Genomic DNA, 72,089 nt, shown 5'->3' on the forward strand with positions numbered 1-72,089 from the left:
CGAACTATTAGAAGAGTTACTCCTCTTGTAAATAAGTAGACATTTTGCCTTTTGTATTCAATATCGATGCAATTTCTGTGTTTCATCGTTGATTTGAAGGTCCAAGGGATACAGTAAACCTGCAATGGTGCATCGGAATCTAATACTGCTGTCCCAGGAAAGGCTCAAAGCACGAACTATTAGAAGAGTTACTCCTCTTGTAAATAAGTCGAAATTATGCCATTTGTATTCAATATCGATGCAATTTCTTCGTTTCATCGTTGATTTGAAGGTCCAAGGGATACAGTAAACCTGTAATGGTGCATCGGAATCTAATACTGCTGTCCCAGGAAAGGCTCAAAACACGAACTATTAGAAGAGTTACTCCTCTTATAAATAAGTCGATATTTTGCATATGTATTCAATATCTATGCAATTTCTTTGTTTCATCGTTGATTTGAAGGTCCAAGGGATACAGTAAACTTGCAATGGTGCATCGCAATCTAATACTGCTGTCCCAGGAAAGGCTCAAATCACGAACAATTAGAAGGGTTACTCCTCTTGTAAATAAGTCGACATTCTGCCTTTTGTATTCAATACCGATGTAATTTCTGTGTTACATCGTTGATTTGAAGGTCCAAGGGATACAGTAAACCTGCAATGGTGCATCGGAATCTAATACTGCAGTCCCAGGAAAGACTCAAACTACGAACTATTAGAAGAGTTACTCCTCTTGTAAATAAGTCGACATTTTGCCTTTTGTATTCAATATCGATGCAATTTCTGTGTTTTATCGTTGATTTGAAGGTCCATGGGATACAGTAAACCTGCAATGGTGCATCGAAATCTAATACTGCAGTCCCAGGAAGGCTCAAAGCACGAACTATTAGAAGAGTTACTCCTCTTGTAAATAAGTGGACATTTTGCATTTTGTATTCAATATCGGTGCAATTTCTGTGTTTCATCGTTTATTTGAAGGTCCAAGGGATACAGTAAACGTGCAATGGTCAATCGGAATCTAATACTGCTGTCCCAGGAAGGGCTAAAAGCACGAACTATTAGAAGAGTTACTCCTCTTATAAATAAGTAGACATTTTGCCTTTTGTATTCAATATCGACGCAATTTCTGTGTTTCATCGTTGATTTGAAGGTCCAAGGGATACAGTAAACTTGCAATGGTGCATCGGAATCTAATACTGTTCTCCCAGGAAAGGCTCGAAGCACGAACCATTAGAAGAGTTACTCCTCTTGTAAATAAGTAGAAATTTTGCCTTTTGTATTCAATATCGATGCAATTTCTGTGTTTCATCGTTGATTTGAAGGTCCAAGGGATACAGTAAACCTGCAATGGTGCATCGGAATCTAATACTGCTGTCCCAGGAAAGGCTCAAAGCACGAATTATTAGAAGAGTTACTCCTCTTGTAAATAAGTCGAAATTATGCCATTTGTATTCAATATCGATGCAATTTCTTCGTTTCATGGTTGATTTGAAGGTCCAAGGGATACAGTAAACCTGCAATGGTGCATCGGAATCTAATACTGCTGTCCCAGGAATGGCTCAAAACACGAACTATTAGAAGAGTTACTCCTCTTATAAATAAGTCGATATTTTGCATTTGTATTCAATATCTATGCAATTTCTTTGTTTCATCGTTGATTTGAAGGTCCAAGGGATACAGTAAACTTGCAATGGTGCATCGCAATCTAATACTGCTGTCCCAGGAAAGGCTCAAAGCACGAACAATTAGAAGGGTTACTCCTCTTGTAAATAAGTTGACATTCTGCCTTTTGTATTCAATATCGATGCAATTTCTGTGTTTCATCGTTGATTTGAAGGTCCAAGGGATACAGTAAACCTGCAATTGTGCATCGGAATCTAATACTGCTGTCCCAGGAAAGGTTCAATACACGAACTATTAGAAGAGTTATTCCTCTTGAAATAACTCGGCATTTTTACTTTTGTATTCAATATCACTGCAATTTCTGTGTTTCATCGTTGATTAGAAGGTCCAAGGGATACAGTAAACCTGCAATGGTGCATCGGAATCTAATACTGCAGTCCCAGGAAAGGCTAAAAGCACGAACTATTAGAAGAGTTACTCCTCTTGTAAATAAGTCGACATTTTGCCTTTTGTATTCAATATCGATGCAATTTCTGTGTTTTATCGTTGATTTGAAGGACCAAGGGATACAGTAAACCTGCAATGGTGCATCGGAACCTAATACTGCTGTCCCAGGAAAGGCTCAAAGCACGAACTAGTAGAAGAGTTACTCCTCTTATAAATAAGTCGACATTTTGCTTTTTGTATTCAATATCGATGCAATTTCTGTGTTTCATCGTTGATTTGAAGGTCCAAGGGATACAGTAAACCTGCAATGGTGCATCGGAATCTAATACTGCTGTTCAAGGTAAGGCTCAAAAACACGAACTATTAGAGGAGTTACTCCTCTTGTAAATAAGTCGACATTTTGCCTTTTGTATACAATATCGATGCAATTTCTGTGTTTCATCGTTGATTTGAAGGTCCAAGGGATACAGTAAACATGCAATTGTGCATCGGAATCTAATACTGCTGTCCCAGGAAAGGTTCAATGCACGAACTATTAGAAGAGTTTTTCCTCTTGTAAATAAGTCGACATTTTTACTTTTGTATTCAATATCGATGCAATTTCTGTGTTTCATCGTTGAATTGAAGGTACAAGGGATACAGTAAACCTGCAATGGTGCATTGAAATCTAATACTGCTGTCCCAGGAAAGGCTCAAAGCACGAAATAATAGAAGAGTTACTCCTCTTGTAAATAAGTCGACATTTTGCCTATTGTATTCAATATCGATGCAATTTCGGTGTTTCATCGTTGATTTGAAGGTCCAAGGGATACAGTAAACCTGCAATGGTGCGTCGGAATCTAATACTGCTGCCCAGGAAAGGTTCAATGCACGAACTATTAGAAGAGTTATTCCTCTTGTAAATAAGTCGACATTTTACTTTTGTATTCAATATCGATGCAATTTCTGTGTTTCATCGTTGATTTGAAGGTCCAAGGGATACAGTAAAGCTGCAATGGTGCATCGAAATCTAATACTGCAGTCCCAGGAAGGCTCAAAGCACGAACTATTAGAAGAGTTACTCCTCTTGTCATTAAGTCGACATATTGCCTTTTGTATTCAATATCGACGCAATTTCTGTGTTTCATCGTTGATTTGAAGGTCAAGGGATACAGTAAACCTGCAATGGTGCATCGGAATTTAATACAGTTGTCCCAGGAAAGGCTCAATGCACGAACTATTAGAAGAGTTACTCCTCTTGTAAATAAGTAGACATTTTGCCTTTTGTATTCAATATCGATGCAATTTCTGTGTTTCATCGTTGATTTGAAGGTCCAAGGGATACAGTAAACCTGCAATGGTGCATCGAAATCTAATACTGCAGTCCCAGGAAGGCTCAAAGCACGAACTATTAGAAGAGTTACTCCTCTTGTAAATAAGTCGAAATTATGCCATTTGTATTCAATATCGATGCAATTTCTTCGTTTCATCGTTGATTTGAAGGTCCAAGGGATACAGTAAACCTGTAATGGTGCATCGGAATCTAATACTGCTGTCCCAGGAAAGGCTCAAAACACGAACTATTAGAAGAGTTACTCCTCTTATAAATAAGTCGATATTTTGCATTTGTATTCAATATCTATGCAATTTCTTTGTTTCATCGTTGATTTGAAGGTCCAAGGGATACAGTAAACTTGCAGTGGTGCATCGCAATCTAATACTGCTGTCCCAGGAAAGGCTCAAAGCACGAACAATTAGAAGGGTTACTCCTCTTGTAAATAAGTCGACATTCTGCCTTTTGTATTCAATACCGATGCAATTTCTGTGTTACATCGTTGATTTGAAGGTCCAAGGGATACAGTAAACCTGCAATGGTGCATCGGAATCTAATACTGCAGTCCCAGGAAAGGCTCAAACTACGAACTATTAGAAGAGTTACTCCTCTTGTAAATAAGTCGACATTTTGCCTTTTGTATTCAATATCGATGCAATTTCTGTGTTTCATCGTTGATTTTTAGGTCCATGGGATACAGTAAACCTGCAATGGTGCATCGAAATCTAATACTGCAGTCCCAGGAAGGCTCAAAGCACGAACTATTAGAAGAGTTACTCCTCTTGTAAATAAGTGGACATTTTACATTTTGTATTCAATATCGATGCAATTTCTGTGTTTCATCGTTTATTTGAAGGTCCAAGGGATACAGTAAACTTGCAATGGTGCATCGGAATCTAATACTGTTGTCCCAGGAAAGGCTCGAAGCACGAACTATTAGAAGAGTTACTCCTCTTGTAAATAAGTAGAAATTTTGCCTTTTGTATTCAATATCGATGCAATTTCTGTGTTTCATCGTTGATTTGAAGGTCCAAGGGATACAGTAAACCTGCAATGGTGCATCGGAATCTAATACTGCTGTCCCAGGAAAGGCTCAAAACACGAATTATTAGAAGAGTTATTCTTCTTGTAAATTAGTCGTCAATTTGCCTTTTGTAAGCAATATAGATGCAATTTCTGTGTTTCATCGTTGATTTGGAGGTGCAAGGGATTCAGTAAACCTGCAATGGTGCATCGGAATCTAATACTGCTGTCCCAGGAAAGGCTAAAAGCACGAACTATTAGAAGAGTTACTCCTCTTGTAAATAAGTCGACATTTTGCCTTTTGTATTCAATATCGATGCAATTTCAGTGTTTAATCGTTGATTTGACGGCCCAAGGGATACAGTAAACCTGCAATGGTGCATCGGAATCGAATACTGCTGTCCCAGAAAGCGTAAAACCACGAAATATTAGAAGAGTTACTCTTCTTATAAATAAGTCGACATTTTGTCTTTTGTATTCAATATCGATGCAATTTCTGTGTTTCATCGTTGATTTGAATGTCCAAGGGATACAGTAAACCTGCAATGGTGCATCGGAATATAATACTGCTGTCCCAGGAAAGGCTCAAAGCACGAACTATTAGAAGAGTCACTGCTCTTGTAAATAAGTCGACATTTTGCCTTTTGTATTCAATATCGATGCAATTTCTGTGTTTCATCGTTGATTTGAAGGTCCAAGGGATACAGTAAACCTGCAATGGTGCATCGGAATCTAATACTGCTGTCCCAGGAAAGGCTCAAAGCACGAACTATTAGAACAGTTACTCCTCTTGTAAATAAGTCGATAATTTGCCTTTTGTATTCAATATCGATGCAATTTCTGTGTTTCATCGTTGATTTGAAGGTCTAAGGGATACAGTAAACCTGCAATGGTGCATCGGAATCTAATACTGCTGTATCAGGAAGGGCTCAAAGCACGAACTATTAGTAGAGTTACTCCTCTTGTAAATAAGTCGACATTTTGAACTTTGTATTCAATATTGATGCAATTTCTGTGTTTCATCGTTGATTTGAAGGTCCAAGGGATACAGTAAACCTGCAATGGTGCATCGGAATATAATACTGCTGTCCCAGGAAAGGCTCAAAGCACGAATTATTAGAAGAGTTACTCCTCTTGTAAATAAGTCAACAATTTGCCTTTTGTATGCAATATCGATGCAATTTCTGTGATTCATCTTTCATTTGAAGGTCCAAGGCATACAGTAAACCTGCAATGGTGCATCGGAATCTAATACTGCTGTCCCAAGAATGGCTCAATGCACGATCTATTAGATGAGTTACTCCTCTTATAAATAAGACGACATTTTGCCTTTTGTATTCAATATCGATGCAATTTCTGTGTTTCATCGTTGATTTGAAGGTCCAAGGGAATCAGTAAACCTGCAATGGTGCATCGGAATCTAATACTGCTGTCCCAGGAAAGGCTAACAACACGAACTATTAGAAGAGTTACTCCTCTTGTAAAAAATTTGACAATTTGCCTTTTGTAAGCAAAATAGATGCAATTTCTGTGTTTCATCGTTGATTTGAAGGTCCAAGGGATACAGAAAACCTGCAATGGTGCATCGGAATTTAATACTGCTGTCCCAGGAAAGGCTCAAAGCACGAACAATTAGAAGAGTTACTCCTCTTGTAAATAAGTCGACATTTTGCCTTTTGTATTCAATATCGATGCAATTTCTGTGTTTTATCGTTGATTTGAAGGTCCAAGGTATACAGTAAACCTGCAATGGTGCATCGGAATCGAATACTGCTGTCCCAGGAAAGGCTCAAAGCACGAACTATTAGAAGAGTTACTCCTCTTGTAAATAAGTCGATATTTTGCCTATTGTATTCAGTATCGATGCAATTTCTGTGTTGCATTGTTGATTTGAAGGTCAAAGGGATACAGAAAACCTGATTTGGTGCTTCGGAATCTAATACTGCTGTCCCAGGAATGGCTCAAAGCACGAACAATTAGAAGAGTTACTCCTCTTGTAAATAAGTCGACATTTTGCATTTTGTATTCAATATCGATGCAATTTCTGTGTTTCATCGTTGATTTGAAGGTCCAAGGGATACAGTAAACCTGCAATGGTGCATCGGAATCTAATACTGCTGTCTCAGGAAAGGCTAAAACACGAACTATTAGAAGAGATACTCCTCTTACAAATAAGTTGACATTTTGCCTTTTGTATTCAATATCGATGCAATTTCTGTGTTTTATCGTTGATTTGAAGGTCCAAGGGATTCAGTAAACCTGCAATGGTGCATCGGAATCGAATACTGCTGTCCCAGGAAAGGCTCAAAGCACGAACTATTAGAAGAGTTACTCCTCTTGTAAATAAGCCGACATTTTGCCTTTTGTATTCAATATCGATGCAATTTCTGTGTTTCATCGTTGATTTAAAGGTCTAAGGGATACAGTAAACCTGCAGTGGTGCATCGTAATCTAATACTGCTGTCCCAGGAAAGGCTCAAAGCACGAACTATTAAAAGAGTTGCTCCTCTTGCAAATAAGTCGACATTTTGATCTTTGTATTCAATATTGACGCATTTTCTGTGTTTCATCGTTGTTTTGAAGGTCCAAGGGATACAGTAAACCTGGAATGGTGCATCGGAATCTAATACTGCTGTCCCAGGAAAGGCTAACAGCACGAACTATTAGAAGAGTTACTCCTCTTGTAAAAAATTTGACAATTAGCTTTTTGTAAGCAAAATAGATGCAATTTCTGTGTTTCATCGTTGATTTGAAGGTCCAAGGGATACAGAAAACCTGCAATGGTGCATCGGAATTTAATACTGCTGTCCCAGGAAAGGCTCAAAGCACGAACTATTAGAAGAGTTACTCCTCTTGTAAATAAGTCGACATTTTGCCTTTTGTATTCAATATCGATGCAATTTCTGTGTTTTATCGTTGATTTGAAGGTCCAAGGTATACAGTAAACCTGCAATGGTGCATCGGAATCGAATACTGCTGTCCCAGGAAAGGCTCAAAGCACGAACTATTAGAAGAGTTACTCCTCTTGTAAATAAGTCGATATTTTGCCTTTTGAATTCAGTATCGATGCAATTTCTGTGTTGCATTGTTGATTTGAAGGTCAAAGGGATACAGAAAACCTGATTTGGTGCTTCGGAATCTAATACTGCTGTCCCAGGAATGGCTCAAAGCACGAACAATTAGAAGAGTTACTCCTCTTGTAAATAAGTCGACATTTTGCATTTTGTATTCAATATCGATGCAATTTCTGTGTTTCATCGTTGATTTGAAGGTCCAAGGGATACAGTAAACCTGCAATGGTGCATCGGAATCTAATACTGCTGTCTCAGGAAAGGCTAAAACACGAACTATTAGAAGAGATACTCCTCTTACAAATAAGTCGACATTTTGCCGTTTGTATTCAATATCGATGCAATTTCTGTGTTTTATCGTTGATTTGAAGGTCCAAGGGATACAGTAAACCTGCAATGGTGCATCGGAATCGAATACTGCTGTCCCAGGAAAGGCTCAAAGCACGAACTATTAGAAGAGTTACTCCTCTTGTAAATAAGCCGACATTTTGCCTTTTGTATTCAATATCGATGCAATTTCTGTGTTTCATCGTTGATTTAAAGGTCTAAGGGATACAGTAAACCTGCAATGGTGCATCGTAATCTAATACTGCTGTCCCAGGAAAGGCTCAAAGCACGAACTATTAAAAGAGTTGCTCCTCTTGCAAATAAGTCGACATTTTGATCTTTGTATTCAATATTGACGCATTTTCTGTGTTTCATCGTTGTTTTTAAGGTCCAAGGGATACAGTAAACCTGGAATGGTGCATCGGAATCTAATACTGCTGTCCCAGGAAAGGCTAACAGCACGAACTATTAGAAGAGTTACTCCTCTTATAAATAAGTCGACATTTTCCCTTTTGTATTCAATATCGATGCAATGTCTGTGTTTCATCGTTGATTTGATGGTCCAATGGATACAGTAAACCTGCAATGGTGCATCGGAATCGAATACTGCTGTCCCAGGAAAGCCTAAAACCACGAACTATTAGAAGAGTTACTCTTCTTATAAATAAGTCGACATTTTGCCTTTTGTATTCAATATCGATGCAATGTCTGTGTTTTATCGTTGATTTGAAGGTCCTAGGGATACAGTAAACATGAAATGGTGCATCGGAATCGAATACTGCTGTCCCAGGAAAAACTCAAAGCACGAACTATTAGAAGAGTTACTCCTCTTGTAAATAAGTCGACATTTTGGACTTTGTATTCAATATTGATGCAATTTCTGTGTTTCATCGTTGATGTGAAGGTCCAAGGGATACAGTAAACCTGGAATGGTGCATCGGAATCTAATACTGCTGTCCCAGGAAAGGCTAACAGTACGAACTAATAGAAGAGTTACTCCTCTTGTAAAAAAGTTGACATTTTGCCTTTTGTATTCAATATCGATGCAATTTCTGTGTTTCATCGTTGATTTGAAGGTCCAAGGGATACATTAATCCTTCAATGGTGTATCGGAATGTAATACTCCTGTCCCAGGAAAGGCTCAAAACACGAATTATTAGAAGAGTTATTCTTCTTGTAAATTAGTCGTCAATTTGCCTTTTGTAAGCAATATAGATGCAATTTCTGTGTTTCATCGTTGATTTGGAGGTGCAAGGGATTCAGTAAACCTGCAATGGTGCATCGGAATCTAATACTGCCGTCCCAGGAAAGGCTAAAAGCACGAACTATTAGAAGAGTTACTCCTCTTGTAAATAAGTCGACATTTTGCCTTTTGTATTCAATATCGATGCAATTTCAGTGTTTAATCGTTGATTTGACGGCCCAAGGGATACAGTAAACCTGCAATGGTGCATCGGAATCGAATACTGCTGTCCCAGAAAGCCTAAAACCACGAAATATTAGAAGAGTTACTCTTCTTATAAATAAGTCGACATTTTGTCTTTTGTATTCAATATCGATGCAATTTCTGTGTTTCATCGTTGATTTGAATGTCCAAGGGATACAGTAAACCTGCAATGGTGCATCGGAATATAATACTGCTGTCCCAGGAAAGGCTCAAAGCACGAACTATTAGAAGAGTCACTGCTCTTGTAAATAAGTCGACATTTTGCCTTTTGTATTCAATATCGATGCAATTTCTGTGTTTCATCGTTGATTTGAAGGTCCAAGGGATACAGTAAACCTGCAATGGTGCATCGGAATCTAATACTGCTGTCCCAGGAAAGGCTCAAAGCACGAACTATTAGAACAGTTACTCCTCTTGTAAATAAGTCGATAATTTGCCTTTTGTATTCAATATCGATGCAATTTCTGTGTTTCATCGTTGATTTGAAGGTCTAAGGGATACAGTAAACCTGCAATGGTGCATCGGAATCTAATACTGCTGTATCAGGAAGGGCTCAAAGCACGAACTATTAGTAGAGTTACTCCTCTTGTAAATAAGTCGACATTTTGAACTTTGTATTCAATATTGATGCAATTTCTGTGTTTCATCGTTGATTTGAAGGTCCAAGGGATACAGTAAACCTGCAATGGTGCATCGGAATATAATACTGCTGTCCCAGGAAAGGCTCAAAGCACGAATTATTAGAAGAGTTACTCCTCTTGTAAATAAGTCGACAATTTGCCTTTTGTATGCAATATCGATGCAATTTCTGTGTTTCATCTTTCATTTGAAGGACCAAGGCATACAGTAAACCTGCAATGGTGCATCGGAATCTAATACTGCTGTCCCAAGAATGGCTCAATGCACGATCTATTAGATGAGTTACTCCTCTTATAAATAAGACGACATTTTGCCTTTTGTATTCAATATCGATGCAATTTCTGTGTTTCATCGTTGATTTGAAGGTCCAAGGGAATCAGTAAACCTGCAATGGTGCATCGGAATCTAATACTGCTGTCCCAGGAAAGGCTAACAGCACGAACTATTAGAAGAGTTACTCCTCTTGTAAAAAATTTGACAATTTGGTTTTTGTAAGCAAAATAGATGCAATTTCTGTGTTTCATCGTTGATTTGAAGGTCCAAGGGATACAGAAAACCTGCAATGGTGCATCGGAATTTAATACTGCTGTCCCAGGAAAGGATCAAAGCACGAACAATTAGAAGAGTTACTCCTCTTGTAAATAAGTCGACATTTTGCTTTTTGTATTCAATATCGATGCAATTTCTGTGTTTTATCGTTGATTTGACGGTCCAAGGTATACAGTAAACCTGCAATGGTGCATCGGAATCGAATACTGCTGTCCCAGGAAAGGCTCAAAGCACGAACTATTAGAAGAGTTACTCCTCTTGTAAATAAGTCGATATTTTGCCTTTTGTATTCAGTATCGATGCAATTTCTGTGTTGCATTGTTGATTTGAAGGTCAAAGGGATACAGAAAACCTGATTTGGTGCTTCGGAATCTAATACTGCTGTCCCAGGAATGGCTCAAAGCACGAACAATTAGAAGAGTTACTCCTCTTGTAAATAAGTCGACAATTTGCATTTTGTATTCAATATCGATGCAATTTCTGTGTTTCATCGTTGATTTGAAGGTCCAAGGGATACAGTAAACCTGCAATGGTGCATCGGAATCTAATACTGCTGTCTCAGGAAAGGCTAAAACACGAACTATTAGAAGAGATACTCCTCTTACAAATAAGTCGACATTTTGCCTTTTGTATTCAATATCGATGCAATTTCTGTGTTTTATCGTTGATTTGAAGGTCCAAGGGATACAGTAAACCTGCAATGGTGCATCGGAATCGAATACTGCTGTCCCAGGAAAGGCTCAAAGGACGAACTATTAGAAGAGTTACTCCTCTTGTAAATAAGCCGACATTTTGCCTTTTGTATTCAATATCGATGCAATTTCTGTGTTTCATCGTTGATTTAAAGGTCTAAGGGATACAGTAAACCTGCAATGGTGCATCGTAATCTAATACTGCTGTCCCAGGAAAGGCTCAAAGCACGAACTATTAAAAGAGTTGCTCCTCTTGCAAATAAGTCGACATTTTGATCTTTGTATTCAATATTGACGCATTTTCTGTGTTTCATCGTTGTTTTGAAGGTCCAAGGGATACAGTAAACCTGGAATGGTGCATCGGAATCTAATACTGCTGTCCCAGGAAAGGCTAACAGCACGAACTATTAGAAGAGTTACTCCTCTTGTAAAAAATTTGACAATTTGCCTTTTGTAAGCAAAATAGATGCAATTTCTGTGTTTCATCGTTGATTTGAAGGTCCAAGGGATACAGAAAACCTGCAATGGTGCATCGGAATTTAATACTGCTGTCCCAGGAAAGGCTCAAAGCACGAACAATTAGAAGAGTTACTCCTCTTGTAAATAAGTCGACATTTTGCCTTTTGTATTCAATATCGATGCAATTTCTGTGTTTTATCGTTGATTTGAAGGTCCAAGGGATACAGTAAACCTGCAATGGTGCATCGGAATCTAATACTGCTGTCTCAGGAAAGACTAAAACACGAACTATTAGAAGAGATACTCCTCTTGTAAGTAAGTCGACATTTTGCCTTTTGTATTCAATATCGATGCAATTTCTGTGTTTTATCGTTGATTTGAAGGTCCAAGGGATACAGTAAACCTGCAATGGTGCATCGGAATCGAATACTGCTGTCCCAGGAAAGGCTCAAAGCACGAACTATTAGAAGAGTTACTCCTCTTGTAAATAAGCCGACATTTTGCCTTTTGTATTCAATATCGATGCAATTTCTGTGTTTCATCGTTGATTTAAAGGTCTAAGGGATACAGTAAACCTGCAATGGTGCATCGTAATCTAATACTGCTGTCCCAGGAAAGGCTCAAAGCACGAACTATTAAAAGAGTTGCTCCTCTTGCAAATAAGTCGACATTTTGATCTTTGTATTCAATATTGACGCATTTTCTGTGTTTCATCGTTGTTTTGAAGGTCCAAGGGATACAGTAAACCTGGAATGGTGCATCGGAATCTAATACTGCTGTCCCAGGAAAGGCTAACAGCACGAACTATTAGAAGAGTTACTCCTCTTATAAATAAGTCGACATTTTCCCTTTTGTATTCAATATCGATGCAATGTCTGTGTTTCATCGTTGATTTGATGGTCCAATGGATACAGTAAACCTGCAATGGTGCATCGGAATCGAATACTGCTGTCCCAGGAAAGCCTAAAACCACGAACTATTACAAGAGTTACTCTTCTTATAAATAAGTCGACATTTTGCCTTTTGTCTTCAATATCGATGCAATTTCTGTGTTTCATCGTTGATTTGAAGGTCCAAGGGATACAGTAAACCTGCAATAGTGCATCGGAATCTAATACTGCTGTCCCAGGAAAGGCTCAAAGCATGAACTATTAGAAGAGATACTCCTCTTGTAAATAAGTCGACATTTTGCCTTTTGTATTCAATATCGATGCAATTTCTGTGTTTCATCGTTGATTAGAAGGTCCAAGGGATACAGTAAACCTGCAATGGTGCATAGGAATCCAATACTGCTGACCCAGGAAAGGCTCAAAGCACGAACATTTAGAAGAGTTACTCCTCTTGTAAATAAGTCGACATTTTGCCTTTTGTATTCAATATCGATGCAATTTCTGTGTTTCATCGTTGATTTGAAGGTCCAAGAGGTACAGTAAACCTGAAATGGTGCATCGGAAACTAATACTGCTGTCCCAGGAAAGGCTAAAACACGAACTATTAGAAGAGATACTCCTCTTATAAATAAGTCGACATTTTCCCTTTTGTATTCAATATCGATGCAATTTCTGTGTTTCATCGTTGATTTGATGATCCAATGGATACAGTAAACCTGCAATGCTGCATCGGAATCGAATAGTGCTGTCCAAGGAAAGCCTAAAACCACGAACTATTAGAAGAGTTACTCTTCTTATAAATAAGTCGACATTTTGCCTTTTGTATTCAATATCGATGCAATTTTTGTGTTTCATCGTTGATTTGAAGTTCCAAGGGATACAGTAAACCTGCAATGGTGCATCGGAATCTAATACTGCCGTCCCAGGAAAGGCTCAAAGCACGAACTATTAGAAGAGTTACTCCTCTTGTAAATAAGTCGACATTTTGAACTTTGTATTCAATATTGATGGAATTTCTGTGTTTCATCGTTGATTTGAATGTCCAAGGGATACAGTAAACCTGGAATGGTGCATCGGAATCTAATACTGCTGTCCCAGGAAAGGGTAACAGCACGAACTATTAGAAGAGTTACTCCTCTAGTAAAAAAGTTGACATTTTGCCTTTTGTATTCAATATCGATGCAATTTCTGTGTTTCATCGTTGATTTGAAGGTCCAAGGGATACATTAATCCTGCAATGGTGCATCGGAATGTAATACTGCTGTCCCAGGAAAGACTCAATGCACGAACATTTAGAAGAGTTACTCCTCTTATAAATAAGACGACATTTTGCCATTTGTATTCAATATCGATGCAATTTCTGTGTTTCATCGCTGATTTGAAGGTCCAAGGGAATCAGTAAACCTGCAATAGTGCATCGGAAACTAATACTGCTGTCCCAGGAAAGGCTCAAAGCACGCTCTATTAGAAGAGTTACTCCTCTTGTAAATAAGTCGACATTTTGCCTTTTGTATTCAATATCGATGCAATGTCTGTGTTTTATCGTTGATTTGAAGGTCCTAGGGATACAGTAAACATGAAATGGTGCATCGGACTCTAATACTGCTGTCCCAGGAAAGGCTAACAGCACGAACTATTAGAAGAGTTACTCCTCTTGTAAAAAATTTGACAATTTGCCTTTTGTATTCAATATCGATGGAATTTCTGTGTTTCATCGTTGATTTGAAGGTCCAAGGGATACATTAATCCTGCAATGGTGCATCGGAATGTAATACTGCTGTCCCAGGAAAGGCTCAAAGCACGAACATTTAGAACAGTTACTCCTCTTGTAAATATGTCCACATTTTGCCATTTGTATTCAATGTGGATGCAATTTCTGTGTTTCGTCGTTGATTTGAAGTTTCAAGGGATACAGTAAACTGCAATGGTGTATCGGAATCTAATATTGCTGTCCCAGGAAAGGATCATAGCACGAATTATTAGAAGAGTTATTCTTCGTGTAAATAAGTCATCAATTTGCCTTTTGTAAGCAAAATAGATGCAATTTCTGTGTTTCATCGTTGATTTGAAGGTCCAAGGGATACAGAAAACCTGCAATGGTGCATCGGAATTTAATACTGCTGTCCCAGGAAAGGCTCAAAGCACGAACAATTAGAAGAGTTACTCCTCTTGTAAATAAGTCGACATTTTGCCTTTTGTATTCAATATCGATGCAATTTCTGTGTTTTATCGTTGATTTGAAGGTCCAAGGTATACAGTAAACCTGCAGTGGTGCATCGGAATCGAATACTGCTGTCCCAGGAAAGGCTCAAAGCACGAACTATTAAAAGAGTTGCTCCTCTTGCAAATAAGTCGACATTTTGATCTTTGTATTCAATATTGACGCATTTTCTGTGTTTCATCGTTGTTTTGAAGGTCCAAGGGATACAGTAAACCTGGAATGGTGCATCGGAATCTAATACTGCTGTCCCAGGAAAGGCTAACAGCACGAACTATTAGAAGAGTTACTCCTCTTATAAATAAGTCGACATTTTCCCTTTTGTATTCAATATCGATGCAATGTCTGTGTTTCATCGTTGATTTGATGGTCCAATGGATACAGTAAACCTGCAATGGTGCATCGGAATCGAATACTGCTGTCCCAGGAAAGCCTAAAATCACGATCTATTAGAAGAGTTACTCTTCTTATAAATAAGTCGACATTTTGCCTTTTGTATTCAATATCGATGCAATTTCTGTGTTTCATCGTTGATTTGAAAGTTCAAGGGATACAGTAAACCTGCAATGGTGCATCGGAATCTAATACTGCTGTCCCAGGAAAGGCTCAAAGCATGAACTATTAGAAGAGATACTCCTCTTGTAAATAAGTCAACATTTTGCCTTTTGTATTCAATATCGATGCAATTTCTGTGTTTCATCGTTGATTAGAAGGTCCAAGGGATACAGTAAACCTGCAATGGTGCATCGGAATCCAATACTGCTGTCCCAGGAAAGGCTCAAAGCACGAACATTTAGAAGAGTTACTCCTCTTGTAAATAAGTCGACATTTTGCCTTTTGTATTCAATATCGATGCAATTTCTGTGTTTCATCGTTGATTTGAAGGTCCAAGGGGTACAGTAAACCTGCAATGGTGCATCGGTAACTAATACTGCTGTCCCAGGAAAGGCTAAAACACGAACTATTAGAAGAGATACTACTCTTATAAATAAGTCGACATTTTCCCTTTTGTATTCAATATCGATGCAATTTCTGTGTTTCATCGTTGATTTGATGATCCAATGGATACAGTAAACCTGCAATGGTGCATCGGAATCGAATAGTGCTGTCCAAGGAAAGCCTAAAACCACGAACTATTAGAAGAGTTACTCTTCTTATAAATAAGTCGACATTTTGCCTTTTGTATTCAATATCGATGCAATTTTTGTGTTTCATCGTTGATTTGAAGTTCCAAGGGATACAGTAAACCTGCAATGGTGCATCTGAATCTAATACTGCCGTCCCAGGAAAGGCTCAAAGCACGAACATTTAGAAGAGTTACTCCTCTTGTAAATAAGTCGACATTTTGCCTTTTGTATTCAATATCGATGCAATTTCTGTGTTTAATCGTTGATTTGAAGGTCCAAGGGATGCAGTAAACCTGCAATGGTGCATCGGAAACTAATACTGCTGTCCCAGGAAAGGGTCAAAGCACGAACTGTTAGAAGAGTTACTCCTCTTGTAAATAAGTCGACATTTTGCCTTTTGTATTCAATATCGATGCAATGTCTGTGTTTTATCGTTGATTTGAAGGTCCTAGGGATACAGTAAACATGAAATGGTGCATCGGAATCTAATACTGCTGTCCCCGGAAAGGCTCAAAGCACGAACTATTAGAAGAGTTTCTCCTCTTATAAATAAGTCGACATTTTACCTTTTGTATTCAATATCGATGCAATTTCTGTGTTTCATTGTTGATTTGAAGGTCCAAGGGATAGAGTAAACCTGCAATGGTGCATCGGAATCTAATACTGCTGTCCCAGGAAAGTCTCAAAGCACGAACTATTAGAAGAGTTACTCCTCTTATAAATAAGTCGATATTTTGTCTTTTGTATTCAATATCGATGCAATTTCTGTGTGTCATCGTTGTTCTGAAGGTCCAAGGGATACAGTACACCTGCAATGGCGCATCGGAATCTAATACTGCTGTCCCAGGAAAGGCTCAAAGCACGAACTATTAGAAGAGTTACTCCTCTTGTAAATAAGTCGATATTTTTCCTTTTGTATTCAGTATCGATGCAATTTCTGTGTTTCATTGTTGATTTGAAGGTCCAAGGGATACAGAAAACCTGATTTGGTGCATCGGAATCTAATACTGCTGTCCCAGGAAAGGCTCAAAGCACGAACAATTAGAATAGTTACTCCTCTTGTAAATAAGTCGACATTTTGCTTTTTGTATTCAATATCGATGCAATTTCTGTGTTTCATCGTTGATTTGAAGGTCCAAGGGATACAGTAAACCTGCAATGGTGCATCGGAATCTAATGCTGCTGTCTCAGGAAAGGCTAAAACACGAACTATTAGAAGAGATACTCCTCTTACAAATAAGCCGACATTTTGCCTTTTGTATTCAATATCGATGCAATTTCTGAGTTTTATCGTTGATTTGAAGGTACAAGGGATACAGTAAACCTGGAATGGTGCATCGGAATCGAATACTGCTGTCCCAGGAAAGGCTCAAAGCACGAACTATTAGAAGAGTTACTCCTCTTGTAAATAAGCCGACATTTTGCCTTTTGTATTCAATATCGATGCAATTTCTGTGTTTCATCGTTGATTTAAAGGTCCAAGGGATACAGTAAACCTGCAATGGTGCATCGTAATCTCTTACTGCTGTCCCAGGAAAGGCTCAAAGCACCAACTTTTAGAAGAGTTGCTCCTCTTGCAAATAAGTCGACATTTTGAACTTTGTATTCAATATTGACGCATTTTCTGTGTTTCATCGTTGTTTTGAAGGTCCAAGGGATACAGTAAACCTGGAATGGTGCATCGGAATCTAATACTGCTGTCCCAGGAAAGGCTAACAACACGAAGTATTAGAAGAGTTACTCCTCTTATAAATAAGTCGACATTTTCTCTTTTGTATTCAATATCGATGCAATGTCTGTGTTTCATCGTTGATTTGATGGTCCAATGGATACAGTAAACCTGCAATGGTGCATCGGAATCGAATACTGCTGTCCCAGGAAAGCCTAAAACCACGAATTAATAGAAGAGTTACTCTTCTTATAAATAAGTCGACATTTTGCCTTTTGTATTCAATATCTATGCAATTTCTGTGTTTCATCGTTGATTTGAAGGTCCAAGAGATACAGTAAACCTGCAATGGTGCATCGGAATCTAATACTGCTGTCCCAGGAAAGGCTCAAAGCACGAACTATTAGAAGAGTTACTCCTCTTGTAAATAAGTCGACATTTTGAACTTTGTATTCAATATTGATGCAATTTCTGTGTTTCGTCGTTGATTTGAAGGTCCAAGGGATACAGTAAACCTGGAATGGTGCATCGGAATCGAATACTGCTGTCCCAGGAAAGGCTAACAGCACGAACTATTAGAAGAGTTACCCCTCTTGTAAAAAAGTTGACATTTTGCATTTTGTATTCATTATCGATGCAATTTCTGTGTTTCATCGTTGAATTGAAGGGCCAAGGGATACATTAATCCTGCAATGGTGCATCGGAATGTAATACTGCTGTCCCAGGAAAGGCTCAAAGCACGAACATTTAGAAGAGTTACTCGTCTTGTAAATAAGTCGACATTTTGCCTTTTGTATTCAATATCGATTCAATTTTTGTGTTTAATCGTTGATTTGAAGGTCCAAGGGATACAGTAAACCTGCAATGGTGCATCGGAATCTAATACTGCTGTCCCAGGAAAGGCTCAAACACGAACTATTAGAAGAGTTATTCCTCTTGTAAGTCGACATTTTGCATTTGTACTCAATATCGATGCAATTTCTGTGTTTCATCGTTGTTTTGAAGGTCCAAGGGATATAGAATACGTGCAATGGTTCATCGGAATCTAATGCTGCTGTCCCAGGAAAGGCTCAAAGCACGAACTATTAGAAGGGATACTCCTCTTGTAAATAAGTCGACATTTTGCCTTTTGTATTCAATATCGATGCAAATTCTGTGTTTCATCGTTGATTTGAAGATCCAAGGGATACAGAAAACCTGCTATGGTGCATCGGAATCTAATACTGCTGTCCCAGGAAATGCTCAAAACACGAACTATTAGAAGAGTTACTCCTCTTATTTATAAGTCAACAATTTGCCGTTTGTATTCAATATCGATGCAATTTCTGTGCTTCATCGTCGATTTGAAGGTCCAAGGGATATAGTAAACCTGCAATGGTGCATCGGAATCTAATACTGCTGTCCCAGGAAAGGCTCAAAGCACTAACTATTAGAAGAGTTACTCCTCTTGTAAATAAGTCGACATTTTGCCTTTTGTATTCAATATCGATGCAATTTCTGTGTTTCATCGTCGATTTGAAGGTCCAAGGGATACAGTAAACCTGCAATGGTGCATCGGAATCTAATACTGCTGTCCCAGGGAAGGCTAAAAGCACGAAATTTTAGAAGTGTTACTGCTCTTGTAAATAAGTCGACGTTTTGCCTTTTGTATTCAATATCGATGCAATTTCTGTGATTCATCGTTGATTTGAAGGTCCAAGGGATGCAGTAAATCTGCAATGGTGCATCGGAATCTAATACTGCTGTCCCAGGAAAGGCTAAAAGCACGAACTATTAGAAGAGTTATCCTCTTGTAAATAAGTCGACATTTTGCCTTTTGTATTCAATATCGATGCAATTTCTGTGTTTCATCGTTGATTTGAAGGTCCAAGGGATACCGTAAACCTGCAATGGTGCATCGGAATCTAATACTGCTGTCCCAGGAAATGCTCAAAGCACGAACTATTAGAAGAGTTACTCCTCTTGTAAATAAGTCGACATTTTGCATTTTGTATTCAATATCGATGCAATTTCTGTGTTTCATCGTTGATTTGAAGGTCCAAGGGATGCATTAAACCTGCAATGGTGCATCGGAATCTAATACTGCGGTCAAAGGAAAGGCTCAAACTCGATCTACTAGAAGAGTTACTCCTGTTGGAAATAAGTCGATATTTTGCCTTTTTTATTTAATATCGATGCAATCTCTGTGTTTCATCGTTGATTTGAAGGTCCAAGGGATGCAGTAAATCTGCAATGGTGCATCGGAATCTAATACTGCTGTCCCAGGAAAGGCTAAAAGCACGAACTACTAGAAGAGTTACTCCTCTTGTAAATAAGTCGACATTTTGCCTTTGTATTCAATATCGATTCAATTTCTGTGTTTCATCGTTGATTTTAAGATCCAAAGGATACAGTAAACCTGGAATGGTGCATCGCAATCTAATACTGCAGTCCCAGGAAAGGCTCAAAACACGAACTGTTAGAAGAGTTACTCCTCTTGTAAATAAATCGAAATTTAGCCTTTTGTATTCAATATAGATGCAATTTCTGTGTTTCATCGTTGATTTGAAGGTCCAAGGGATACAGTAAACCTGCAATGGTGCATCGGAATCTAATACTGCTGTCCCAGGAAAGGCTCAAAGCACGAACTATTAGAAGAGTTACTCCTCTTGTAAATAAGTCGACATTTTGCATTTTGTATTCAATATCAATGCAATTTCTGTGTTTCATCGTTGATTTGAAGGTCCAAGGGATACAGAAAACGTGCAATGGTGCATCGGAATCTAATACTGCTGTCCCAGGAAAGGCTAAAACCACGAACTATTAGAAGAGTTACAATTCTTATAAATAAGTAGACATTTTGCCTTTTGTATTCAATATCGATGCACTTTCTGTGTTTCATCGTTGATTTGAAGGTCCAAGGGATACAGTAAACCTGGAATGGTGCATCGGAATCTAATACTGCTGTCCCAGGAAAGGCTAAAAGCACGCACTATTAGAAGAGTTACTCCTCTTGTAAAAATGTTGAAATTTTGCCTTTTGTATTCAATATCGATGCAATTTCTGTGTTTCATCGTTGATTAGAAAGTCCAAGGGATACATTAATCCTGCAATGGTGCATCGGAATGTAATACTGCTGTCCCAGGAAAGGCTCAAAGCACGAACATTTAGAAGAGCTACTCCTCTTGTAAATTAGTCGAATACAAAAGGCAAAATGTCTATATCGATGCAATTTCTGTGTTTCATCGTTGATTTGAAGGTCCAAGGGATACAGTAAACTTGCAATGGTGCATCGGAATCTAATAATGCTGTCCGAGGAAAGGCTAAAGGCACGAATTATTAGAAGAGTTACTCCTCTAATAAATAAGTCGAAATTTTGCCTTTTGCAGTCAATATTGATGCAATATCTGTGTTTCATCGTTGATTTGAAGGTCCAAGGGATACAGTAAATCTGCAATGGTGCATCGGAATCTGATACTGATGTCCCAGGAAAGGCTCAATGCACGAACTATTAGAAGAGTTACTCCTCTTGTAAATAAGTCGACATTTTGCATTTTGTATTCAATATCGATGCAATTTCTGTGTTTAATCGTTGATTTGAAGGTCCAAGGGATACAGTAAACCTGCAATGGTGCATCGGAATCTAATACTGCTGTCCCAGGAAAGGCTCAAAACTCGAACTATTAGAAGAGTTACTCCTCTTGTAAATAAGTCGACATTTTACCTTTTGTATTCAATATCGATGCAATTTCTGTGTTTCGGCGTTGATTTGTAGGTCCAAGGGATACAGAAAACCTGCTATGGTGCATCGGAATCTAATACTGCTGTCCCAGTAAAGACTCAAAGCACGAACCATTAGAAGAGTTGCTCCTCTTGCAAATAAGTCGACATTTTGAACTTTGTATTCAATATTGACGCATTTTCTGTGTTTCATCGTTGTTTTGAAGGTCCAAGGGATACAGTAAACCTGGAATGGTGCATCGGAATCTAATACTGCTGTCCCAGGAAAGGCTAACAGCACGAAATATTAGAAGAGTTACTCCTCATATAAATAAGTCGACATTTTCCCTTTTGCATTCAATATCGATGCAATGTCTGTGTTTCATCGTTGATTTGATGGTCCAATGGATACAGTAAACCTGCAATGGTGCATCGGAATCGAATACTGCTGTCCCAGGAAAGCCTAAAACCACGAACAATTAGAAGAGTTACTCTTCTTATAAATAAGTCGACATTTTGCCTTTTGTATTCAATATCGATGCAATTTCTGTGTTTCATCGTTGATTTGAAGGTCCAAGGGATACAGTAAACCTCCAATGGTGCATCGGAATCTAATACTGCTGCCCCAGGAAAGGCTCAAAGCACGAACTATTAGAAGAGATACTCCTCTTGTAAATAAGTCGACATTTTGCCTTTTGTATTCAATATCGATGCAATTTCTGTGTTTCATCGTTGATTTGAAGGTCCAAGGGATACAGTAGACCTGCAATGGTGCATCTGAATCTAATACTGCTGTCCCAGGAAAGGCTCAAAGCACGAACTATTAGAAGAGTTACTCCTCTTGTAAATAAGTCGACATTTTGAACTTTGTATTCAATATTGATGCAATTTCTGTGTTTCATCGTTGATTTGAAGGTCCTAGGGATACAGTAAACCTGGAATGGTGCATCGGAATCAAATACTGCTGTCCCAGGAAAGGCTAACAGCACGAACTATTAGAAGAGTTACTCCTCTTGTAAAAAAGTTGACATTTTGCATTTTGTATTCAATATCGATGCAATTTCTGTGTTTCATCGTTGAATTGAAGGGCCAAGGGATACATTAATCCTGCAATGGTGCATTGGAATGTAATACTGCTGTCCCAGGAAAGGCTCAAAGCACGAACATATAGAAGACTTACTCCTCTTGTAAATAAGTCGACATTTTGCCTTTTGTATTCAATATCGATGCAATTTCTGTGTTTCATCGTTGTTTTGAAGGTCCAAGGGATACAGTAAACCTGCAATGGTGCATCGGAATCTAATACTGCTGTCCCAGGAAAGGCTAAAACACGAACTATTAGAAGAGATACTCCTCTCATAAATAAGTCGACATTTTCCCTTTTGTATTCATTATCGATGCAATTTCTGTGTTTCATCGTTGATTTGATGGTCCAATGGATACAGTAAACCTGCAATTATGCATCGGAATCGAATACTGCTGTCCCAGGAAAGCCTAAAACCACGAACTATTAGAAGAGTTACTCTTCTTATAAATAAGTCGACATATTGCCTTTTGTATTCAATATCGACGCAATTTTTGTGTTTCATCGTTGATTTGAAGGTCCAAGGGATACAGTAAACCTGCAATGGTGCATCGGAATCTAATAATGCTGTCCCAGGAAAGGCTCAAAGCACGAACTATTATAAGAGTTACTCCTCTTGTAAATAAGTCGACGTTTTGCCTTTTGTATTCAATATCGATGCAATTTCTGTGTTTCATCGTTGATTTGAAGGTCCAAGGGATACAGTAAACATGCAATAGTGCATCGGAATCTAATACTGCCGTCCCAGGAAAGGCTCAAAGCACGAACTATTAGAAGAGTTACTCCTCTTGTAAATAAGTCGACATTTTGAACTTTGTATTCAATATTGATGCAATTTCTGTGTTTCATCGTTGATTTGAAGGTCCAAGGGATACATTAATCCTGCAATGGTGCATCGGAATGTAATACTGCTGTCCCAGGAAAGGCTCAATGCACGAACATTTAGAAGAGTTACTCCTCTTAAAAATAAGACGACATTTTGCCATTTGTATTCAATATAGATGCAATTTCTGTGTTTCATCGTTGATTTGAAGGTCCAAGGGAATCAGTAAACCTGCAATGGTGCATCGGAATCTTATACTGCTGTTCCAGGAAAGGCTCAAACACGAACTATTAGAAGAGTTACTCCTCTTGTAAGTAAGTCGACATTTTGCATTTTGTATTCAATATCGATGCAATTTCTGTGTTTCATCGTTGATTTGAAGGTCCAAGGGATACAGTAAACCTGCAATGGTGCATCGGAATCTAATACTGCTGTCCCAGGAAAGGCTCAAAGCACGAACAATTAGAAGAGATACTCCTCTTATAAATAAGTCGACATTTTCCCTTTTGCATTCATTATCGATGCAATTTCTGTGTTTCATCGTTGATTTGATGGTCCAATGGATACAGTAAACCTGCAATTATGCATCGGATTCGAATACTGCTGTCCCAGGAAAGCCTAAAACCACGAACTATTAGAAGAGTTACTCTTCTTATAAATAAGTCGACATATTGCCTTTTGTATTCAATATCGACGCAATTTTTGTGTTTCATCGTTGATTTGAAGGTCCAAGGGATACAGTAAACCTGCAATGGTGCATCGGAATCTAATAATGCTGTCCCAGGAAAGGCTCAAAGCACGAACTATTATAAGAGTTACTGCTCTTGTAAATAAGTCGACGTTTTGCCTTTTGTATTCAATATCGATGCAATTTCTGTGTTTCATCGTTGATTTGAAGGTCCAAGGGATACAGTAAACATGCAATAGTGCATCGGAATCTAATACTGCCGTCCCAGGAAAGGCTCAAAGCACGAACTATTAGAAGAGTTACTCCTCTTGTAAATAAGTCGACATTTTGAACTTTGTATTCAATATTGATGCAATTTCTGTGTTTCATCGTTGATTTGAAGGTCCAAGGGATACAGTAAACCTGGAATGGTGCATCGGAATCTAATACTGCTGTCCCACGAAAAGGTAACAGCACGAACTATTAGAAGAGTTACTCCTCTTGTAAAAAAGTTGACATTTTGCCTTTTGTATTCAATTTCGATGCAATTTCTGTGTTTCATCGTTGATTTGAAGGTCCAAGGGATACATTAATCCTGCAATGGTGCATCGGAATGTAATACTGCTGTCCCAGGAAAGGCTCAATGCACGAACATTTAGAAGAGTTACTCCTCTTAAAAATAAGACGACATTTTGCCATTTGTATTCAATATCCATGCAATTTCTGTGTTTCATCGTTGATTTGAAGGTCCAAGGGAATCAGTAAACCTGCAATGGTGCATCGGAATCTAATACTGCTGTTCCAGGAAAGGCTCAAACACGACTATTAGAAGAGTTACTCCTCTTGTAAGTAAGTCGACATTTTGCGTTTTGTATTCAATATCGATGCAATTTCTGTGTTTCATCGTTGATTTGAAGGTCCAAGGGATGCAGCAAACCTGCAATGGCGCATCGGACTCTAATACTGCTGTCCCAGGAAAGGCTCAAAGCACGAACTATTAGAAGAGTTACTCCTCTTGTAAATAAGTCGACATTTTGAACTTTGTGTTCAATATTGACGCAATTTCTGAGTTTCATCGTTGTTTTGAAGATCCAAGGGATACAGTAAACCTGCAATGGTGCATCGGAATCTAATACTGCTGTCCCAGGGAAGGCTAAAAGCACGAAATTTTAGAAGAGTTATTGCTCTTGTAAATAAGTCGACGTTTTGCCTTCTGTATTCAATATTAATGCAATTTCTGTGAATCATCGTTGATTTGAACGTCCGAGGGATGCAGTAAACCTGCAATGGTGCATCGCAATCTAATACTGCTGTCCCAGAAAAGGCTAAAAGCACGAACTATTAGAAGAGTTACTCCTCTTGTAAATAAGTCGACATTTTGCCTTTTGTATTCAATATCGATGCAATTTCTGTGTTTCATCGTTGATTCGAAGGTCCAAGGGATACAGTAAACCTGCAATGGTGCATCGGAATCTAATACTGCTGTCAAAGGAAAGGCTCAAACTCGATCTAGTAGAAGAGTTACTCCTCTTGTAAATAAGTCGATATTTAAACTTTTGTATTCAATATCGATGCAATCTCTGTGTTTCATCGTTGATTTGAAGGTCCATGGGATACAGTAAACCTGCAATGGTGCATCGGAAATTAATACTGCTGTCCCAGGAAAGGCTCAAAGCACGAACTATTAGAAGAGTTACTCCTCTTGTAAATAAGTCGACATTTTGCCTTTGTATTCAATATCGATTCAATTTCTGTATTTCATCGTAGATTTGAAGGTCCAAAAGATACAGTAAACCTGGAATGGTGCATCGGATTCTAATGCTGCTGTCCCAGGAAAGGCTCAAATCAAGAACTATTAGAAGACTTACTCCTCTTGTAAATAAGTCGACATTTTGCGTTTTGTATTCAATATCGATGCAATTTCTGTGTTTCATCGTTGATTTGAAGGTCCAAGGGATGCAGCAAACCTGCAATGGTGCATCGGAATCTAATACTGCTGTCAAAGGAAAGGCTCAAACTCGATCTACTAGAAGAGTTACTCCTCTTGTAAATAAGTCGATATTTTGCTTTTTGTATTCAATATCGATGCAATCTCTGTGTTTCAGCGTTGATTTGAAGGTCCAAGGGATACAGTAAACCTGCAATGGTGCATCGGAAATTAATACTGCTGTCCCAGGAAAGGCTCAAAGCACGAACTATTAGAAGAGTTACTCCTCTTGTAAATAAGTCGACATTTTGCCTTTGTATTCAATATCGATTCAATTTCTGTGTTTCATCGTTGATTTGAAGGTCCAAAGGATACAGTAAACCTGGAATGGTGCATCGGAATCTAATACTGCAGTCCCAGGAAAGGCTCAAACACGAACTATTAGAAGAGTTACTCCCCTTGTAAATAAGTCGACATTTTGCCTTTTGCATTCAATATCGATGCAATTTCTGTGTTTCATCGTTGATTTGAAGGTCCAAGGGATACAGTAAACATGCAATGGTGCATCGGAATCTAATACTGCTGTCCCAGGAAAGGCTCAAAGCACGAACCATTAGAAGAGTTACTCGTCTTGTAAATAAGTCGACATTTTGCATTTTGTGTTCAATATCAATGCAATTTCTGTGTTTCATCGTTGATTTGAAGGTGCAAGGGATACAGAAAACCTGCAATGGTGCATCGGAATGTAATACTGCTGTCCCAGGAAAGGCTAAAACCACGAAGTATTAGAAGAGTAACTCTTCTTATAAATAAGTAGACATTTTGCCTTTAGTATTCAATATCGATTCACTTTCTGTGTTTCATCGTTGATTTGAAGGTCCAAGGGATACAGTAAACCTGCAATGGTGCATCCAAATCTAATACTGCTGTCCCAGGAAAGGCTAACAGCACGAACTATTAGAAGAGTTACTCCTCTTGTAAAAATGTTGATATTTTGCCTTTTGTATTCAATATCGATGCAATGTCTGTGTTTCATCGTTGATTAGAAAGTCCAAGGGATACATTAATCCTGCAATGGTGCATCGGAATGTAATACTGCTGTCCCAGGAAAGGCTCAAAGCACGAACATTTAGAAGAGTTACTCCTCTTGTAAATTAGTCGAATACAAAGGGCAAAATGTCAATATCGATGCAATTTCTGTGTTTCATCGTTGATTTGAAGGTCCAAGGGATACAGAAAACCTGCTATGGTGCATCGGAATCTAATACTGCTGTCCCAGGAAAGGCTCAAACACGAACAATTAAAAGAGTTACTCCTCTTGTAAATAAGCCGACATTTTGCTTTTGTATTCAATATCGATGCAATTTCTGTGTTTCATCGTTGATTTGAAGGTCTAAGGGATACAGTAAACCTGCAATGGTGCATCGGAATCCAATACTGCTGTCCCAGGAAAGGCTCAAAGCACGAACTATTAGAAGAGTTACTCCTCTTGTAAATAAGTCGACATTTTGAAGTTTGTATTCAATATTGACGCAATTTCTGTGTTTCATCGTTGTTTTGAAGGTCCAAGGGATACAGTAAACATGAAATGGTGCATCGGAATCTAATACTGCTGTCGCAGGAAAGTCTCAAAGCACGAACTAATAGAAGAGTTTCTCCTCTTATAAATAAGTCGTTATTTTGCCTTTTGTATTCAATATCGATGCACATTCTGTGTTTCATCGTTGATTTGAAGGTCCAAGGGATGCAGTAAACCTGCAATGGTGCATCGGAATCTAATACTGCTGTCCCAGGAAAGTCTCAAAGCACGAACTATTAGAAGAGTTACTCCTCTTATAAATAAGTCGACAATTTGCCTTTAGTATTCAATATCGATGCAATTTCTGTGTTTCATCGTTGATTTGAAGGTCTAGGGGATACAGTAAACCTGCAATGGTGCATCGGAATCTAATACTGCTGTCCCAGGAAATGCTAAAATCACGAACTATTAGAAGGATTACTCCTCTTGTCAATTAGTCAACATTTTAGTTTTGTATTAAATATCGATGCAATTTCTGTGATTCATCGTTGATTGGAAGGTCCAAGGGATACAGTAAACCTGCAATGGTGCATCGGAATCTAATACTGCTGTCCCAGGAAATGCTAAAATCACGAACTATTAGAAGAGTTACTCCTGTGGTAAATTAGTCGACATTTTGCCTTTTGTATTTAATATCGATGCAATTTCTGTGTTTCATCGTTGATTTGAAGGTCCAAGGGATACAGTAAACCTGCAATGGTCCATCGCAATCAAATACTGCTGTCCCAGGAAAGGCTAAAAGCACGAACTATTAGAAGAGTTACTCCTCTTGTAAATAAGTCGACATTTTGCCTTTTGTATTCAATATCGATGCAATTTCTGTTTTTCATCGTTGATTTGAAGGTCCAAGGATACAGTAAACCTGCAATGGTGCCTCGGAATCTAGTACTGCTGTCCCAGGAAAGGCTAAAAGCACGAACTATTATAAGAGTTACTCCTCTTATAAATAAGTCGACATTTTGCCTTTTGTATTCAATATCTATGCAATTTCTGTGTTTCATCGTTGATTTGAAGGTCAAAGGGATACAGTAAACCTACATTGGTGGATCGGAATCAAATACTGCTGTCCCAGGAAAGGCTCAAAGCACGAACTATTAGAAGAGTTACTCCTCTTATAAATAAGTCAACGTTTTGCCTTTTGTATTCAATATCGATGCAATATCTGTGTTTCATCGTTGATTTGAAGGTCCAAGGGATACAGTTAACCTGCAATGGTGCATCCAAATCTAATACTGCTGTCCCAGGAAAGGCTCAAACACGAACAATTAGAAGAGTTATTCCTCTTATAAATAAGTCGACATTTTGCCTTTTGTATTTAATATCGATGCAATTTCTGTGTTTCATCGATGATTTGAAGGTCCAAAGGATACAGTAAACCTGCAAGGGTGCATCGGAATCTAATACTGCTGTCCCAGGAAAGGCTTGAAGCACGATTTATTAGAAGAGTTACTCCTCTTGTAAATAAGTTGACATTTTGCCATTTGTATTCAATATCGATGCAATTTCTGTGTTTCATAGTTGATTTGAAGGTCCAAGGGATACAGTAAACCTGCAATGGTGCATCGGAATCTAATACTGCTGTCCCAGGAAAGGCTAAAAGCACGAACTATTAGAAGAGTTACTCCTCTTATAAATAAGTCGACATTTTGCCTTTTGTATTCAATATCGATCAATTTCTGTGTTTCATCGTTGATTTGAAGGTCCAAGGGATACAGTAAACCTGCAATGGTGCATCGGAATCTGATACTGCTGTCCCAGGAAAGGCTAAAAACACGAACTATTAGAAGAGTTACTCATCTTAAAAATTAGTCAATATTTTGACTTTTTTATTCAATATCGATGCAATTTCTGTGTTTCATCGTTGATTGGACGGTCCAAGGGATACAGTAAACCTGCATTGGTGGATCGGAATGTAATACTGCTGTCCCAGGAAAGGTTAAAAGCACAAGCTATTAGAAGAGTTACTCCTCTTATAAATAAGTGGACATTTTGCCTTTTGTATTCAATATCGATGCAATTTCTGTGTTTCATCGTTGATTTGAAGGTCCAAGGGATGCAGCAAACCTGCAATGGTGCATCGGAATCTAATACTGCTGTCAAAGGAAAGGCTCAAACTCGATCTACTAGAAGAGTTACTCCTCTTGTAAATAAGTCGATATTTTGCTTTTTGTATTCAATATCGATGCAATCTCTGTGTTTCAGCGTTGATTTGAAGGTCCAAGGGATACAGTAAACCTCCAATGGTGCATCGGAAATTAATACTGCTGTCCCAGGAAAGGCTCAAAGCACGAACTATTAGAAGAGTTACTCCTCTTGTAAATAAGTCGACATTTTGCCTTTGTATTCAATATCGATTCAATTTCTGTGTTTCATCGTTGATTTGAAGGTCCAAAGGATACAGTAAACCTGGAATGGTGCATCGGAATCTAATACTGCAGTCCCAGGAAAGGCTCAAACACGAACTATTAGAAGAGTTACTCCCCTTGTAAATAAGTCGACATTTTGCCTTTTGCATTCAATATCGATGCAATTTCTGTGTTTCATCGTTGATTTGAAGGTCCAAGGGATACAGTAAACATGCAATGGTGCATCGGAATCTAATACTGCTGTCCCAGGAAAGGCTCAAAACACGAACTGTTAGAAGAGTTACTCCTCTTGTAAATAAATCGACATTTAGCCTTTTGTATTCAATATAGATGCAATTTCTATGTTTCATCGTTGATTTGAAGGTCCAAGGGATACAGTAAACCTGCAATGGTGCATCGGAATCTAATACTGCTGTCCCAGGAAAGGCTCAAATCACGAACCATTAGAAGAGTTACTCGTCTTGTAAATAAGTCGACATTTTGCATTTTGTGTTCAATATCAATGCAATTTCTGTGTTTCATCGTTGATTTGAAGGTGCAAGGGATACAGAAAACCTGCAATGGTGCATCGGAATGTAATACTGCTGTCCCAGGAAAGGCTAAAACCACGAACTATTAGAAGAGTAACTCTTCTTATAAATAAGTAGACATTTTGCCTTTAGTATTCAATATCGATTCACTTTCTGTGTTTCATCGTTGATTTGAAGGTCCAAGGGATACAGTAAACCTGCAATGGTGCATCCAAATCTAATACTGCTGTCCCAGGAAAGGCTAACAGCACGAACTATTAGAAGAGTTACTCCTCTTGTAAAAATGTTGATATTTTGCCTTTTGTATTCAATATCGATGCAATGTCTGTGTTTCATCGTTGATTAGAAAGTCCAAGGGATACATTAATCCTGCAATGGTGCATCGGAATGTAATACTGCTGTCCCAGGAAAGGCTCAAAGCACGAACATTTAGAAGAGTTACTCCTCTTGTAAATTAGTCGAATACAAAAGGCAAAATGTCAATATCGATGCAATTTCTGTGTTTCATCGTTGATTTGAAGGTCCAAGGGATACAGAAAACCTGCTATGGTGCATCGGAATCTAATACTGCTGTCCCAGGAAAGGCTCAAACACGAACAATTAAAAGAGTTACTCCTCTTGTAAATAAGCCGACATTTTGCTTTTGTATTCAATATTGACGCAATTTCTGTGTTTCATCGTTGTTTTGAAGGTCCAAGGGATACAGTAAACATGAAATGGTGCATCGGAATCTAATACTGCTGTCGTAGGAAAGTCTCAAAGCACGAACTAATAGAAGAGTTTCTCCTCTTATAAATAAGTCGTTATTTTGCCTTTTGTATTCAATATCGATGCACATTCTGTGTTTCATCGTTGATTTGAAGGTCCAAGGGATGCAGTAAACCTGCAATGGTGCATCGGAATCTAATACTGCTGTCCCAGGAAAGTCTCAAAGCACGAACTATTAGAAGAGTTACTCCTCTTATAAATAAGTCGACAATTTGCCTTTAGTATTCAATATCGATGCAATTTCTGTGTTTCATCGTTGATTTGAAGGTCTAGGGGATACAGTAAACCTGCAATGGTGCATCGGATTCTAATACTGCTGTCCCAGGAAATGCTAAAATCACGAACTATTAGAAGGGTTACTCCTCTTGTCAATTAGTCAACATTTTAGTTTTGTATTAAATATCGATGCAATTTCTGTGTTTCATCGTTGATTGGAAGGTCCAAGGGATACAGTAAACCTGCAATGGTGCATCGGAATCTAATACTGCTGTCCCAGGAAATGCTAAAATCACGAACTATTAGAAGAGTTACTCCTGTGGTAAATTAGTCGACATTTTGCCTTTTGTGTTTAATATCGATGCAATTTCTGTGTTTCATCGTTGATTTGAAGGTCCAAGGGATACAGTAAACCTGCAATGGTCCATCGCAATCAAATACTGCTGTCCCAGGAAAGGCTAAAAGCACGAACTATTAGAAGAGTTACTCCTCTTGTAAATAAGTCGACAATTTTCCTTTTGTATTGAATATCGATGCAATTTCTGTGTTTCATCGTTGATTTGAAGGTCCAAGGATACAGTAAACCTGCAATGGTGCCTCGGAATCTAGTACTGCTGTCCCAGGAAAGGCTAAAAGCACGAACTATTATAAGATTTACTCCTCTTATAAATAAGTCGACATTTTGCCTTTTGTATTCAATATCTATGCAATTTCTGTGTTTCATCGTTGATTTGAAGGTCAAAGGGATACAGTAAACCTACATTGGTGGATCGGAATCAAATACTGCTGTCCCAGGAAAGGCTCAAAGCACGAACTATTAGAAGAGTTACTCCTCTTATAAATAAGTCAACGTTTTGCCTTTTGTATTCAATATCGATTCAATTTCTGTGTTTCATCGTTGATTTGAATATCCAAGGGATACAGTAAACCTGCAATGGTGCATCCAAATCTAATACTGCTGTCCCAGGAAAGGCTCAAACACGAACAATTAGAAGAGTTATTCCTCTTGTAAATAAGTCGACATTTTGCCTTTTGTATTTAATATCGATGCAATTTCTGTGTTTCATCGATGATTTGAAGGTCCAAAGGATACAGTAAACCTGCAAGGGTGCATCGGAATCTAATACTGCTGTCCCAGGAAAGGCTTAAAGCACGAACTATTAGAAGAGTTACTCCTCTTGTAAATAAGTTGACATTTTGCCATTTGTATTCAATATCGTTGCAATTTCTGTGTTTCATCGTTGATTTGAAGGTCCAAGGGATACAGTAAACCTGCAATGGTGCATCGGAATCTAATACTGCTGTCCCAGGAAAGGCTAAAAGCACGAACTATTAGAAGAGTTACTCCTCTTATAAATAAGTCGACATTTTGCCTTTTGTATTCAATATCGATCAATTTCTGTGTTTCATCGTTGATTTGAAGGTCCAAGGGATACAGTAAACCTGCAATGGTGCATCGGAATCTGATACTGCTGTCCCAGGAAAGGCTAAAAGCACGAACTATTAGAAGAGTTACTCATCTTAATAATTAGTCAATATTTTGACTTTTTTATTCAATATCGATGCAATTTCTGTGTTTCATCGTTGATTGGACGGTCCAAGGGATACAGTAAACCTGCATTGGTGGATCGGAATGTAATACTGCTGTCCCAGGAAAGGTTAAAAGCACGAGCTATTAGAAGAGTTACTCCTCTTATAAATAAGTCGACATTTTGCCTTTTGTATTCAATATCGATGCAATTTCTCTGTTTCATCGTTGATTTGAAGGTCCAAGGGATGCAGCAAACCTGCAATGGTGCATCGGAATCTAATACTGCTGTCAAAGGAAAGGCTCAAACTCGATCTACTAGAAGAGTTACTCCTCTTGTAAATAAGTCGATATTTTGCTTTTTGTATTCAATATCGATGCAATCTCTGTGTTTCAGCGTTGATTTGAAGGTCCAAGGGATACAGTAAACCTGCAATGGTGCATCGGAAATTAATACTGCTGTCCCAGGAAAGGCTCAAAGCACGAACTATTAGAAGAGTTACTCCTCTTGTAAATAAGTCGACATTTTGCCTTTGTATTCAATATCGATTCAATTTCTGTGTTTCATCGTTGATTTGAAGGTCCAAAGGATACAGTAAACCTGGAATGGTGCATCGGAATCTAATACTGCAGTCCCAGGAAAGGCTCAAACACGAACTATTAGAAGAGTTACTCCCCTTGTAAATAAGTCCACATTTTGCCTTTTGCATTCAATATCGATGCAATTTCTGTGTTTCATCGTTGATTTGAAGGTCCAAGGGATACAGTAAACATGCAATGGTGCATCGGAATCTAATACTGCTGTCCCAGGAAAGGCTCAAAACACGAACTGTTAGAAGAGTTACTCCTCTTGTAAATAAATCGACATTTAGCCTTTTGAATTCAATATAGATGCAATTTCTATGTTTCATCGTTGATTTGAAGGTCCAAGGGATACAGTAAACCTGCAATGGTGCATCGGAATCTAATACTGCTGTCCCAGGAAAGGCTCAAAGCACGAACCATTAGAAGAGTTACTCGTCTTGTAAATAAGTCGACATTTTGCATTTTGTGTTCAATATCAATGCAATTTCTGTGTTTCATCGTTGATTTGAAGGTGCAAGGGATACAGAAAACCTGCAATGGTGCATCGGAATGTAATACTGCTGTCCCAGGAAAGGCTAAAACCACGAACTATTAGAAGAGTAACTCTTCTTATAAATAAGTAGACATTTTGCCTTTAGTATTCAATATCGATTCACTTTCTGTGTTTCATCGTTGATTTGAAGGTCCAAGGGATACAGTAAACCTGCAATGGTGCATCCAAATCTAATACTGCTGTCCCAGGAAAGGCTAACAGCACGAACTATTAGAAGAGTTACTCCTCTTGTAAAAATGTTGATATTTTGCCTTTTGTATTCAATATCGATGCAATGTCTGTGTTTCATCGTTGATTAGAAAGTCCAAGGGATACATTAATCCTGCAATGGTGCATCGGAATGTAATACTGCTGTCCCAGGAAAGGCTCAAAGCACGAACATTTAGAAGAGTTACTCCTCTTGTAAATTAGTCGAATACAAAAGGCAAAATGTCAATATCGATGCAATTTCTGTGTTTCATCGTTGATTTGAAGGTCCAAGGGATACAGAAAACCTGCTATGGTGCATCGGAATCTGATACTGCTGTCCCAGGAAAGGCTCAAACACGAACAATTAAAAGAGTTACTCCTCTTGTAAATAAGCCGACATTTTGCTTTTGTATTCAATATCAATGCAATTTCTGTGTTTCATCGTTGATTTGAAGGTCTAAGGGATACAGTAAACCTGCAATGGTGCATCGGAATCCAATACTGCTGTCCCAGGAAAGGCTCAAAGCACGAACTATTAGAAGAGTTACTCCTCTTGTAAATAAGTCGACATTTTGAAGTTTGTATTCAATATTGACGCAATTTCTGTGTTTCATCGTTGATTTGAAGGTCCAAAGGATACAGTAAACCTGGAATGGTGCATCGTAATCTCTTACTGCTGTCCCAGGAAAGGCTCAAAGCACCAACTTTTAGAAGAGTTGCTCCTCTTGCAAATAAGTCGACATTTTGAACTTTGTATTCAATATTGACGCATTTTCTGTGTTTCATCGTTGTTTTGAAGGTCCAAGGGATACAGTAAACCTGGAATGGTGCATCGGAATCTAATACTGCTGTCCCAGGAAAGGCTAACAACACGAAGTATTAGAAGAGTTACTCCTCTTATAAATAAGTCGACATTTTCTCTTTTGTATTCAATATCGATGCAATGTCTGTGTTTCATCGTTGATTTGATGGTCCAATGGATACAGTAAACCTGCAATGGTGCATCGGAATCGAATACTGCTGTCCCAGGAAAGCCTAAAACCACGAATTAATAGAAGAGTTACTCTTCTTATAAATAAGTCGACATTTTGCCTTTTGTATTCAATATCTATGCAATTTCTGTGTTTCATCGTTGATTTGAAGGTCCAAGAGATACAGTAAACCTGCAATGGTGCATCGGAATCTAATACTGCTGTCCCAGGAAAGGCTCAAAGCACGAACTATTAGAAGAGTTACTCCTCTTGTAAATATGTCGACATTTTGAACTTTGTATTCAATATTGATGCAATTTCTGTGTTTCGTCGTTGATTTGAAGGTCCAAGGGATACAGTAAACCTGGAATGGTGCATCGGAATCGAATACTGCTGTCCCAGGAAAGGCTAACAGCACGAACTATTAGAAGAGTTACCCCTCTTGTAAAAAAGTTGACATTTTGCATTTTGTATTCATTATCGATGCAATTTCTGTGTTTCATCGTTGAATTGAAGGGCCAAGGGATACATTAATCCTGCAATGGTGCATCGGAATGTAATACTGCTGTCCCAGGAAAGGCTCAAAGCACGAACATTTAGAAGAGTTACTCGTCTTGTAAATAAGTCGACATTTTGCCTTTTGTATTCAATATCGATTCAATTTTTGTGTTTAATCGTTGATTTGAAGGTCCAAGGGATACAGTAAACCTGCAATGGTGCATCGGAAACTAATACTGCTGTCCCAGGAAAGGCTATAACACGAACTATTGGAAGAGATACTCCTCTTATAAATAAGTCGACATTTTGCCTTTTGTATTCAATATCGATGCAATTTCTGTGTTTCATCGTTGATTTGAAGGTCCAAGGGATACAGTAAACCTGCAATGGTGCATCGGAATCTAATACTGCTGTCCCAGGAAAGGCTCAAACACGAACTATTAGAAGAGTTATTCCTCTTGTAAGTCGACATTTTGCATTTGTACTCAATATCGATGCAATTTCTGTGTTTCATCGTTGTTTTGAAGGTCCAAGGGATATAGAATACGTGCAATGGTTCATCGGAATCTAATGCTGCTGTCCCAGGAAGGGCTCAAAGCACGAACTATTAGAAGGGATACTCCTCTTGTAAATAAGTCGACATTTTGCCTTTTGTATTCAATATCGATGCAATTTCTGTGTTTCATCGTTGATTTGAAGATCCAAGGGATACAGAAAACCTGCTATGGTGCATCGGAATCTAATACTGCTGTCCCAGGAAATGCTCAAAACACGAACTATTAGAAGAGTTACTCCTCTTATTTATAAGTCAACAATTTGCCGTTTGTATTCAATATCGATGCAATTTCTGTGCTTCATCGTCGATTTGAAGGTCCAAGGGATATAGTAAACCTGCAATGGTGCATCGGAATCTAATACTGCTGTCCCAGGAAAGGCTCAAAGCACTAACTATTAGAAGAGTTACTCCTCTTGTAAATAAGTCGACATTTTGCCTTTTGTATTCAATATCGATGCAATTTCTGTGTTTCATCGTCGATTTGAAGGTCCAAGGGATACAGTAAACCTGCAATGGTGCATCGGAATCTAATACTGCTGTCCCAGGGAAGGCTAAAAGCACGAAATTTTAGAAGTGTTACTGCTCTTGTAAATAAGTCGACGTTTTGCTTTTTGTATTCAATATCGATGCAATTTCTGTGATTCATCGTTGATTTGAAGGTCCAAGGGATGCAGTAAATCTGCAATGGTGCATCGGAATCTAATACTGCTGTCCCAGGAAAGGCTAAAAGCACGAACTATTAGAAGAGTTATCCTCTTGTAAATAAGTCGACATTTTGCCTTTTGTATTCAATATCGATGCAATTTCTGTGTTTCATCGTTGATTTGAAGGTCCAAGGGATACCGTAAACCTGCAATGGTGCATCGGAATCTAATACTGCTGTCCCAGGAAATGCTCAAAGCACGAACTATTAGAAGAGTTACTCCTCTTGTAAATAAGTCGACATTTTGCATTTTGTATTCAATATCGATGCAATTTCTGTGTTTCATCGTTGATTTGAAGGTCCAAGGGATGCATTAAACCTGCAATGGTGCATCGGAATCTAATACTGCGGTCAAAGGAAAGGCTCAAACTCGATCTACTAGAAGAGTTACTCCTGTTGGAAATAAGTCGATATTTTGCCTTTTTTATTTAATATCGATGCAATCTCTGTGTTTCATCGTTGATTTGAAGGTCCAAGGGATGCAGTAAATCTGCAATGGTGCATCGGAATCTAATACTGCTGTCCCAGGAAAGGCTAAAAGCACGAACTACTAGAAGAGTTACTCCTCTTGTAAATAAGTCGACATTTTGCCTTTGTATTCAATATCGATTCAATTTCTGTGTTTCATCGTTGATTTTAAGATCCAAAGGATACAGTAAACCTGGAATGGTGCATCGCAATCTAATACTGCAGTCCCAGGAAAGGCTCAAAACACGAACTGTTAGAAGAGTTACTCCTCTTGTAAATAAATCGAAATTTAGCCTTTTGTATTCAATATAGATGCAATTTCTGTGTTTCATCGTTGATTTGAAGGTCCAAGGGATACAGTAAACCTGCAATGGTGCATCGGAATCTAATACTGCTGTCCCAGGAAAGGCTCAAAGCACGAACTATTAGAAGAGTTACTCCTCTTGTAAATAAGTCGACATTTTGCATTTTGTATTCAATATCAATGCAATTTCTGTGTTTCATCGTTGATTTGAAGGTCCAAGGGATACAGAAAACGTGCAATGGTGCATCGGAATCTAATACTGCTGTCCCAGGAAAGGCTAAAACCACGAACTATTAGAAGAGTTACAATTCTTATAAATAAGTAGACATTTTGCCTTTTGTATTCAATATCGATGCACTTTCTGTGTTTCATCGTTGATTTGAAGGTCCAAGGGATACAGTAAACCTGGAATGGTGCATCGGAATCTAATACTGCTGTCCCAGGAAAGGCTAAAAGCACGCACTATTAGAAGAGTTACTCCTCTTGTAAAAATGTTGAAATTTTGCCTTTTGTATTCAATATCGATGCAATTTCTGTGTTTCATCGTTGATTAGAAAGTCCAAGGGATACATTAATCCTGCAATGGTGCATCGGAATGTAATACTGCTGTCCCAGGAAAGGCTCAAAGCACGAACATTTAGAAGAGCTACTCCTCTTGTAAATTAGTCGAATACAAAAGGCAAAATGTCTATATCGATGCAATTTCTGTGTTTCATCGTTGATTTGAAGGTCCAAGGGATACAGTAAACTTGCAATGGTGCATCGGAATCTAATAATGCTGTCCGAGGAAAGGCTAAAGGCACGAATTATTAGAAGAGTTACTCCTCTAATAAATAAGTCGAAATTTTGCCTTTTGCAGTCAATATTGATGCAATATCTGTGTTTCATCGTTGATTTGAAGGTCCAAGGGATACAGTAAATCTGCAATGGTGCATCGGAATCTGATACTGATGTCCCAGGAAAGGCTCAATGCACGAACTATTAGAAGAGTTACTCCTCTTGTAAATAAGTCGACATTTTGCATTTTGTATTCAATATCGATGCAATTTCTGTGTTTAATCGTTGATTTGAAGGTCCAAGGGATACAGTAAACCTGCAATGGTGCATCGGAATCTAATACTGCTGTCCCAGGAAAGGCACAAATCACGAACTATTAGAAGAGTTACTCCTCTTGTAAATAAGTCGACATTTTGCTTTTTGTATTCAGTATCGATGCAATTTCTGTGTTTTATCGTTGATTTGAAGTTCCAAGTGATACAGTAAACATGAAATGGTGCATCGGAATCTAATACTGCTGTCCCAGGAAAGGCTCAAAACTCGAACTATTAGAAGAGTTACTCCTCTTGTAAATAAGTCGACATTTTACCTTTTGTATTCAATATCGATGCAATTTCTGTGTTTCGGCGTTGATTTGTAGGTCCAAGGGATACAGAAAACCTGCTATGGTGCATCGGAATCTAATACTGCTGTCCCAGTAAAGACTCAAAGCACGAACCATTAGAAGAGTTGCTCCTCTTGCAAATAAGTCGACATTTTGAACTTTGTATTCAATATTGACGCATTTTCTGTGTTTCATCGTTGTTTTGAAGGTCCAAGGGATACAGTAAACCTGGAATGGTGCATCGGAATCTAATACTGCTGTCCCAGGAAAGGCTAACAGCACGAAATATTAGAAGAGTTACTCCTCATATAAATAAGTCGACATTTTCCCTTTTGCATTCAATATCGATGCAATGTCTGTGTTTCATCGTTGATTTGATGGTCCAATGGATACAGTAAACCTGCAATGGTGCATCGGAATCGAATACTGCTGTCCCAGGAAAGCCTAAAACCACGAACAATTAGAAGAGTTACTCTTCTTATAAATAAGTCGACATTTTGCCTTTTGTATTCAATATCGATGCAATTTCTGTGTTTCATCGTTGATTTGAAGGTCCAAGGGATACAGTAAACCTCCAATGGTGCATCGGAATCTAATACTGCTGCCCCAGGAAAGGCTCAAAGCACGAACTATTAGAAGAGATACTCCTCTTGTAAATAAGTCGACATTTTGCCTTTTGTATTCAATATCGATGCAATTTCTGTGTTTCATCGTTGATTTGAAGGTCCAAGGGATACAGTAGACCTGCAATGGTGCATCTGAATCTAATACTGCTGTCCCAGGAAAGGCTCAAAGCACGAACTATTAGAAGAGTTACTCCTCTTGTAAATAAGTCGACATTTTGAACTTTGTATTCAATATTGATGCAATTTCTGTGTTTCATCGTTGATTTGAAGGTCCTAGGGATACAGTAAACCTGGAATGGTGCATCGGAATCAAATACTGCTGTCCCAGGAAAGGCTAACAGCACGAACTATTAGAAGAGTTACTCCTCTTGTAAAAAAGTTGACATTTTGCATTTTGTATTCAATATCGATGCAATTTCTGTGTTTCATCGTTGAATTGAAGGGCCAAGGGATACATTAATCCTGCAATGGTGCATCGGAATGTAATACTGCTGTCCCAGGAAAGGCTCAATGCACGAACATTTAGAAGAGTTACTCCTCTTAAAAATAAGACGACATTTTGCCATTTGTATTCAATATAGATGCAATTTCTGTGTTTCATCGTTGATTTGAAGGTCCAAGGGAATCAGTAAACCTGCAATGGTGCATCGGAATCTTATACTGCTGTTCCAGGAAAGGCTCAAACACGAACTATTAGAAGAGTTACTCCTCTTGTAAGTAAGTCGACATTTTGCATTTTGTATTCAATATCGATGCAATTTCTGTGTTTCATCGTTGATTTGAAGGTCCAAGGGATACAGTAAACCTGCAATGGTGCATCGGAATCTAATACTGCTGTCCCAGGAAGGGCTAAAAGCACGAACAATTAGAAGAGATACTCCTCTTATAAATAAGTCGACATTTTCCCTTTTGCATTCATTATCGATGCAATTTCTGTGTTTCATCGTTGATTTGATGGTCCAATGGATACAGTAAACCTGCAATTATGCATCGGATTCGAATACTGCTGTCCCAGGAAAGCCTAAAACCACGAACTATTAGAAGAGTTACTCTTCTTATAAATAAGTCGACATATTGCCTTTTGTATTCAATATCGACGCAATTTTTGTGTTTCATCGTTGATTTGAAGGTCCAAGGGATACAGTAAACCTGCAATGGTGCATCGGAATCTAATAATGCTGTCCCAGGAAAGGCTCAAAGCACGAACTATTATAAGAGTTACTGCTCTTGTAAATAAGTCGACGTTTTGCCTTTTGTATTCAATATCGATGCAATTTCTGTGTTTCATCGTTGATTTGAAGGTCCAAGGGATACAGTAAACATGCAATAGTGCATCGGAATCTAATACTGCCGTCCCAGGAAAGGCTCAAAGCACGAACTATTAGAAGAGTTACTCCTCTTGTAAATAAGTCGACATTTTGAACTTTGTATTCAATATTGATGCAATTTCTGTGTTTCATCGTTGATTTGAAGGTCCAAGGGATACAGTAAACCTGGAATGGTGCATCGGAATCTAATACTGCTGTCCCACGAAAAGGTAACAGAACGAACTATTAGAAGAGTTACTCCTCTTGTAAAAAAGTTGACATTTTGCCTTTTGTATTCAATTTCGATGCAATTTCTGTGTTTCATCGTTGATTTGAAGGTCCAAGCGATACATTAATCCTGCAATGGTGCATCGGAATGTAGTACTGCTGTCCCAGGAAAGGCTCAATGCACGAACATTTAGAAGAGTTACTCCTCTTAAAAATAAGACGACATTTTGCCATTTGTATTCAATATCGATGCAATTTCTGTGTTTCATCGTTGATTTGAAGGTCCAAGGGAATCAGTAAACCTGCAATGGTGCATCGGAATCTAATACTGCTGTTCCAGGAAAGGCTCAAACACGACTATTAGAAGAGTTACTCCTCTTGTAAGTAAGTCGACATTTTGCGTTTTGTATTCAATATCGATGCAATTTCTGTGTTTCATCGTTGATTTGAAGGTCCAAGGGATGCAGCAAACCTGCAATGGCGCATCGGACTCTAATACTGCTGTCCCAGGAAAGGCTCAAAGCACGAACTATTAGAAGAGTTACTCCTCTTGTAAATAAGTCGACATTTTGAACTTTGTGTTCAATATTGACGCAATTTCTGAGTTTCATCGTTGTTTTGAAGATCCAAGGGATACAGTAAACCTGCAATGGTGCATCGGAATCTAATACTGCTGTCCCAGGGAAGGCTAAAAGCACGAAATTTTAGAAGAGTTATTGCTCTTGTAAATAAGTCGACGTTTTGCCTTCTGTATTCAATATTAATGCAATTTCTGTGAATCATCGTTGATTTGAACGTCCGAGGGATGCAGTAAACCTGCAATGGTGCATCGCAATCTAATACTGCTGTCCCAGAAAAGGCTAAAAGCACGAACTATTAGAAGAGTTACTCCTCTTGTAAATAAGTCGACATTTTGCCTTTTGTATTCAATATCGATGCAATTTCTGTGTTTCATCGTTGATTTGAAGGTCCAAGGGATACAGTAAACCTGCAATGGTGCATCGGAATCTAATACTGCTGTCAAAGGAAAGGCTCAAACTCGATCTAGTAGAAGAGTTACTCCTCTTGTAAATAAGTCGATATTTTAACTTTTGTATTCAATATCGATGCAATCTCTGTGTTTCATCGTTGATTTGAAGGTCCATGGGATACAGTAAACCTGCAATGGTGCATCGGAAATTAATACTGCTGTCCCAGGAAAGGCTCAAAGCACGAACTATTAGAAGAGTTACTCCTCTTGTAAATAAGTCGACATTTTGCCTTTGTATTCAATATCGATTCAATTTCTGTATTTCATCGTAGATTTGAAGGTCCAAAAGATACAGTAAACCTGGAATGGTGCATCGGATTCTAATGCTGCTGTCCCAGGAAAGGCTCAAATCACGAACTATTAGAAGAGTTACTCCTCTTGTAAATAAGTCGACATTTTGCGTTTTGTATTCAATATCGATGCAATTTCTGTGTTTCATCGTTGATTTGAAGGTCCAAGGGATGCAGCAAACCTGCAATGGTGCATCGGAATCTAATACTGCTGTCAAAGGAAAGGCTCAAACTCGATCTACTAGAAGAGTTACTCCTCTTGTAAATAAGTCGATATTTTGCTTTTTGTATTCAATATCGATGCAATCTCTGTGTTTCAGCGTTGATTTGAAGGTCCAAGGGATACAGTAAACCTGCAATGGTGCATCGGAAATTAATACTGCTGTCCCAGGAAAGGCTCAAAGCACGAACTATTAGAAGAGTTACTCCTCTTGTAAATAAGTCGACATTTTGCCTTTGTATTCAATATCGATTCAATTTCTGTGTTTCATCGTTGATTTGAAGGTCCAAAGGATACAGTAAACCTGGAATGGTGCATCGGAATCTAATACTGCAGTCCCAGGAAAGGCTCAAACACGAACTATTAGAAGAGTTACTCCCCTTGTAAATAAGTCGACATTTTGCCTTTTGCATTCAATATCGATGCAATTTCTGTGTTTCATCGTTGATTTGAAGGTCCAAGGGATACAGTAAACATGCAATGGTGCATCGGAATCTAATACTGCTGTCCCAGGAAAGGCTCAAAGCACGAACCATTAGAAGAGTTACTCGTCTTGTAAATAAGTCGACATTTTGCATTTTGTGTTCAATATCAATGCAATTTCTGTGTTTCATCGTTGATTTGAAGGTGCAAGGGATACAGAAAACCTGCAATGGTGCATCGGAATGTAATACTGCTGTCCCAGGAAAGGCTAAAACCACGAAGTATTAGAAGAGTAACTCTTCTTATAAATAAGTAGACATTTTGCCTTTAGTATTCAATATCGATTCACTTTCTGTGTTTCATCGTTGATTTGAAGGTCCAAGGGATACAGTAAACCTGCAATGGTGCATCCAAATCTAATACTGCTGTCCCAGGAAAGGCTAACAGCACGAACTATTAGAAGAGTTACTCCTCTTGTAAAAATGTTGATATTTTGCCTTTTGTATTCAATATCGATGCAATGTCTGTGTTTCATCGTTGATTAGAAAGTCCAAGGGATACATTAATCCTGCAATGGTGCATCGGAATGTAATACTGCTGTCCCAGGAAAGGCTCAAAGCACGAACATTTAGAAGAGTTACTCCTCTTGTAAATTAGTCGAATACAAAGGGCAAAATGTCAATATCGATGCAATTTCTGTGTTTCATCGTTGATTTGAAGGTCCAAGGGATACAGAAAACCTGCTATGGTGCATCGGAATCTAATACTGCTGTCCCAGGAAAGGCTCAAACACGAACAATTAAAAGAGTTACTCCTCTTGTAAATAAGCCGACATTTTGCTTTTGTATTCAATATCGATGCAATTTCTGTGTTTCATCGTTGATTTGAAGGTCTAAGGGATACAGTAAACCTGCAATGGTGCATCGGAATCCAATACTGCTGTCCCAGGAAAGGCTCAAAGCACGAACTATTAGAAGAGTTACTCCTCTTGTAAATAAGTCGACATTTTGAAGTTTGTATTCAATATTGACGCAATTTCTGTGTTTCATCGTTGTTTTGAAGGTCCAAGGGATACAGTAAACATGAAATGGTGCATCGGAATCTAATACTGCTGTCGCAGGAAAGTCTCAAAGCACGAACTAATAGAAGAGTTTCTCCTCTTATAAATAAGTCGTTATTTTGCCTTTTGTATTCAATATCGATGCACATTCTGTGTTTCATCGTTGATTTGAAGGTCCAAGGGATGCAGTAAACCTGCAATGGTGCATCGGAATCTAATACTGCTGTCCCAGGAAAGTCTCAAAGCACGAACTATTAGAAGAGTTACTCCTCTTATAAATAAGTCGACAATTTGCCTTTAGTATTCAATATCGATGCAATTTCTGTGTTTCATCGTTGATTTGAAGGTCTAGGGGATACAGTAAACCTGCAATGGTGCATCGGAATCTAATACTGCTGTCCCAGGAAATGCTAAAATCACGAACTATTAGAAGGGTTACTCCTCTTGTCAATTAGTCAACATTTTAGTTTTGTATTAAATATCGATGCAATTTCTGTGATTCATCGTTGATTGGAAGGTCCAAGGGATACAGTAAACCTGCAATGGTGCATCGGAATCTAATACTGCTGTCCCAGGAAATGCTAAAATCACGAACTATTAGAAGAGTTACTCCTGTGGTAAATTAGTCGACATTTTGCCTTTTGTATTTAATATCGATGCAATTTCTGTGTTTCATCGTTGATTTGAAGGTCCAAGGGATACAGTAAACCTGCAATGGTCCATCGCAATCAAATACTGCTGTCCCAGGAAAGGCTAAAAGCACGAACTATTAGAAGAGTTACTCCTCTTGTAAATAAGTCGACATTTTGCCTTTTGTATTCAATATCGATGCAATTTCTGTTTTTCATCGTTGATTTGAAGGTCCAAGGATACAGTAAACCTGCAATGGTGCCTCGGAATCTAGTACTGCTGTCCCAGGAAAGGCTAAAAGCACGAACTATTATAAGAGTTACTCCTCTTATAAATAAGTCGACATTTTGCCTTTTGTATTCAATATCTATGCAATTTCTGTGTTTCATCGTTGATTTGAAGGTCAAAGGGATACAGTAAACCTACATTGGTGGATCGGAATCAAATACTGCTGTCCCAGGAAAGGCTCAAAGCACGAACTATTAGAAGAGTTACTCCTCTTATAAATAAGTCAACGTTTTGCCTTTTGTATTCAATATCGATGCAATTTCTGTGTTTCATCGTTGATTTGAAGGTCCAAGGGATACAGTTAACCTGCAATGGTGCATCCAAATCTAATACTGCTGTCCCAGGAAAGGCTCTAACACGAACAATTAGAAGAGTTATTCCTCTTATAAATAAGTCGACATTTTGCCTTTTGTATTTAATATCGATGCAATTTCTGTGTTTCATCGATGATTTGAAGGTCCAAAGGATACAGTAAACCTGCAAGGGTGCATCGGAATCTAATACTGCTGTCCCAGGAAAGGCTTGAAGCACGAACTATTAGAAGAGTTACTCCTCTTGTAAATAAGTTGACATTTTGCCATTTGTATTCAATATCGATGCAATTTCTGTGTTTCATCGTTGATTTGAAGGTCCAAGGGATACAGTAAACCTGCAATGGTGCATCGGAATCTAATACTGCTGTCCCAGGAAAGGCTAAAAGCACGAACTATTAGAAGAGTTACTCCTCTTATAAATAAGTCGACATTTTGCCTTTTGTATTCAATATCGATCAATTTCTGTGTTTCATCGTTGATTTGAAGGTCCAAGGGATACAGTAAACCTGCAATGGTGCATCGGAATCTGATACTGCTGTCCCAGGAAAGGCTAAAAACACGAACTATTAGAAGAGTTACTCATCTTAAAAATTAGTCAATATTTTGACTTTTTTATTCAATATCGATGCAATTTCTGTGTTTCATCGTTGATTGGACGGTCCAAGGGATACAGTAAACCTGCATTGGTGGATCGGAATGTAATACTGCTGTCCCAGGAAAGGTTAAAAGCACGAGCTATTAGAAGAGTTACTCCTCTTATAAATAAGTCGACATTTTGCCTTTTGTATTCAATATCGATGCAATTTCTGTGTTTCATCGTTGATTTGAAGGTCCAAGGGATGCAGCAAACCTGCAATGGTGCATCGGAATCTAATACTGCTGTCAAAGGAAAGGCTCAAACTCGATCTACTAGAAGAGTTACTCCTCTTGTAAATAAGTCGATATTTTGCTTTTTGTATTCAATATCGATGCAATCTCTGTGTTTCAGCGTTGATTTGAAGGTCCAAGGGATACAGTAAACCTGCAATGGTGCATCGGAAATTAATACTGCTGTCCCAGGAAAGGCTCAAAGCACGAACTATTAGAAGAGTTACTCCTCTTGTAAATAAGTCGACATTTTGCCTTTGTATTCAATATCGATTCAATTTCTGTGTTTCATCGTTGATTTGAAGGTCCAAAGGATACAGTAAACCTGGAATGGTGCATCGGAATCTAATACTGCAGTCCCAGGAAAGGCTCAAACACGAACTATTAGAAGAGTTACTCCCCTTGTAAATAAGTCGACATTTTGCCTTTTGCATTCAATATCGATGCAATTTCTGTGTTTCATCGTTGATTTGAAGGTCCAAGGGATACAGTAAACATGCAATGGTGCATCGGAATCTAATACTGCTGTCCCAGGAAAGGCTCAAAACACGAACTGTTAGAAGAGTTACTCCTCTTGTAAATAAATCGACATTTAGCCTTTTGTATTCAATATAGATGCAATTTCTATGTTTCATCGTTGATTTGAAGGTCCAAGGGATACAGTAAACCTGCAATGGTGCATCGGAATCTAATACTGCTGTCCCAGGAAAGGCTCAAATCACGAACCATTAGAAGAGTTACTCGTCTTGTAAATAAGTCGACATTTTGCATTTTGTGTTCAATATCAATGCAATTTCTGTGTTTCATCGTTGATTTGAAGGTGCAAGGGATACAGAAAACCTGCAATGGTGCATCGGAATGTAATACTGCTGTCCCAGGAAAGGCTAAAACCACGAACTATTAGAAGAGTAACTCTTCTTATAAATAAGTAGACATTTTGCCTTTAGTATTCAATATCGATTCACTTTCTGTGTTTCATCGTTGATTTGAAGGTCCAAGGGATACAGTAAACCTGCAATGGTGCATCCAAATCTAATACTGCTGTCCCAGGAAAGGCTAACAGCACGAACTATTAGAAGAGTTACTCCTCTTGTAAAAATGTTGATATTTTGCCTTTTGTATTCAATATCGATGCAATGTCTGTGTTTCATCGTTGATTAGAAAGTCCAAGGGATACATTAATCCTGCAATGGTGCATCGGAATGTAATACTGCTGTCCCAGGAAAGGCTCAAAGCACGAACATTTAGAAGAGTTACTCCTCTTGTAAATTAGTCGAATACAAAAGGCAAAATGTCAATATCGATGCAATTTCTGTGTTTCATCGTTGATTTGAAGGTCCAAGGGATACAGAAAACCTGCTATGGTGCATCGGAATCTAATACTGCTGTCCCAGGAAAGGCTCAAACACGAACAATTAAAAGAGTTACTCCTCTTGTAAATAAGCCGACATTTTGCTTTTGTATTCAATATTGACGCAATTTCTGTGTTTCATCGTTGTTTTGAAGGTCCAAGGGATACAGTAAACATGAAATGGTGCATCGGAATCTAATACTGCTGTCCCAGGAAAGTCTCAAAGCACGAACTATTAGAAGAGTTACTCCTCTTATAAATAAGTCGACAATTTGCCTTTAGTATTCAATATCGATGCAATTTCTGTGTTTCATCGATGATTTGAAGGTCGAGGGGATACAGTAAACCTGCAATGGTGCATCGGATTCTAATACTGCTGTCCCAGGAAATGCTAAAATCACGAACTATTAGAAGGGTTACTCCTCTTGTCAATTAGTCAACATTTTAGTTTTGTATTAAATATCGATGCAATTTCTGTGTTTCATCGTTGATTGGAAGGTCCAAGGGATACAGTAAACCTGCAATGGTGCATCGGAATCTAATACTGCTGTCCCAGGAAATGCTAAAATCACGAACTATTAGAAGAGTTACTCCTGTGGTAAATTAGTCGACATTTTGCCTTTTGTGTTTAATATCGATGCAATTTCTGTGTTTCATCGTTGATTTGAAGGTCCAAGGGATACAGTAAACCTGCAATGGTCCATCGCAATCAAATACTGCTGTCCCAGGAAAGGCTAAAAGCACGAACTATTAGAAGAGTTACTCCTCTTGTAAATAAGTCGACAATTTTCCTTTTGTATTGAATATCGATGCAATTTCTGTGTTTCATCGTTGATTTGAAGGTCCAAGGATACAGTAAACCTGCAATGGTGCCTCGGAATCTAGTACTGCTGTCCCAGGAAAGGCTAAAAGCACGAACTATTATAAGATTTACTCCTCTTATAAATAAGTCGACATTTTGCCTTTTGTATTCAATATCTATGCAATTTCTGTGTTTCATCGTTGATTTGAAGGTCAAAGGGATACAGTAAACCTACATTGGTGGATCGGAATCAAATACTGCTGTCCCAGGAAAGGCTCAAAGCACGAACTATTAGAAGAGTTACTCCTCTTATAAATAAGTCAACGTTTTGCCTTTTGTATTCAATATCGATGCAATTTCTGTGTTTCATCGTTGATTTGAAGGTCCAAGGGATACAGTAAACCTGCAATGGTGCATCCAAATCTAATACTGCTGTCCCAGGAAAGGCTCAAACACGAACAATTAGAAGAGTTATTCCTCTTATAAATAAGTCGACATTTTGCCTTTTGTATTTAATATCGATGCAATTTCTGTGTTTCATCGATGATTTGAAGGTCCAAAGGATACAGTAAACCTGCAAGGGTGCATCGGAATCTAATACTGCTGTCCCAGGAAAGGCTTAAAGCACGAACTATTAGAAGAGTTACTCCTCTTGTAAATAAGTTGACATTTTGCCATTTGTATTCAATATCGTTGCAATTTCTGTGTTTCATCGTTGATTTGAAGGTCCAAGGGATACAGTAAACCTGCAAGGGTGCATCGGAATCTAATACTGCTGTCCCAGGAAAGGCTAAAAGCACGAACTATTAGAAGAGTTACTCCTCTTATAAATAAGTCGACATTTTGCCTTTTGTATTCAATATCGATCAATTTCTGTGTTTCATCGTTGATTTGAAGGTCCAAGGGATACAGTAAACCTGCAATGGTGCATCGGAATCTGATACTGCTGTCCCAGGAAAGGCTAAAAGCACGAACTATTAGAAGAGTTACTCATCTTAATAATTAGTCAATATTTTGACTTTTTTATTCAATATCGATGCAATTTCTGTGTTTCATCGTTGATTGGACGGTCCAAGGGATACAGTAAACCTGCATTGGTGGATCGGAATGTAATACTGCTGTCCCAGGAAAGGTTAAAAGCACGAGCTATTAGAAGAGTTACTCCTCTTATAAATAAGTCGACATTTTGCCTTTTGTATTCAATATCGATGCAATTTCTCTGTTTCATCGTTGATTTGAAGGTCCAAGGGATGCAGCAAACCTGCAATGGTGCATCGGAATCTAATACTGCTGTCAAAGGAAAGGCTCAAACTCGATCTACTAGAAGAGTTACTCCTCTTGTAAATAAGTCGATATTTTGCTTTTTGTATTCAATATCGATGCAATCTCTGTGTTTCAGCGTTGATTTGAAGGTCCAAGGGATACAGTAAACCTGCAATGGTGCATCGGAAATTAATACTGCTGTCCCAGGAAAGGCTCAAAGCACGAACTATTAGAAGAGTTACTCCTCTTGTAAATAAGTCGACATTTTGCCTTTGTATTCAATATCGATTCAATTTCTGTGTTTCATCGTTGATTTGAAGGTCCAAAGGATACAGTAAACCTGGAATGGTGCATCGGAATCTAATACTGCAGTCCCAGGAAAGGCTCAAACACGAACTATTAGAAGAGTTACTCCCCTTGTAAATAAGTCCACATTTTGCCTTTTGCATTCAATATCGATGCAATTTCTGTGTTTCATCGTTGATTTGAAGGTCCAAGGGATACAGTAAACATGCAATGGTGCATCGGAATCTAATACTGCTGTCCCAGGAAAGGCTCAAAACACGAACTGTTAGAAGAGTTACTCCTCTTGTAAATAAATCGACATTTAGCCTTTTGAATTCAATATAGATGCAATTTCTATGTTTCATCGTTGATTTGAAGGTCCAAGGGATACAGTAAACCTGCAATGGTGCATCGGAATCTAATACTGCTGTCCCAGGAAAGGCTCAAAGCACGAACCATTAGAAGAGTTACTCGTCTTGTAAATAAGTCGACATTTTGCATTTTGTGTTCAATATCAATGCAATTTCTGTGTTTCATCGTTGATTTGAAGGTGCAAGGGATACAGAAAACCTGCAATGGTGCATCGGAATGTAATACTGCTGTCCCAGGAAAGGCTAAAACCACGAACTATTAGAAGAGTAACTCTTCTTATAAATAAGTAGACATTTTGCCTTTAGTATTCAATATCGATTCACTTTCTGTGTTTCATCGTTGATTTGAAGGTCCAAGGGATACAGTAAACCTGCAATGGTGCATCGAAATCTAATACTGCTGTCCCAGGAAAGGCTAACAGCACGAACTATTAGAAGAGTTACTCCTCTTGTAAAAATGTTGATATTTTGCCTTTTGTATTCAATATCGATGCAATGTCTGTGTTTCATCGTTGATTAGAAAGTCCAAGGGATACATTAATCCTGCAATGGTGCATCGGAATGTAATACTGCTGTCCCAGGAAAGGCTCAAAGCACGAACATTTAGAAGAGTTACTCCTCTTGTAAATTAGTCGAATACAAAAGGCAAAATGTCAATATCGATGCAATTTCTGTGTTTCATCGTTGATTTGAAGGTCCAAGGGATACAGAAAACCTGCTATGGTGCATCGGAATCTGATACTGCTGTCCCAGGAAAGGCTCAAACACGAACAATTAAAAGAGTTACTCCTCTTGTAAATAAGCCGACATTTTGCTTTTGTATTCAATATCGATGCAATTTCTGTGTTTCATCGTTGATTTGAAGGTCTAAGGGATACAGTAAACCTGCAATGGTGCATCGGAATCCAATACTGCTGTCCCAGGAAAGGCTCAAAGCACGAACTATTAGAAGAGTTACTCCTCTTGTAAATAAGTCGACATTTTGAAGTTTGTATTCAATATTGACGCAATTTCTGTGTTTCATCGTTGTTTTGAAGGTCCAAGGGATACAGTAAACATGAAATGGTGCATCGGAATCTAATACTGCTGTCGCAGGAAAGTCTCAAAGCACGAACTAATAGAAGAGTTTCTCCTCTTATAAATAAGTCGTTATTTTGCCTTTTGTATTCAATATCGATGCACATTCTGTGTTTCATCGTTGATTTGAAGGTCCAAGGGATGCAGTAAACCTGCAATGGTGCATCGGAATCTAATACTGCTGTCCCAGGAAAGTCTCAAAGCACGAACTATTAGAAGAGTTACTCCTCTTATAAATAAGTCGACAATTTGCCTTTAGTATTCAATATCGATGCAATTTCTGTGTCTCATCGTTGATTTGAAGGTCTAGGGGATACAGTAAACCTGCAATGGTGCATCGGAATCTAATACTGCTGTCCCAGGAAATGCTAAAATCACGAACTATTAGAAGGGTTACTCCTCTTGTCAATTAGTCAACATTTTAGTTTTGTATTAAATATCGATGCAATTTCTGTGTTTCATCGTTGATTGGAAGGTCCAAGGGATACAGTAAACCTGCAATGGTGCATCGGAATCTGATACTGCTGTCCCAGGAAAGGCTAAAAACACGAACTATTAGAAGAGTTACTCATCTTAAAAATTAGTCAATATTTTGACTTTTTTATTCAATATCGATGCAATTTCTGTGTTTCATCGTTGATTGGACGGTCCAAGGGATACAGTAAACCTGCATTGGTGGATCGGAATGTAATAATGCTGTCCCAGGAAAGGTTAAAAGCACGAGCTATTAGAAGAGTTACTCCTCTTATAAATAAGTCGACATTTTGCCTTTTGTATTCAATATCGATGCAATTTCTGTGTTTCATCGTTGATTTGAAGGTCCAAGGGATACAGTAAACCTGCAATGGTGCATCGGGATCTAATACTGCTGTCCCAGCAGATGCTCAAAGAACGAACTATTACAAGAGTTACTCCTCTTATAAATAAGTCAACGTTTTGCCTTTTGTAATCAATATCGATGCAATTTCTGTGTTTCATCGTTGATTTGAAGGTCCAAGGGATACAGTAAACCTGCAATGGTGCATCCAAATCTAATACTGCTGTCCCAGGAAAGGCTCAAAGCACGAACTGTTAGAAGAGTTACTCCTCTTGTAAATAAGTCGACAATTTTCCTTTTGTATTGAATATCGATGCAATTTCTGTGTTTCATCGTTGATTTGAAGGTCCAAGGGATACAGTAAACCTGCAATGGTCCATCGGAATCAAATACTGCTGTCCCAGGAAAGGCTAAAAGTACAAACTATTAGAAGAGTTACTCCTCTTGTAAATAAGTCGTCATTTTGCCTTTTGTATTCAAAATCGATGCAATTTCTGTGTTTCATCATTGATTTGAAGGTCCAAGGGATACAGTAAACCTGCAATGGTGCATCGGAATCTAATACCGCTGTCCCAGGAAAGCTAAAAGCACGAACTATTAGAAGAATTACTCCTCTTATAAATAAGTCGACATTTTGCTTTTTGTATTCAATATCGATGCAATTTCTGTGTTTCATTGTTGATTTCAAGGTCCAAGGGAGACATTAAACCTGAAATAGTGCATTGGAATCTAATACTGCTGTCACAGGAAAGGCTAATATCACGAACTAATAGAGGAGTTACTCCTCTTATAAATAAGTCGACATTTTGCCTTTTGTATTCAATATCGATGGAATTTCTTTGTTTCATTGTTGATTTGAAGGTAAAAAGGATACAGTAAACCAGCAATGGTGCATCGTAATCTAATACTGCTGTCCCACGAAATGCTCAAGGCACGAACTATTAGAAGAGTTACTCCTCTTATAAATAAGTCGACATTTTGATTCTTCTATTCAGTATCGATGCAATTTCTGTGTTTCATCGTTGATTTGAAGGTCCAAGGGATACAGTAAACCTGCAATGGTGCATCGGAATCTACTACAGCTTTCACATTAAAGGCTAAAAGCACGAACAATTAGAAGAGTTACTCCTCTTGTAAATAAGTCTACATTTTGCTTTTGTATTCAATAACGATGCAATTTCTGTGTTTCATCGTTGATTTGAAGGTCCTAGGGATACAGTAAACCTGCATTGGTGGATCGGAATCTAATACTGCTGTCCCAGGAAAGGCTCATAACACGAACTGTTAGAAGAGTTACTCCTCTTGTAAATAAATCGACATTTAGCCTTTTGTATTCAATATAGATGCAATTTCTATGTTTCATCGTTGATTTGAAGTTCAGAGGGATACAGTAAACCTGCAATGGTGCATCGGAATCTAATACTGCTGTCCCAGGAAAGGCTCAAAGCACGAACCATTAGAAGAGTTACTCGTCTTGTAAATAAGTCGACATTTTACATTTTGTGTTCAATATCAATGCAATTTCTGTGTTTCATCGTTGATTTGAAGGTCCAAGGGATACATTAATCCTGCAATGGTGCATCGGAATGTAATACTGCTGTCCCAGGAAAGGCTCAAAGCACGAACATTTAGAAGAGTTACTCCTCTTGTAAATTAGTCGAATACAAAAGGCAAAATGTCAATATCGAAGCAATTTCTGTGTTTCATCGTTGATTTGAAGGTCCAAGGGGTACAGTAAACCTGCAATGGTGCATCGCAATCTAATAATGCTGTCCCAGGAAAGGCTCAAAACACGAATTATTACAAGAGTTACTCCTCTAATAAATAAGTCTAAATTTTGCCTTTTGCATTCAATATTGATGCAATATCTGTGTTTCATCGTTGATTTGAAGGTCCAAGGGATACAGTAAACCTGCAATGGTGCATCGGAATCTGATACTGCTGTCCCTGGAAAGGCTCAAAGCACGAACTAATAGAAGAGATACTCCTCTTGTAAATAAGTCGACATTTTACCTTTTGTATTCAATATCGATGCAATTTCTGTGTTACATCGTTGATTTGAAGATCCAAGGGATACAGAAAACCTGCTATGGTGCATCGGAATCTAATACTGCTGTCCCAGGAAAGGCTCAAAGCACGAACTATTAGAAGAGTTACTCCTCCTGTAAATAAGTCGACATTTTGAAGTTTGTATTCAATATTGACGCAATTTCTGTGTTTCATCGTTGTTTTGAAGGTCCAAGGGATACAGTAAACCTGCAATGGTGCATCGGAATCTAATACTGCTGTCCCAGGAAAGGCTAAAAGCACGAACTATTAGAAGAGTTACTCCTTTTGTAAATAAGTCGACATTTTGCCTCTTGTATTCAATATCGATGCAGTTTCTGTGTTTCATCGTTTATTTGAAGGTCCAAGGGATACAGTTAACCTGCAATGGTGCATCGGAATCTATAACTGCTGTCCCAGGAAAGGCTCAAAGCACGAACTGTTAGAAGAGTTACTCCTCTTGTAAATAAATCGACATTTTGCCTTTAGTATTCAATATCGATGCAATTTCTGTGTGTCTTCGTTGTTTTGAAGTTCCATTGGATACAGTATACCTGCAATGGTGCATCGGAATCTAATACTGCTGTCCCAGGAAATGCTAAAATCACGAACTATTAGAAGGGTTACTCCTCTTGTCAATTAGTAAACATTTTAGTTTTGTATTCAATATCGATGCAATTTCTGTGTTTCATCGTTGATTGGAAGGTCCAAGGGATACAGTAAACCTGCAATGGTGCATCGGAATCTAATACTGCTGTCCCAGGAAATGCTAAAAGCACGAACTATTAGAAGAGTTACTCCTGTGTTAAATTAGTCGACATTTTGCCTTTTGTATTTAATATCGATGCAATTTCTGTGTTTCATCGTTGATTTGAAGGTCCAAGGGATACAGTAAACCTGCAATGGTCCATCGCAATCAAATACTGCTGTCCCAGGAAAGACTAAAAGCACGAACTATTAGAAGAGTTACTCCTCTTGTAAATAAGTCGACATTTTGCCTTTTGTATTCAATATCGATGCAATTTCTGTGTTTCATCGTTTATTTGAAGGTCCAAGGGATACAGTTAACCTGCAATGGTGCATCGGAATCTATAACTGCTGTCCCAGGAAAGGCTCAAAGCACGAACTGTTAGAAGAGTTACTCCTCTTGTAAATAAATCGACATTTTGCATTTTGTATTCAATATAGATGCAATTTCTGTGTTTCATCGTTGATTTGAAGGTCCAAGGGATACAGTAAACCTGCAATGGTGCATCGGAATCTAATACTGCTTTCCCAGGAAAGGCTCAAAGCACGAACCATTAGAAGAGTTACTCGTCTTGTAAATAAGTCGACATTTTCCATTTTGTATTCAATATCAATGCAATTTCAGTGTGTCATCTTTGATTTGAAGGTCCAAGGGATACAGAAAACCTGCAATGGTGCATCGGAATCTAATTCTGCTGTCCCAGGAAAGGCTCAAAGCACGAACTATTAGAAGAGTTACTCTTCTCATAAATTAGTCGACATTTTGCCTTTTGTGTTCAATATCGATGCAATTTCTGTGTTTCATCGTTGATTTGAAGGTCCAAGGGATACAGTAAACCTGCAATGGTGCATCGGAATCTAATACTGCTGTCCCAGGAAAGTCTCAAAGCACGAACTATTAGAAGAGTTTCTCCTCTTATAAATAAGTCGTTATTTTGCTTTTTGTATTCAATATCGATGCACATTCTGTGTTTCATCGTTGATTTGAAGGTCCAAGGGATACAGTAAACGCGCAATGGTGCATCAGCATCTAATCCTGCTGTCATAGGAAAGGCTCAAAGCACGAACTATTAGAAGAGTTTCTCCTCCTTTAAATAAGTCGACATTTTGCCTTTTGTATTCAATATCGATGCAATTTCTGTGTTTCATCGTTGATTTGAAGGTCCAAGGGATACAGTAAACATGAAATGGTGCATCGGAATCTAATACTGCTGTCCCAGGAAAGTCTCAAAGCACGAACTATTAGAAGAGTTTCTCCGCTTATAAATAAGTCGAAATTTTGCCTTTTGTATTCAATATCGATGCACATTCTGTGTTTCATCGTTGATTTGAAGGTCCAAGGGATACAGTAAACCTGCAATGGTGCATCGGAATCTAATACTGCTGTCCCAGGAAAGTCTCAAAGAACGAACTATTAGAAGAGTTACTCCTCTTATAAATAAGTCGACATTTTGCCTTTAGTATTCAATATCGTTGCAATTTCTGTGTGTCTTCGTTGTTTTGAAGTTCCAAGGGATACAGTATACCTGCAATGGTGCATCAGAATCTAATACTGCTGTCCCAGGAAATGCTAAAATCACGAACTATTAGAAGGGTTACTCCTCTTGTCAATTAGTCAACATTTTAGTTTTGTATTCAATATCGATGCAATTTCTGTGTTTCATCGTTGATTGGAAGGTCCAAGGGATACAGTAAACCTGCAATGGTGCATCGGAATCTAATACTGCTGTCCCAGGAAATGCTAAAAGCACGAACTATTAGAAGTTTTACTCCTGTGTTAAATTAGTCGACGTTTTGCCTTTTGTATTTAATATCGATGCAATTTCTGTGTTTCATCGTTGATTTGAAGGTCCAAGGGATACAGTAAACCTGCAATGGTGCATCGCAATCAAATACTGCTGTCCCAGGAAAGACTAAAAGCACGAACTATTAGAAGAGTTACTCCTCTTGTAAATAAGTCGACATTTTGCCTTTTGTATTCAATATCGATGCAATTTCTGTGTTTCATCGTTGATTTGAAGGTCCAAGGGATACAGTAAACCTGCAATGGTGCATCCAAATCTAATACTGCTGTCCCAGGAAAGGCTCAAACACGAACAATTAGAAAAGTTATACCTCTTATAAATAAGTCGACATTTTGCCTTTTGTATTCAATATCGATGCTATTTCTGTGTTTCATCGTTGATTTGAAGGTCCAAGGGATACAGTAAACCTGCATTGGTGGATCGGAATCTAATACTGCTGTCCCAGGAAAGGCTAAAACACGAACTATTAGAAGAGTTACTCCTCTTATAAATAAGTCGACATTTTGCCTTTTGTATTCAATATCGATGCAATTTCTGTGTTTCATCGTTGATTTGAAGGTCCAAGGGATACAGTAAACCTGCAATGGTCCGTCGGAATCAAATACTGCTGTCCCAGGAAAGGCTAAAAGCACGAACTATTAGAAGAGTTACTCCTCTTGTAAATAAGTCGACATTTTGCCTTTTGTATTCAATATCGATGCAATTTCTGTGTTTCATCGTTGATTTGGAGGTCCAAGGGATACAGTAAACCTGCAATGGTGCATCGGAATCTAATACTGCTGTCCCAGGAAAGCTAAAAGCACGAACTTTTAGAAGAGTTACTCCTCTTGTAAATAAGTCGACATTTTGCCTTTTGTATTCAATATCGATGCAATTTCTTTGTTTCATTGTTGATTTGAAGGTCCAAGGGAGACAGTAAACCTGAAATAGTGCATCGGAATCTAATACTGCTGTCACAGGAAAGGCTAAAATCACGAACTAATAGAAGAGTTACTCCTCTTATAAATAAGTCGACATTTTGCCTTTTGTATTCAATATCGATGGAATTTCTTTGTTTCATTGTTGATTTGAAGGTAAAAAGGATACAGTATACCAGAAATGGTGCATCGTAATCTAATACTGCTGTCCCACGAAAGGCTCAAGGCACGAACTATTAGAAGAGTTACTCCTCTTATAAATAAGTCGACATTTTGACCCTTGTATTCAGTATCGATGCAATTTCTGTGTTTCATCGTTGATTTAAAGGTCCAAGGGATACAGTAAACCTGCAATGGTGCATCGGAATCTACTACTGCTTTCACAGGAAAGGCTAAAATCACGAACTATTAGAATAGTTACTCCTCTTATAAATAAGCCGACTTTTTTTGTTTTGTATTCAATATAGAAGCAATTTCTGTGCTTCATCGTTGATTTGAAGGTCCAAAGGATACAGTAATACTGCAATGGTGCATCGGACCTAATACTGCTGTCCCAGGAAAAGCTCAAAGCACGAACAATTAGAAGAGTTACTCCTCTTGTAAATAAGTCGACATTTTGCTTTTGTATTCAATAACGATGCAATTTCTGTGTTTCATCGTTGATTTGAAGGTCCAAGGGATACAGTAAACCTGCATTGGTGGATCGGAATCTAATACTGCTGTCCCAGGAGAGGCTGAAAAACACGAACTATTACAAGAGTTATTCCTCTTATAAATAAGTCGACATTTTGCTATTTGTATTCAATATCGATGCAATTTCCGTCTTTCATCGTTGATTTGAAGGTCCAAGGGATACAGTAAACCTGCAAGGGTGCAACGGAATCTAATACTGCTGTCCCAGGAAAGGCTCAAAGCACGAACTATTAGAAGAGCTACTCCTCTTGTAAATAAGTTGACATTTTGCCTTTTGTATTCAATATCGATGCAATTTCCGTATTTCATCGTTGATTTGAAGGTCCTAGGGATACAGTAAACCTGCAATTGTGCATCGGAATCTAATACTGCTGTCCCAGTAAAGGCTAAAAACACGAACTATTAGAAGAGTTACTCCTCTTGTAAATAAGTCGACATTTTGCCTTTTGTATTCAATATCGATGCAATTTCTGTGTTTCATTGTTGATTTGAAGGTCCAAGGGATACAGTAAACCTGAAATAGTGCATCGGAATCTAATACTGCTGTCACAGGAAAGGCTAAAATCACGAACTAATAGAAGAGTTACTCCTCTTATAAATAAGTCGACATTTTGCCTTGTGGATTCAATATCGATGGAATTTCTTTGTATCATTGTTGATTTGAAGGTCCAAGGGATACAGTAAACCTGCAATGGTGCATCGGACCTAATACTGCTGTCCCAGGAAAAGCTCAAAGCACGAACAATTGGAAGAGTTACTCCTCTTGTAAATAAGTCGACTTCTTGCTTTTGTATCCAATAACGATGCAATTTTTGTGTTTCATCGTTGATTTGAAGGTCCAAGGGATACAGTAAACCTGCATTGGTGGATCGGAATCTAATACTGCTGTCCCAGGAGAGGCTCAAAAACACGAACTATTAGAAGAGTTACTCCTATTATGAATAAGTCATCGTTTTGCCTTTTGTATTCAATATCGATGAAATTTCTGTGTTTCATCATTGATTTGAAGGTTCAAGGGATACAGTAAACCTGCAATGGTGCATCGAAATCTAATACTGCTGTCCCAGGAAAGGCTCAAACACGAACTATTAGAAGAGTTATTCCTCCTATAAATAAGTCGACATTTTGCCTTTTGTATTCAATATCGATGCAATTTCTGTGTTTCATCGTTGATTTGAAGGTCCAAGAGATACAGTAAACCTGCAATGGTGCATCGGAATCTAATACTGCTCTCCCAGGAAAGGCTTAAAGCACGAACTATTAGAAGAGTTACTCCTCTTATAAATAAGTCGACATTTTGCCTTTTGTATTCAATATCGATGCAATTTCTGTGTTTCATCGTTGATTTGAAGGTCCAAGGGATACAGTAATCCTGCAATGGTGCATCGGACCTAATACTGCTGTCCCAGGAAAAGCTCAAAGCACGAACAATTAGAAGAGTTACTCCTCTTGTAAATAAGTCTACATTTTCCTTTTGTATTCAATAACGATGCAATTTCTGTGTTTCATCGTTGATTTGAAGATCCAAGGGATACAGTAAACCTGCATTGGTGGATCGGAATCTAATACTGCTGTCCCAGGAAAGGCTCAAAAGCACGAACTGTTAGAAGAGTTACTCCTCTTGTAAATAAATCGACATTTAGCCTTTTGTATTCAATGTAGATGCAATTTCTATGTTTCATCGTTGATTTGAAGTTCAGAGGGATACAGTAAACCTGCAATGGTGCATCGGAATCTAATACTGCTGACCCAGGAAAGGCTAAAACCACGAACTATTAGAAGAGTTACTCTTCTTATAAATAAGTACACATTTTTCCTTTTGTATTCAATATCGATGCACTTTCTGTGTTTCATCGTTGATTTGAAGGTCCAAGGGATACAGTAAACCTGCAATGGTGCATCCAAATCTTATACTGGTGTCCCAGGAAAGGCTAACAGCACGAACTATTAGAAGAGTTACTCCTCTTGCAAAAATGTTGATATTTTGCCTTTTGTATTCAATATCGATGCAATTTCTGTGTTTCATCGTTGATTAGAAAGTCCAAGGGATACATTAATCCTGCAATGGTGCATCGGAAAGTAATACTGCTGTCCCAGGAAAGGCTCAAAGCACGAACATTTAGAAGAGTTACTCCTCTTGTAAATTAGTCGAATACAAAAGGCAAAATGTCAATATCGATGCAATTTCTGTGTTTCATCGTTGATTTGAAGGTCCAAGGGATACAGTAAACCTGCAATGGTGCATCGCAATCTAATAATGCTGTCCCAGGAAAGGCTCAAAGCACGAATTATTACAAGAGTTACTCCTCTAATAAATAAGTCGAAATTTTGCCTTTTGCATTCAATATTGGTGCAATATCTGTGTTTAATCGTTGATTTGAAGGTCCAAGAAATACAGTAAACATGCAATGGTGCATCGGAATCTGATACTGCTGTCTCAGGAAAGGCTCAAAGCACGAACTAATAGTAGAGTTACTCCTCTTGTAAATAAGTCGACATTTTGCCTTTTGTATTCAATATCGATGCAATTTCCGTGTTTTATCGTTGATTTGAAGTTCCAAGGGATACAGTAAACAAGAAATGGTGCATCGGAATCCAATACTGCTGTCCCGGAAGGGGCTCAAAGCACGAACTATTAGAAGAGTTACTCCTCTTGTAAATAAGTCGACATTTTACCTTTTGTATTCAATATCGATGCAAATTCTGTGTTTCATCGTTGATTTGAAGGTCCAAGGGATACAGAAAACCTGCTATGGTGCATCGGAATCTAATACTGCTGTTCCTGGAAAGGCTCAAACACGAACAATTAAAAGAGTTACTCCTCTTGTAAATAAGTCGACATTTTGCCTTTTGTATTCAATATCGATGCAATTTCTGTGTTTCATCGTTGATTTGAAGGTCCAAGGAATACAGTAAACCTGCAATGGTGCATCGGAATCTAATACTGCTGTCCCAGTAAAGGCTCAAAGCACGAACTATTAGAAGAGTTACTCCTCTTGTATATAAGCCGACATTTTGCTTTTGTATTCAGTATCGATGCAATTTCTGTGTTTCATCGTTGATTTGAAGGTCTAAGGGATACAGTAAACCTGCAATGGTGCATCGGAATGTAATACTGCTGTCCCAGGAAAGGCTCAAAGCACGAACTATTAGAAGAGTTACTCCTCTTGTAAATAAGTCGACATTTTGAAGTTTGTATTCAATATTGACGCAATTTCTGTGTTTCATCGTTGTTTTGAAGGTCCAAGGGATACAGTAAACCTGCAATGGTGCATCGGAATCTAATACTGCTGTCCCAGGAAAGGCTCAAAGCACGAACCATTAGAAGAGTTACTCGTCTTGTAAATAAGTCGACATTTTGAATTTTGTATTCAATATCAATGCAATTTCTGTGTGTCATCTTTGATTTGAAGGTCCAAGGGATACAGAAAACCTGCAATGGTGCATCGGAATCTAATTCTGCTGTCCCAGGAAAGGCTCAAAGCACGAACTATTAGCAGAGTTACTCTTCTCATAAATAAGTCGACATTTTGCCTTTTGTGTTCAATATCGATGCAATTTCTGTGTTTCATCGTTGATTTGAAGGTCCAAGGGATACAGTAAACCTGCAATGGTCCATCGCAATCAAATACTGCTGTCCCAGGAAAGACTAAAAGCACGAACTATTAGAAGAGTTACTCCTCTTGTAAATAAGTCGACATTTTGCCTTTTGTATTCAATATCGATGCAATTTCTGTGTTTCATCGTTGATTTGAAGGTCCAAGGATACAGTAAACCTGCAATGGTGCATCGGAATCTAATACTGCTGTCCCAGGAAAGGCTAAAAGCACGAACTATTAGAAGAGTTACTCCTCTTATAAATAAGTCGACATTTTGCCTTTTGTATTCAATATCGATGCAATTTCTGTGTTTCATCGTTGATTTGAAGGTCCAAGGGATACAGTAAACCTGCAATGGTGCATCGGAATCTAATACTGCTGTCCCAGGAAATGCTAAAAGCACGAACTATTAGAAGAGTTACTCCTGTGTTAAATTAGTCGACATTTTGCCTTTTGTATTTAATATTGATGCAATTTCTGTGTTTCATCGTTGATTTGAAGGTCCAAGGGATACAGTAAACCTGCAATGGTCCGTCGGAATCAAATGCTGGTGTCCCAGGAAAGGCTAAAAGCACGAACTATTAGAAGAGTTACTCCTCTTGTAAATAAGTCAACATTTTGCCTTTTGTATTCAATATCGATGCAATTTCTGTGTTTCATCGTTGATTTGGAGGTCCAAGGGATACAGTAAACCTGCAATGGTGCATCGGAATCTAATACTGCTGTCCCAGGGAAGCTAAAAGCACGAACTATTAGAAGAGTTACTCCTCTTGTAAATAAGTCGACATTTTGCCTTTTGTATTCAATATCGATGCAATTTCTTTGTTTCATTGTTGATTTGAAGGTCCAAGGGAGACAGTAAACCTGAAATAGTGCATCGGAATCTAATACTGCTGTCACAGGAAAGGCTAAAATCACGAACTAATAGAAGAGTTACTCCTCTTGTAAATAAGTCGACATTTTGCCTTTTGTATTCAATATCGATGGAATTTCTTTGTTTCATTGTTGATTTGAAGGTAAAAAGGATACAGTAAACCAGCAATGGTGCATCGTAATCTAATACTGCTGTCCCACGAAAGGCTCAAGGCACGAACTATTAGAAGAGTTACTCCTCTTATAAATAAGTCGACATTTTGATTCTTGTATTCAGTATCGATGCAATTTCTGTGTTTCATCGTTGATTTGAAGGTCCAAGGGATACAGTAAACCTGCGATGGTGCATCGGAATCTACTACTGCTTTCACAGGAAAGGCTAAAGTCACGAACTATTAGAATAGTTACTCCTCTTATAAATAAGCCGACTTTTTTTGTTTTGTATTCAATATCGAAGCAATTTCTATGTTTCATCGTTGATTTGAAGGTCCAAGGTATACGGTAATACTGCAGTGGTGCATCGGACCTAATACTGCTGTCCCAGGAAAAGCTCAAAGCACGAACAATTAGAAGAGTTACTCCTCTTGTAAATAAGTCGACATTTTACTTTTGTATTCAATAACGATGCAATTTCTGTGTTTCATCGTTGATTTGAAGGTCCAAGGGATACAGTAAACCTGCATTGGTGGATCGGAATCTAATACTGCTGTCCCAGGAGAGGCTGAAAAACACGAACTATTAGAAGAGTTATTCCTCTTATAAATAAGTCGACATTTTGCCTTTTGTATTCAACATCGATGCAATTTCTGTGTTTCATCGTTGATTAGAAACTCCAAGGGATACATTAATCCTGCAATGGTGCATCGGAAAGTAATACTGCTGTCCCAGGAAAGGCTCAAAGCACGAACATTTAGAAGAGTTACTCCTCTTGTAAATTAGTCGAATACAAAAGGCAAAATGTCTATATCGATGCAATTTCTGTGTTTCATCGTTGATTTGAAGGTCCAAGGGATACACTAAACCTGCAATGGTGCATCGCAATCTAATAATGCTGTCCCAGGAAAGGCTCAAAGCACGAATTATTACAAGAGTTACTCCTCTAATAAATAAGTCGAAATTTTGCCTTTTGCATTCAATATTGGTGCAATATCTGTGTTTCATCGTTGATTTGAAGGTCCAAGAAATACAGTAAACATGCAATGGTGCATCGGAATCTGATACTGCTGTCTCAGGAAAGGCTCAAAGCACGAACTAATAGTAGAGTTACTCCTCTTGTAATTAAGTCGACATTTTGCCTTTTGTATTCAATATCGATGCAATTTCTGTATTTTATCGTTGATTTGAAGGTCCAAGGGATACAGTAAACAAGAAATGGTGCATCGGAATCCAATACTGCTGTCCCAGGAGAGGCTCAAAACACGAACTATTACAAGAGTTACTCCTCTTGTAAATAAGTCGACATTTTACCTTTTGTATTCAATATCGCTGCAATTTCTGTGTTTCATCGTTGATTTGAAGGTCCAAGGGATACAGAAAACCTGCCATGGTGCATCGGAATCTAATACTGCTGTCCCAGGAAAGGCTCAAACACGAACAATTAAAAGAGTTACTCCTCTTGTAAATAAGTCGACATTTTGCCTTTTGTATTCAATATCGATGCAATTTCTGTGTTTCATCGTTGATTTGAAGGTCCAAGGAATACAGTAAACCTGCAATGGTGCATCGGAATCTAATACTGCTGTTTCAGTAAAGGCTCAAAGCACGAACTATTAGAAGAGTTACTCCTCTTGTAAATAAGCCGACATTTTGCTTTTGTATTCAGTATCGATGCAATTTCTGTGTTTCATCGTTGATTTGAAGGTCTAAGGGATACAGTAAACCTGCAATGGTGCATCGGAATGTAATACTGCTGTCCCAGGAAAGGCTCAAAGCACGAACTATTAGAAGAGTTACTCCTCTTGTAAATAAGTCGACATTTTGAAGTTTGTATTCAATATTGACGCAATTTCTGTGTTTCATCGTTGTTTTGAAGGTCCAAGGGATACAGTAAACCTGCAATGGTGCATCGAAATCTATAACTGCTGTCCCAGGAAAGGCTCAAAGCACGAACTGTTAGAAGAGTTATTCCTCTTGTAAATTAATCGACATTTTGCATTTTGTATTCAATATCAATGCAATTTCTGTGTGTCATCTTTGATTTGAAGGTCCAAGGGATACAGAAAACCTGCAATGGTGCATCGGAATCTAATTCTGCTGTCCCAGGAAAAGCTCAAAGCACGAACTATTAGAAGAGTTACTCCTCTTATAAATAAGTCGACATTTTGCCTTTTGTATTCAATATCGATGCAATTTCTGTGTTTCATCGTTGATTTGAAGGTCCAAGGGAAACAGTAAACCTGCAATGGTGCATCCGAATCTAATACTGCTGTCCCAGGAAAAGCTAAAAGCACGAACTATTAGAAGAGTTACTCCTGTGTTAAATTATTTGACATTTTGCCTTTTGTATTTAATATCGATGCAATTTCTGTGTTTCATCGTTGATTTGAAGGTCCAAGGGATACAGTAAACCTGCAATGGTCCGTCGGAATCAAATGCTGGTGTCCCAGGAAAGGCTAAAAGCACGAACTATTAGAAGAGTTACTCCTCTTGTAAATAAGTCGACATTTTGCCTTTTGTATTCAATATCGATGCAATTTCTGTGTTTCATCGTTGATTTGGAGGTCCAAGGGATACAGTAAACCTGCAATGGTGCATCGGAATCTAATACTGCTGTCCCAGGGAAGCTAAAAGCACGAACTATTAGAAGAGTTACTCCTCTTGTAAATAAGTCGACATTTTGCCTTTTGTATTCAATATCGATGCAATTTCTTTGTTTCATTGTTGATTTGAAGGTCCAAGGGATACAGTAAACCTGAAATAGTGCATCGGAATCTAATACTGCTGTCACAGGAAAGGCTAAAATCACGAACTAATAGAAGAGTTACTCCTCTTATAAATAAGTCGACATTTTGCCTTTTGTATTCAATATCGATGGAATTTCTTTGTTTCATTGTTGATTTGAAGGTAAAAAGGATACAGTAAACCAGCAATGGTGCATCGTAATCTAATACTGCTGTCCCACGAAAGGCTCAAGGCACGAACTATTAGAAGAGTTACTCCTCTTATAAATAAGTCGACATTTTGATTCTTGTATTCAGTATCGATGCAATTTCTGTGTTTCATCGTTGATTTGAAGGTCCAAGGGATACAGTAAACCTGCGATGGTGCATCGGAATCTACTACTGCTTTCACAGGAAAGGCTAAAGTCACGAACTATTAGAATAGTTACTCCTCTTATAAATAAGCCGACTTTTTTTGTTTTCTATTCAATATCGAAGCAATTACTATGTTTCATCGTTGATTTGAAGGTCCAAGGTATACAGTAATACTGCAGTGGTGCATCGGACCTAATACTGCTGTCCCAGGAAAAGCTCAAAGCACGAACAATTAGAAGAGTTACTCCTCTTGTAAATAAGTCGACATTTTACTTTTGTATTCAATAACGATGCAATTTCTGTGTTTCATCATTGATTTGAAGGTCCAAGGGATACAGTAAACCTGCATTGGTGGATCGGAATCTAATACTGCTGTCCCAGGAAAGGCTGAAATACACGAACTATTAGAAGAGTTATTCCTCTTATAAATAAGTCGACATTTTGCCTTTTGTATTCAACATCGATGCAATTTCTGTGTTTCATCGTTGATTAGAAACTCCAAGGGATACATTAATCCTGCAATGGTGCATCGGAAAGTAATACTGCTGTCCCAGGAAAGGTTCAAAGCACGAACATTTAGAAGAGTTACTCCTCTTGTAAATTAGTCGAATACAAAAGGCAAAATGTCTATATCGATGCAATTTCTGTGTTTCATCGTTGATTTGAAGGTCCAAGGGATACACTAAACCTGCAATGGTGCATCGCAATCTAATAATGCTGTCCCAGGAAAGGCTCAAAGCACGAATTATTACAAGAGTTACTCCTCTAATAAATAAGTCGAAATTTTGCCTTTTGCATTCAATATTGGTGCAATATCTGTGTTTCATCGTTGATTTGAAGGTCCAAGAAATACAGTAAACATGCAATGGTGCATCGGAATCTGATACTGCTGTCTCAGGAAAGGCTCAAAGCACGAACTAATAGTAGAGTTACTCCTCTTGTAAATAAGTCGACATTTTGCCTTTTGTATTCAATATCGATGCAATTTCTGTATTTTATCGTTGATTTGAAGGTCCAAGGGATACAGTAAACAAGAAATGGTGCATCGGAATCCAATACTGCTGTCCCAGGAGAGGCTCAAAACACGAACTATTACAAGAGTTACTCCTCTTGTAAATAAGTCGACATTTTACCTTTTGTATTCAATATCGCTGCAATTTCTGTGTTTCATCGTTGATTTGAAGGTCCAAGGGATACAGAAAACCTGCCATGGTGCATCGGAATCTAATACTGCTGTCCCAGGAAAGGCTCAAACACGAACAATTAAAAGAGTTACTCCTCTTGTAAATAAGTCGACATTTTGCCTTTTGTATTCAATATCGATGCAATTTCTGTGTTTCATCGTTGATTTGAAGGTCCAAGGAATACAGTAAACCTGCAATGGTGCATCGGAATCTAATACTGCTGTTTCAGTAAAGGCTCAAAGCACGAACTATTAGAAGAGTTACTCCTCTTGTAAATAAGCCGACATTTTGCTTTTGTATTCAGTATCGATGCAATTTCTGTGTTTCATCGTTGATTTGAAGGTCTAAGGGATACAGTAAACCTGCAATGGTGCATCGGAATGTAATACTGCTGTCCCAGGAAAGGCTCAAAGCACGAACTATTAGAAGAGTTACTCCTCTTGTAAATAAGTCGACATTTTGAAGTTTGTATTCAATATTGACGCAATTTCTGTGTTTCATCGTTGTTTTGAAGGTCCAAGGGATACAGTAAACCTGCAATGGTGCATCGAAATCTATAACTGCTGTCCCAGGAAAGGCTCAAAGCACGAACTGTTAGAAGAGTTATTCCTCTTGTAAATTAATCGACATTTTGCATTTTGTATTCAATATCAATGCAATTTCTGTGTGTCATCTTTGATTTGAAGGTCCAAGGGATACAGAAAACCTGCAATGGTGCATCGGAATCTAATTCTGCTGTCCCAGGAAAAGCTCAAAGCACGAACTATTAGAAGAGTTACTCCTCTTATAAATAAGTCGACATTTTGCCTTTTGTATTCAATATCGATGCAATTTCTGTGTTTCATCGTTGATTTGAAGGTCCAAGGGATACAGTAAACCTGCAATGGTGCATCCGAATCTAATACTGCTGTCCCAGGAAATGCTAAAAGCACGAACTATTAGAAGAGTTACTCCTGTGTTAAATTAGTCGACATTTTGCCTTTTGTATTTAATATCGATGCAATTTCTGTGTTTCATCGTTGATTTGAAGGTCCAAGGGATACAGTAAACCTGCAATGGTCCGTCGGAATCAAATGCTGCTGTCCCAGGAAAGGCTAAAGCACGAACTATTAGAAGAGTTACTCCTCTTGTAAATAAGTCGACATTTTGCTTTTTGTATTCAATATCGATGCAATTTCTGTGTTTCATCGTAAATTTGGAGGTCCAAGGGATACAGTAAACCTGCAATGGTGCATTGGAATCTAATACTGCTGTCCCAGGAAAGCTAAAAGCACGAACTATTAGAAGAGTTACTCCTCTTGTAAATAAGTCGACATTTTGCCTTTTGTATTCAATATCGATGCAATTTCTTTGTTTCATTGTTGATTTGAAGGTCCAAGGGAGACAGTAAACCTGAAATAGTGCATCGGAATCTAATACTGCTGTCACAGGAAAGGCTAAAATCACGAACTAATAGAAGAGTTACTCCTCTTATAAATAAGTCGACATTTTGCCTTTTGTATTCAATATCGATGGAATTTCTTTGTTTCATTGTGATTTGAAGGTAAAAAGGATACATTAAACCAGCAATGGTGCATCGTAATCTAATACTGCTGTCCCACGAAAGGCTCAAGGCACGAACTATTAGAAGAGTTACTCCTCTTATAAATAAGTCGACATTTTGATTCTTGTATTCAGTATCGATGCAATTTCTGTGTTTCATCGTTGATTTGAAGGTCCAAGGGATACAGTAAACCTGCGATGGTGCATCGGAATCTACTACTGCTTTCACAGGAAAGGCTAAAATCACGAACTATTAGAATAGTTACTCCTCTTATAAATAAGCCGACTTTTTTTGTTTTGTATTCAATATCGAAGCAATTTCTATGTTTCATCGTTGATTTGAAGGTCCAAGGTATACAGTAATACTGCAGTGGTGCATCGGACCTAATACTGCTGTCCCAGGAAAAGCTCAAAGCACGAACAATTAGAAGAGTTACTCCTCTTGTAAATAAGTCGACATTTTACATTTGTATTCAATAACGATGCAATTTCTGTGTTTCATCGTTGATTTGAAGGTCCAAGGGATACAGAAAACCTGCAATGGTGCATCGGAATCTAATACTGCTGTCCCAGGAAAGGCTAAAACCACGAACTATTAGAAGAGTTACTCTTCTTATAAATAAGTACACATTTTTCCTTTTGTATTCAATATCGATGCACTTTCTGTGTTTCATCGTTGATTTGAAGGTCCAAGGGATACAGTAAACCTGCAATGGTGCATCCAAATCTTATACTGGTGTCCCAGGAAAGGCTAACAGCACGAACTATTAGAAGAGTTACTCCTCTTGCAAAAATGTTGATATTTTGCCTTTTGTATTCAATATCGATGCAATTTCTGTGTTTCATCGTTGATTAGAAAGTCCAAGGGATACATTAATCCTGCAATGGTGCATCGGAAAGTAATACTGCTGTCCCAGGAAAGGCTCAAAGCACGAACATTTAGAAGAGTTACTCCTCTTGTAAATTAGTCGAATACAAAAGGCAAAATGTCAATATCGATGCAATTTCTGTGTTTCATCGTTGATTTGAAGGTCCAAGGGATACAGTAAACCTGCAATGGTGCATCGCAATCTAATAATGCTGTCCCAGGAAAGGCTCAAAGCACGAATTATTACAAGAGTTACTCCTCTAATAAATAAGTCGAAATTTTGCCTTTTGCATTCAATATTGGTGCAATATCTGTGTTTAATCGTTGATTTGAAGGTCCAAGAAATACAGTAAACATGCAATGGTGCATCGGAATCTGATACTGCTGTCTCAGGAAAGGCTCAAAGCACGAACTAATAGTAGAGTTACTCCTCTTGTAAATAAGTCGACATTTAGCCTTTTGTATTCAATATCGATGCAATTTCCGTGTTTTATCGTTGATTTGAAGTTCCAAGGGATACAGTAAACAAGAAATGGTGCATCGGAATCCAATACTGCTGTCCCAGGAGGGGCTCAAAGCACGAACTATTAGAAGAGTTACTCCTCTTGTAAATAAGTCGACATTTTACCTTTTGTATTCAATATCGATGCAAATTCTGTGTTTCATCGTTGATTTGAAGGTCCAAGGGATACAGAAAACCTGCTATGGTGCATCGGAATCTAATACTGCTGTTCCTGGAAAGGCTCAAACACGAACAATTAAAAGAGTTACTCCTCTTGTAAATAAGTCGACATTTTGCCTTTTGTATTCAATATCGATGCAATTTCTGTGTTTCATCGTTGATTTGAAGGTCCAAGGAATACAGTAAACCTGCAATGGTGCATCGGAATCTAATACTGCTGTCCCAGTAAAGGCTCAAAGCACGAACTATTAGAAGAGTTACTCCTCTTGTATATAAGCCGACATTTTGCTTTTGTATTCAGTATCGATGCAATTTCTGTGTTTCATCGTTGATTTGAAGGTCTAAGGGATACAGTAAACCTGCAATGGTGCATCGGAATGTAATACTGCTGTCCCAGGAAAGGCTCAAAGCACGAACTATTAGAAGAGTTACTCCTCTTGTAAATAAGTCGACATTTTGAAGTTTGTATTCAATATTGACGCAATTTCTGTGTTTCATCGTTGTTTTGAAGGTCCAAGGGATACAGTAAACCTGCAATGGTGCATCGGAATCTAATACTGCTGTCCCAGGAAAGGCTCAAAGCACGAACCATTAGAAGAGTTACTCGTCTTGTAAATAAGTCGACATTTTGAATTTTGTATTCAATATCAATGCAATTTCTGTGTGTCATCTTTGATTTGAAGGTCCAAGGGATACAGAAAACCTGCAATGGTGCATCGGAATCTAATTCTGCTGTCCCAGGAAAGGCTCAAAGCACGAACTATTAGAAGAGTTACTCTTCTCATAAATAAGTCGACATTTTGCCTTTTGTGTTCAATATCGATGCAATTTCTGTGTTTCATCGTTGATTTGAAGGTCCAAGGGATACAGTAAACCTGCAATGGTCCATCGCAATCAAATACTGCTGTCCCAGGAAAGACTAAAAGCACGAACTATTAGAAGAGTTACTCCTCTTGTAAATAAGTCGACATTTTGCCTTTTGTATTCAATATCGATGCAATTTCTGTGTTTCATCGTTGATTTGAAGGTCCAAGGATACAGTAAACCTGCAATGGTGCATCGGAATCTAATACTGCTGTCCCAGGAAAGGCTAAAAGCACGAACTATTAGAAGAGTTACTCCTCTTATAAATAAGTCGACATTTTGCCTTTTGTATTCAATATCGATGCAATTTCTGTGTTTCATCGTTGATTTGAAGGTCCAAGGGATACAGTAAACCTGCAATGGTGCATCGGAATCTAATACTGCTGTCCCAGGAAATGCTAAAAGCACGAACTATTAGAAGAGTTACTCCTGTGTTAAATTAGTCGACATTTTGCCTTTTGTATTTAATATTGATGCAATTTCTGTGTTTCATCGTTGATTTGAAGGTCCAAGGGATACAGTAAACCTGCAATGGTCCGTCGGAATCAAATGCTGGTGTCCCAGGAAAGGCTAAAAGCACGAACTATTAGAAGAGTTACTCCTCTTGTAAATAAGTCGACATTTTGCCTTTTGTATTCAATATCGATGCAATTTCTGTGTTTCATCGTTGATTTGGAGGTCCAAGGGATACAGTAAACCTGCAATGGTGCATCGGAATCTAATACTGCTGTCCCAGGGAAGCTAAAAGCACGAACTATTAGAAGAGTTACTCCTCTTGTAAATAAGTCGACATTTTGCCTTTTGTATTCAATATCGATGCAATTTCTTTGTTTCATTGTTGATTTGAAGGTCCAAGGGAGACAGTAAACCTGAAATAGTGCATCGGAATCTAATACTGC

This window comes from Schistocerca cancellata, unplaced genomic scaffold (genome assembly GCF_023864275.1).
Source record: "Schistocerca cancellata isolate TAMUIC-IGC-003103 unplaced genomic scaffold, iqSchCanc2.1 HiC_scaffold_426, whole genome shotgun sequence".
NCBI classification, from domain to species: Eukaryota; Metazoa; Arthropoda; class Insecta; order Orthoptera; family Acrididae; genus Schistocerca; species Schistocerca cancellata.